Source organism: Helianthus annuus, chromosome 5, assembly GCF_002127325.2.
Source record: "Helianthus annuus cultivar XRQ/B chromosome 5, HanXRQr2.0-SUNRISE, whole genome shotgun sequence".
Taxonomy (NCBI): domain Eukaryota; kingdom Viridiplantae; phylum Streptophyta; class Magnoliopsida; order Asterales; family Asteraceae; genus Helianthus; species Helianthus annuus.
The window spans coordinates 89,123,613-89,185,831 of record NC_035437.2 but is presented as its reverse complement, the minus strand read 5'-3'; the positions used below and the strand labels follow the sequence as shown (position 1 = coordinate 89,185,831).

At 40.0% G+C, this 62,219-nt stretch overlaps 1 protein-coding gene across 1 annotated transcript; it reads left to right on the top strand.

Annotated features, from left to right (window-relative positions):
• Nucleotides 1-41,250: 41,250 nt before the first annotated feature.
• LOC110940668 (outer envelope protein 64, chloroplastic) lies at nucleotides 41,251-49,998 on the top strand. The gene is made up of 13 exons (XM_022182225.2): nucleotides 41,251-41,648; nucleotides 42,539-42,691; nucleotides 43,220-43,344; nucleotides 43,425-43,550; nucleotides 43,641-43,823; nucleotides 43,917-44,061; nucleotides 44,566-44,734; nucleotides 44,829-44,963; nucleotides 45,552-45,752; nucleotides 49,162-49,289; nucleotides 49,364-49,415; nucleotides 49,558-49,627; nucleotides 49,711-49,998. Exons 1-13 carry the CDS (start codon nucleotides 41,440-41,442, stop codon nucleotides 49,791-49,793), a joined length of 1,779 nt encoding a protein of 592 aa, XP_022037917.1. The 5' UTR covers nucleotides 41,251-41,439; the 3' UTR covers nucleotides 49,794-49,998.
• The last annotated feature ends 12,221 nt before the right edge of the window (nucleotides 49,999-62,219 follow it).

Here is a 62,219-nt window from a genome sequence, read left to right as displayed (position 1 = left end):
TTGCAAGAAAGTTGTGTACTATAAGTGTTTCATCATGCGCAAGAGGGATGCGAATGATTTTTCCTTATAATGAACAACTTCAGCTCTACACTTGGATATCCAATCCATGATGACTACCATAACATGACTTCCCAAGTCATTGGTAATAGAAGATTCCGGCCTTCTGAGTTCCCAAAATACAATCCTTAATCGCCTCGTCTGCTTAAACTAACCTTCTATTTGCCAATTCTAAGGAATACGGGACGTCTATTCTACTCGAAACTAGGCCAAACTGTCACACCCTGACCACGTAGGACAACAAACCGTGGCGGAAACGTCGGGGAGTGTTGTAACAGAAGCTATCGTTTCACAACCATGGATACAAAAAGTGTTTTGTTTTATTGATATAATTAAACATTACATTGTTTTAACACATAGAACAACAAGTTTCATATCGACTATCATAGTTTTAAAGTCACTAAGGCCTCGTCCAGATCCTATGTGACGCATGCATCCTAGAAAATCACATCATTCAACCACACCTGAAACATATGTAAAAACAAAGTCAGCAAAGAAATTGCTGGCGAGTACATAGGTTTTATAAGGGTATTGGAATCATGGCTCGTTTATATGGTGCAATACTTTATTAGACTACAAAAGTCAAAATACAAACCTTGTTTTGAAAAGTGTATTGCAACATAGTTAACCAACTCAAATCAAGTTGATTACAGTTTATAAAATCTCGTAGCCATGCTTCTTAACCTCAAAAACATTTGTTTTAGAAAACCAACTTGTAAAACATTTTGTAAAAACTCGTTAAAAACTCGTATGGTTTATATTATTTCGAAAACCTCGTTTGTGTGATATCGTTCCAAAATCGTTTACCCAAGTGAACTAAATAACGCCACGGTATGTAATATGTTGAAAACACTTATATATAGGAAGTACCAGCGGCGTATCCACCATGTTTTCACCATATCACACCCGTCCCGTTATCTAAACACTAACCAAAAACCAATCGTTTACCCAAATCGTTTAACTTGTTAAAATCGTTTTCCAAATCGTTTAAAAATCGTTAACTCGTTCAAATTGTTTAAATCGTCCTTGTTTTAATTGTGAAAAACTATTTGTGGTTGCCTCGCTAATAACATTCAAACCTTCGTGACTCGATCACCTCGCTTCTCGTTTCTCGAATTAACAAACCACCAAAGGGTAAGTTAACAAACATCAGATTCAGTCGCTACCCACAACCCCCACACATAACCATGGGTGTAGTAAAGTAACGGGATTTGTCAGATCCTATGGTACCATAACCTAATACTGGTCGGTTGGGCCAAAATTAATGAATGTCATTTGTTATGTAACTACAACCATCAAGTTTTATTCACATTATTGAAATCGTTATTAGTTTAGTAAAAATCGTTTCAATCGTTTTTGAAATCATCGTTTAAACCTTGAAAACGTTTCGTACATATGAATCACCCCAAAACAATTAAAAACAGTAAAATAGGGGAACTATGTACTCACATGGAGTGCAAAGTATCCTCAATCAATAGAACTTCAACAAACTCGAGCAAACCAGAGAAATCAAACAACACCTAGTAATCGAATCACTAGTCAACAATAGACACCTAAATCGGAAGATCGGATAGAATGAGGCATTGTAAATCAATTGAGTGTTGGAACTCATGTGATATGGTTTAACAAAGCCTACATCCTAAATCGGAACCTAACCTAAGTGCTTTCGACCCATTAGGGTAGCTTACGCTACTTTAACGCGTTGTGCGCGCAATGCGCATTCGAGACGTCTAATTAGTACTATGACAAGTATTATATGCCCATACATGTTTAATTATGTTACATAATCAGTTACGTGACCAAAGTTTAGGTTACATATGCTTAATTAGCAATTATGTATGAAAAGGGTATTTTGGTAATTTACCAAGGGCATATAAACTACCTATCATGCGACTAATTAAACCTAGGTGACCATAAGGCGTAACCTCGGAAGGTTATTCCCTATGCTATTATGGTCACTAAACAGGTTTGGTCGGATCCTAACGATCGACCAAACGGGTCGTGTTCGAAAGTCTAAGCGGGTGTTTAGTCCGCTTGACTTACGACTCTACACAAGCATTAAACTAAAAAGTGACGAGCTAAACATGTTAAAACATGCTTAACTAAATTAGAAAACAAGTTTGGTATCAAAACAAACGGTTTTGATACCTAAGAGTAGTTTGGTTACAAAATACGCGTAAATGCGTATTTTGGCCGAAACTACGACTCGTCACTGAGCCTAGATAACGTGGTAATCAGTAGGTATAGTCACTAGGGGCTATAACCATCGTGATTACACTCATGTTATGAAGTTTAAACGAACTTCACATTGACCATAAACTGGTTAAAGCAGAAAGTCAAACACAGTTTGACTTTAACGATAGAAACGAATGAAAAGAACGAAAGAATACTTACAGAAGGTCCCCGCAAGCTCTTGATCCGATTTACTCTCAGGTATGAAGCATAAACCTCAACTTAGAGAGCCAAAATCAGATTCAAGTGTGCTTTGGGAGTGAAATGGGTTTGGGTATTTATATGAATTCAAGAACCGTTAAGATCGTTCCTCGAAAACTGAGCTTTGATCTAGACCTTACATGTGGGCACATGGTTTTCAAAACCATGGGAATACTTAAAACCATCAAATGGTATTGCAAAACAAGGATCAAAACCACCCATGTGTGGCACATTGTTTTGAAATACCATGGGTGCCTAAAAAAAATGGACCAAGTTCAATGTATCTACCAGAAATTTCAAAAATGGTCCCTACACTTGTAAAAGTTGATTTTTTGGCACTTTTAAACCCCTTTAACCTCATTTCAAGGCTCTAAAATGATGTTAAAGTATAGGGAACTTAAAATATGCTCAAAGACATCACGGATGTCGGTTCGTTTGGCCGTACGGTTGCGTTATTTGGTTAATTACGACGGAAGTCGTAACGAACGCAAAAACGATCCAAATTACGCGACGAATCGGATTTTATCATGCCAATCACTAAAATAAAATATTTTAATGATTTCATAAATTTTTTTGGAAGTCTGGATATATTCAGAACGTAAGATATGCGCGAAAACGCAAACTTATGCACTTTTTGACGCTTTTTGTCCCTATTGATCAAATAAGTTTATTTTTGCGCACTAAACACCTCAAAGCCTATTTCTAAGCTATGTAAAGGTTATTTAGGGTATGTTTAACTTATGATCAAGTTCCGGAATGTTCGTTACTACAAAAATCGGTATAGTTTCGCAGTTTGACACAAATAGTCCCTGCGATCGAACAAACTTGATTTCAACACACCAAACTATCCAGAACTTATTTCTAAGTTATGTGGAGGTTATTTAAGGTATGTTAAGCCCATTTCACTATTCCGGAGTGTTTGTTGCATTAAACTGGTTATATTTACGCATCAGTGCGCGTATAACCTTCCAGAAAGCGATTTAAAGCTTGAAATTGGAATCTAATTAAATTGAAAAATCACCAAACACAAATACACACATAACAACACCAAAACACATATAATAACACCAAAGCACATTGTTTTATTGATAACCAACATTTTTTTACATTGAACCACGACTATAGAACACAGTTGTCACAGTCTCCCCTACTTCAGGAAATTTCGTCCCGAAATTTTAACTAGAGGAAGCTTGTGAAAACAAATACGGATATTTCGCCTTCATCTGGTCCTCACATTCCCAAGTAAACTCTGGGCCACGTTTGGACTCCCAACGAACTTTGACTAATTTAATCCGTTTGTTCTTCAACTGTTTGAAAGTACGGTCCACGATCTCCATGGGTTTCTCGACAAAGTGCATCGTTTCATCGATTTGGATCTCATCGAGAGGAATGTGAAGATCAGCATCAGCTAAACACTTTCGCAAATTGGACACGTGAGAAGTCGGATGAATATTACCAAGCTCTGGAGGTAGCTCTAGTCAATAGGCAACCTTCCCAATTCTTTCCACAATCTTGAATGGTCCCACGTATCGAGGTGCAAGTTTTCCTTTCTTTCCAAATCTCACGACTCCTTTCCAAGGTGAAACCTTGAGTAGGACACGATCTCTGACTTGGAATTCTAAGGGCTTGCGTCGCATATCCGCATAACTCTTTTGACAGCTTCGAGCTGTCAGAAGATTATCACGGATTTTCTTGATTTTGTCTATTGTTTCAAGAATGAGCTCAGGTCCAGTAAGCGAAGCTTCACTGATCTCATTCCAACAGACAGGTGAACGACATTTTCGACCGTAGAGAGCTTTGAATGGCGCCATATTAATGCTAGCATGATAGCTATTGTTGTAAGAGAATTCTATCAATGGCAGATGAGAATCCCAATTACCACCAAAGTCTATCACGCATGCTCTAAGCATATCCTCCAAAGTTTGAATCGTTCTCTCAGATTGACCATTTGTTTGGGGATGATAAGCAGTGCTTAGATTTAGTTGGGTTCCCATAACAGATTGCATGGTCTTCCAGAAATGAGATGAAAATCGGGCATCACGATCATAGATGATATCCAAAGGAACACCATGTCGTGTCACAATCTCATCAACATAAATCTTTGCAAGTTTATCAGCAGATAGGTCCTCGTGAATTGGAATAAAATGAGCTGATTTCGTTAATCGATTGATAACAACCCAAATAGCATCATGACCTATAGACGTACGCGGTAACTTAGTGATGAGATCCATCGCAATGTTCTCCAAACCGGTATCTCTGGTTGTACAAGCAAGCCATAAGGTCGTTGATGTTCAGCCTTAACTTTGAGACAAGTTAGGCATTTCGATACGTATAAGGCAACATCCTTCTTCATACCAGGCCACCAGCACTGAGTACGAAGATCCTTATACATTTTATCAGCACCAGGATGGATAGAATATCAAGACTTATGAGATTCGTTCATTACCAAGGTGCGAAGATCATCTTGTTTCGGAATCCATAAACGATCCTTAAAATAGAGAAGACCATCGTCTTTCGCTTCGAGTTTAAGCTCAAGCTGACGTGGTAATTCCTTACCCATCAAATTTTGTGAAACACAAAATTGTTGAGCTTGAAGAACACGAGTTTGAAGATCAGATAGAGTTCGAACAGAATGAAGCTTGACTCGCTCCTTTCGACTAAGTGCATCGGCTACGACATTCGATTTACCAGGGTGGTAGCGAATTTCGAAATCGTAATCACTTAAGAGTTCAACCCAACGTCGTTGCCTCATGTTGAGCTCTTTCTGATTGAGAATATGCTGGAGACTTTTGTGGTCTGTGAAAACCACACACTTCGTTCCATACAGGTAGTGTCTCCAGATCTTAAGCGCGAAAACCACAGCTCCTAACTACAGTTCATGAGTCTTGTAGTTCTTCTCGTGAATTTTCAGCTGTCTAGATGTATATGCAATAACTTTACCTCGTTGCATGAGGACGCAACCAAGGCTTAAGTTGGACGCATCGCAGTAGACAACGAAATCATCGCTTCCCTCGGGCAGAGATAGAACAGGAGCATTACATAGCTTCTGCTTCAGCGTTTGAAACGCTTCTTCTTGCTTGGGTCCCCACTCAAAAGGCTTATTCTTCTGAGTCAAAGCAGTGAGTGGAACCGCAATCTTCGAGAAATTTGAAATGAATCGACGATAATAACCAGCAAGACCAAGAAAAGATCGAATCTGTGTAGGCGTCTTCGGTGTACTCCACTCCTTAATAGCAGCAATCTTGGATGGATCCACATGAATACCTTGCTTGTTGACTATATGACCCAAAAACGAAACTTATTTGAGCCAGAATTCACACTTGGAGAATTTAGCAAAAAGTTGTTCCTTCTTCAGGAGTTCCAATGTTAAGCGAAGGTGTTGCTCGTGCTCGGCTTGAGAGTTCGAATAAACGAGAATATCGTCGATGAACACTATAATGAACTTGTCTAAATAAGGTTTACAGACCCTATTCATTAATTCCATGAAGATGGCTGGAGCATTTGTCAAACCAAAAGGCATGACAGTGAACTCGTAATGGCCATATCTTGTGCAGAAAGCAGTTTTGGGAATATCTTCTTCGAGAACACAAAGTTGATGATACCCAGAACGCAGATCGATTTTGGAAAAGCATGAAGCACCTTGCAGCTGGTCGAAGAGATCATCTATTCGAGGTAGGGGATAACGATTCTTGATGGTGAGCTTATTCAGCTCACGATAATCGATACACATTCGAAAAGATCCATCTTTCTTTTTCACGAAGAGGATAGGAGCTCCCCAAGGCGAAAAGCTCGGACGGATGAATCCTTTATCAGATAACTCTTGAAGCTGTTTCGATAACTCTTGCATCTCCGACGGTGCAAGACGATAAGGTGCTTTCGCAATCGGGTTGGCATTGGGTACAAGGTCAATATGAAACTCGACTTGACGAACTAGAGGCAAACCAGGCAGTTCATCAGGAAACACCTCTGGATAATCCCGAACAATCGGAATATCCTAAATACTCTTACTCTTGCTTTTCTCCTCGGTGACATGTGCTAGAAAAGCAACATATCCTTTTCGCAAATATCTTTGGGCTCCCATACATGACATAAGCTTCAATCCACCTGAAGGTTTATCGCCACGAACTTCCAAAACATCGCCAGAAGACAAAGGAATGCGAACAATCTTATCAAAACAAACCACCTCAGCATGATGTTTGGTTAACCAATCCATCCCCACGATAATATCGAAACTCCCAAGTTGCATCGGCATGCGGTCAATGGGAAAAAAAAAGTTATCAAGGTTCAATTGACAACCACGAATAACAGAATCGAGAACAAGAGGTTTACTAGAAGCAACTTCGACAGATAAGGGTTTCCTCAGTTTAGTTCTAGGTATCGCAAGCAATGGCTCAAAAGACAAAGAAACAAAACTTCTATCGGCTCCAGAATCAAAAAAAAATAGATGCAGATCGATTGTTAACAAGAAACGTATCGTTCACTAGAAAGGTACCATCGACAACAAGGTGGTCAGCTCGGGCCTCGTTTGCATTCAGATTGAATGCTCCTGCATGAGCGGGATCGACAATTGGAATAACACAAGAGGCATCGACAAAACGCAAGAGAGGCGATCATTTGTTCATTACCTCGAACAAACAAACGACACGCAGAGATTAATCAAAGTAAATGGGTTAATATAATGTATCGCCGAATACATGCTCGCCTATAAGTGGACACTCACCCCAAGAGTTCCCAGGTAAGAGTGACTGGTCTGATACTGCGGATTTGTACGAACACTCTAGCCTTAGACAGAAGACCCAGGGTACAGGCACCCACTCTTCTAGTTCGCACGTGTTCACACTATTTAGACCCAAACTTTGACGAGATTTTGAAAACTTAAAGGGTTCGAAACCTTATAACGAAGGGTTCAATACCTAGTAATCAATCATCCTAGAACAGATGATTAGTTTTCAAAGCGGATTCGAATTTTGTGTTCACATTGTGGTTATCACTAAGGATAGGTGATGGTATTGTTTTAAAATCTAAACGCAAGTAAACTTGCGTTGGGGTCCTAAAAGTTATAGTCTAAGTCAAAGCATTACTAATAACCTAATTCCCTATAACCATTGGCTCTGATACCAACTTCTTCTGTCACACCCCGACCACGTAGGACAACAAACCGTGGCGGAAACGTCGGGGAGTGTTGTAACAGAAGCTATCGTTTCACAACCATGGATACAAAAAGTGTTTTGTTTTATTGATATAATTAAACATTACATTGTTTTAACACATAGAACAACAAGTTTCATATCGACTATCATAGTTTTAAAGTCACTAAGGCCTCGTCCAGATCCTATGTGACGCATGCATCCTAGAAAATCACATCATTCAACCACACCTGAAACATATGTAAAAACAAAGTCAGCAAAGAAACTGCTAGCGAGTACATAGGTTTTATAAGGGTATTGGAATCATGGCTCGTTTATATGGTGCAATACTTTATTAGACTACAAGAGTCAAAATACAAACCTTGTTTTGAAAAGTGTATTGCAACATAGTTAACCAACTCAAATCAAGTTGATTACAGTTTATAAAATCTCGTAGCCATGCTTCTTAACCTCAAAAACATTTGTTTTAGAAAACCAACTTGTAAAACATCTTGTAAAAACTCGTTAAAAACTCGTATGGTTTATATTATTTCGAAAACCTCGTTTGTGTGATATCGTTCCAAAATCGTTTACCCAAGTGAACTAAATAACGCCACGGTATGTAATATGTTGAAAACACTTATATATAGGAAGTACCAGCGGCGTATCCACCATGTTTTCACCATATCACACCCGTCCCGTTATCTAAACACTAACCAAAAACCAATCGTTTACCCAAATCGTTTAACTTGTTAAAATCGTTTTCCAAATCGTTAACTCGTTCAAATTGTTTAAATCGTCCTTGTTTTAATTGTGAAAAACTATTTGTGGTTGCCTCGCTAATAACATTCAAACCTTCGTGACTCGATCACCTCGCTTCTCGTTTCTCGAATTAACAAACCACCAAAGGGTAAGTTAACAAACATCAGATTCAGTCGCTACCCACAACCCCCACACATAACCATGGGTGTAGTAAAGTAACGGGATTTGTCAGATCCTATGGTACCATAACCTAATACTGGTCGGTTGGGCCAAAATTAATGAATGTCATTTGTTATGTAACTACAACCATCAAGTTTTATTCACATTATTGAAATCGTTATTAGTTTAGTAAAAATCGTTTCAATCGTTTTTGAAATCATCGTTTAAACCTTGAAAACATTTCGTACATATGAATCACCCCAAAATAATTAAAAACAGTAAAATAGGGGAACTATGTACTCACATGGAGTGCAAAGTATCCTCAATCAAAAGAACTTCAACAAACTCGAGCAAACCAGAGAAATCAAACAACACCTAGTAATCGAATCACTAGTCAACAATAGACACCTAAATCGGAAGATCGGATAGAATGAGGCATTGTAAATCAATTGAGTGTTCGAACTCATGTGATATGGTTTAACAAAGCCTACATCCTAAATCGGAACCTAACCTAAGTGCTTTCGACCCATTGCGACCCATTAGGGTAGCTTACGCTACTTTAACGCGTTGTGCGCGCAATGCGCATTCGAGACGTCTAATTAGTACTATGACAAGTATTATATGCCCATACATGTTTAATTATGTTACATAATCAGTTACGTGACCAAAGTTTAGGTTACATATGCTTAATTAGCAATTATGTATGAAAAGGGTATTTTGGTAATTTACCAAGGGCATATAAACTACCTATCATGCGACTAATTAAACCTAGGTGACCATAAGGCGTAACCTCTGAAGGTTATTCCCTATGCTATTATGGTCACTAAACAGGTTTGGTCGGATCCTAACGATCGACCAAACGGGTCGTGTTCGAAAGTCTAAGCGGGTGTTTAGTCCGCTTGACTTACGACTCTACACAAGCACTAAACTAAAAAGTGACGAGCTAAACATGTTAAAACATGCTTAACTAAATTAGAAAACAAGTTTGGTATCAAAACAAACGGTTTTGATACCTAAGAGTAGTTTGGTTACAAAATACGCGTAAATGCGTATTTTGGCCGAAACTACGACTCGTCACTGAGCCTAGATAACGTGGTAATCAGTAGGTATACTCACTAGGGGCTATAACCATCGTGATTACACTCATGTTATGAAGTTTAAACGAACTTCACATTGACCATAAACTGGTTAAAGCAGAAAGTCAAACACAGTTTGACTTTAACGATAGAAACGAATGAAAAGAACGAAAGAATACTTACAGAAGGTCCCCGCAAGCTCTTGATCCGATTTACTCTCAGGTATGAAGCATAAACTTCAACTTAGAGAGCCAAAATCAGATTCAAGTGTGCTTTGGGAGTGAAATGGGTTTGGGTATTTATAGGAATTCAAGAACCGTTAAGATCGTTCCTCGAAAACTGAGCTTTGATCTAGACCTTACATGTGGGCACATGGTTTTCAAAACCATGGGAATACTTAAAACCATCAAATGGTATTGCAAAACAAGGATCAAAACCACCCATGTGTGGCACATTGTTTTGAAATACCATGGGTGCCTAAAAAAAATGGACCAAGTTCAATGTATCTACCAGAAATTTCAAAAATGGTCCCTACACTTGTAAAAGTTGATTTTTTGGCACTTTTAAACCCCTTTAACCTCATTTCAAGGCTCTAAAATGATGTTAAAGTATAGGGAACTTAAAATATGCTCAAAGACATCACGGATGTCGGTTCGTTTGGCCGTACGGTTGCGTTATTTGGTTAATTACGACGGAAGTCGTAACGAACGCAAAAACGATCCAAATTACGCGACGAATCGGATTTTATCATGCCAATCACTAAAATAAAATATTTTAATGATTAAATAAATTTTTTTGGAAGTCTGGATATATTCAGAACGTAAGATATGCGCGAAAACGCAAACTTATGCACTTTTTGACGCTTTTTGTCCCTATTGATCAAATAAGTTTATTTTTGCGCACTAAACACCTCAAAGCCTATTTCTAAGCTATGTAAAGGTTATTTAGGGTATGTTTAACTTATGATCAAGTTCCGGAATGTTCGTTACTACAAAAATCGGTATAGTTTCGCAGTTTGACACAAATAGTCCCTGCGATCGAACAAACTTGATTTCAACACACCAAACTATCCAGAACTTATTTCTAAGTTATGTGGAGGTTATTTAAGGTATGTTAAGCCTATTTCACTATTCCGGAGTGTTTGTTGCATTAAACTGGTTATATTTACGCATCAGTGCGCGTATAACCTTCCAGAAAGCGATTTAAAGCTTGAAATTGGAATCTAATTAAATTGAAAAATCACCAAACACAAATACACACATAACAACACCAAAACACATATAATAACACCAAAGCACATTGTTTTATTGATAACCAACATTTTTTTACATTGAACCACGACTATAGAACACAGTTGTCACAGTCTCCCCTACTTCAGGAAATTTCGTCCCGAAATTTTAACTAGAGGAAGCTTGTGAAAACAAATGCGGATATTTCGCCTTCATCTGGTCCTCACATTCCCAAGTAAACTCTGGGCCACGTTTGGACTCCCAACGAACTTTGACTAATTTAATCCGTTTGTTCTTCAACTGTTTGAAAGTACGGTCCACGATCTCCATGGGTTTCTCGACAAAGTGCATCGTTTCATCGATTTGGATCTCATCGAGAGGAATGTGAAGATCAGCATCAGCTAAACACTTTCGCAAATTGGACACGTGAGAAGTCGGATGAATATTACCAAGCTCTGGAGGTAGCTCTAGTCAATAGGCAACCTTCCCAATTCTTTCCACAATCTTGAATGGTCCCACGTATCGAGGTGCAAGTTTTCCTTTCTTTCCAAATCTCACGACTCCTTTCCAAGGTGAAACCTTGAGTAGGACACGATCTCTGACTTGGAATTCTAAGGGCTTGCGTCGCATATCCGCATAACTCTTTTGACAGCTTCGAGCTGTCAGAAGATTATCGCGGATTTTCTTGATTTTGTCTGTTGTTTCAAGAATGAGCTCAGGCCCAGTAAGCGAAGCTTCACTGATCTCATTCCAACAGACAGGTGAACGACATTTTCGACCGTAGAGAGCTTTGAATGGCGCCATATTAATGCTAGCATGATAGCTATTGTTGTAAGAGAATTCTATCAATGGCAGATGAGAATCCCAATTACCACCAAAGTCTATCACGCATGCTCTAAGCATATCCTCCAAAGTTTGAATCGTTCTCTCAGATTGACCATTTGTTTGGGGATGATAAGCAGTGCTTAGATTTAGTTGGGTTCCCATAGCAGATTGCATGGTCTTCCAGAAATGAGATGAAAATCGGGCATCACGATCAGAGATGATATCCAAAGGAACACCATGTCGTGTCACAATCTCATCAACATAAATCTTTGCAAGTTTATCAGCAGATAGGTCCTCGCGAATTGGAATAAAATGAGCTGATTTCGTTAATCGATTGATAACAACCCAAATAGCATCATGACCTTTAGACGTACGCGGTAACTTAGTGATGAGATCCATCGCAATGTTCTCCAAACCGGTATCTCTGGTTGTACAAGCAAGCCATAAGGTCGTTGATGTTCAGCCTTAACTTTGAGACAAGTTAGGCATTTCGATACGTATAAGGCAACATCCTTCTTCATACCAGGCCACCAGCACTGAGTACGAAGATCCTTATACATTTTATCAGCACCAGGATGGATAGAATATCGAGACTTATGAGATTCGTTCATTACCAAGGTGCGAAGATCATCTTGTTTCGGAATCCACAAACGATCCTTAAAATAGAGAAGACCATCGTCTTTCGCTTCGAGTTTAAGCTCAAGCTGACGTGGTAATTCCTTACCCATCAAATTTTGTGAAACACAAAATTGCTGAGCTTGAAGAACACGAGTTTGAAGATCAGATAGAGTTCGAATAGAATGAAGCTTGACTCGCTCCTTTCGACTAAGTGCATCGGCTACGACATTCGATTTACCAGGGTGGTAGCGAATTTCGAAATCGTAATCACTTAAGAGTTCAACCCAACGTCGTTGCCTCATGTTGAGCTCTTTCTGATTGAGAATATGCTGGAGACTTTTGTGGTCTGTGAAAACCACACACTTCGTTCCATACAGGTAGTGTCTCCAGATCTTAAGCGCGAAAACCACAGCTCCTAACTACAGTTCATGAGTCTTGTAGTTCTTCTCGTGAATTTTCAGCTGTCTAGATGTAAATGCAATAACTTTACCTCGTTGCATGAGGACGCAACCAAGGCTTAAGTTGGACGCATCGCAGTAGACAACGAAATCATCGCTTCCCTTGGGCAGAGATAGAACAGGAGCATTACATAGCTTCTGCTTCAGCGTTTGAAACGCTTCTTGTTGCTTGGGTCCCCACTCAAAAGGCTTATTCTTCTGAGTCAAAGCAGTGAGTGGAACCGCAATCTTCGAGAAATTTGAAATGAATCGACGATAATAACCAGCAAGACCAAGAAAAGATCGAATCTCTGTAGGCGTCTTCGGTGTACTCCACTCCTTAATAGCAGCAATCTTGGATGGATCCACATGAATACCTTGCTTGTTGACTATATGACCCAAAAACGAAACTTATTTGAGCCAGAATTCACACTTGGAGAATTTAGCAAAAAGTTGTTCCTTCTTCAGGAGTTCCAATGTTAAGCGAAGGTGTTGCTCGTGCTCGGCTCGAGAGTTCAAATAAACGAGAATATCGTCGATGAACACTATAATGAACTTGTCTAAATAAGGTTTACAGACCCTATTCATTAATTCCATGAAGATGGCTGGAGCATTTGTCAAACCAAAAGGCATGACAGTGAACTCGTAATGGCCATATCTTGTGCGGAAAGCAGTTTTGGGAATATCTTCTTCGAGAACACAAAGTTGATGATACCCAGAACGCAGATCGATTTTGGAAAAGCATGAAGCACCTTGCAGCTGGTCGAAGAGATCATCTATTCGAGGTAGGGGATAACGATTCTTGATGGTGAGCTTATTCAGCTCACGATAATCGATACACATTCGAAAAGATCCATCTTTCTTTTTCACGAAGAGGATAGGAGCTCCCCAAGGCGAAAAGCTCGGACGGATGAATCCTTTATCAGATAACTCTTGAAGCTGTTTCGATAACTCTTGCATCTCCGACGGTGCAAGACGATAAGGTGCTTTCGCAATCGGGTTGGCATTGGGTACAAGGTCAATATGAAACTCGACTTGACGAACTAGAGGCAAACCAGGCAGTTCATCAGGAAACACCTCTGGATAATCCCGAACAATCGGAATATCCTAAATACTCTTACTCTTGCTTTTCTCCTCGGTGACATGTGCTAGAAAAGCAACATATCCTTTTCGCAAATATCTTTGGGCTCCCATACATGACATAAGCTTCAATCCACCTGAAGGTTTATCGCCACGAACTTCCAAAACATCGCCAGAAGACAAAGGAATGCGAACAATCTTATCAAAACAAACCACCTCAGCATGATGTTTGGTTAACCAATCCATCCCCACGATAATATCGAAACTCCCAAGTTGCATCGGCATGCGGTCAATGGGAAAAAAGATGGTTATCAAGGTTCAATTGACAACCACGAATAACAGAATCGAGAACAAGAGGTTTACTAGAAGCAACTTCGACAGATAAGGGTTTCCTCAGTTTAGTTCTAGGTATCGCAAGCAATGGCTCAAAAGACAAAGAAACAAAACTTCTATCGGCTCCAGAATCAAAAAAAGAATAGATGCAAATCGATTGTTAACAAGAAACGTATCGTTCACCAGAAAGGTACCATCGACAACAAGGTGGTCAGCTCGGGCCTCGTTTGCATTCAGATTGAATGCTCCTGCATGAGCGGGATCGACAATTGGAATAACACAAGAGGCATCGACAAAACGCAAGAGAGGCGATCATTTTCTTTTCGAAATCATCACAAACAATCAACAATCAATCTTAAACAACTTATACTTACCAAGTGCCAAAATATTGTTATTTACGTAATAATCATGAACTTGAATTTTCATAAAATCTTGTAGTAACTTGGTAGTGTGTTAGTAGGTTTAGTTACCCTTTAAAGTGTGTTTACTTCTTTAAAAATCTCATTCTTAAAGGATTTAGGTGTTTACAACTTACTAGATGATTTTTTCAAAAATCATTCTTTTGATTTTTTCTTGTAAACAATGTATTCTTATACTTGTTTCACCACTAGAAACATGGTTAGTTTCTTTAAAAATAATGTTAATGTAAATCTTGTTATTTAACTTGGTTTATTTGGAAAACTATTTTTGTAATCATCCACATTTATGTCTAGTAAACATGTTACATACTACATCATTCACAAAAATCATTTTCATTTTTCAAGTTCATGAAAACAATAAGCATGATGATCTTGGTCTTTCACAAGATCACCACCTTAACTTACTAGATCATGTGTTTAATCACAATCTAGTAGGTTTCTTATGATGTCTAACATCACCAACATAAATCATCAATCATTAAGAAGAAAATCATCACTAATCAATAAGTATTCATATGTTAAATAGCTTATGTTAAAGTTTCATGATCAAGTTCTTTAGTGTTCATCAAGATTATCAATGTACAACATCTTTTAACCATCAAAATATGAAGTAAGATCAAGTGATATGGAGCTTACTACTAGCACAAAGACTAGGGAAGAACACAAGAAGTTGATGATGGGAAATGTGATGGATAAAAGCTATTGGGAGAGGTCCTTCAAGATCCACAAGCTCCACACTTCCTTAAACACCTTCTTGCACCTTAGGATAGTCTTGGAATGATTGATCAATGGATGAATGATGATGATGTTGTTGTTGTTGTCACGGCCGAGAGGGGAAGAGAGGGAAGGAGGAGAGTGGTGGTGAGAAGTGTAGGTGATTATGAATGAGCTCTAGATCCTTTATAACCATACTAAGCTTTTAACCTTTGGGTATTATGTTCTCATAGTACACAACAAGATCAATACTCAATCTAAGTGAATCCAAGCAAGATCAAGAGAAGATTATGGTGGGGCCGCACCTTGTGACTGTCCACTTAAGGGGTGGGGGGGTCTTAGTTGGGTTTAAATGGTAAGTTAGATAATCTAGTTAGAAGTTAAGTGTATTGATTGGTGTTTATGTGTATGATGTGTTATATAGTGTGTTTGGGTGTTCGGGGATCATAACTAGCTCAGAAACATTAAAACAATGCTTCTAGTGTAATTTTGATGTTTCGGGTAGTGTCCGGTTGTTCAGTTAGATACCGGTTCGTTAAAGTGCTAAATTATATCGTTTAGTGTTCTTCATGTACCCTTTTGTGACACTTTTAATTCCCGTCACTTAGGAAAGTATTCAGGACCATTAAACCACTTTCATGCATTATATTTTGGAGTTTAAATGCTGAAAATAGCTGAATTTTGGTTATTTTCTGCAGAATTCTGCACTTTTAGTGTGTCTCTAGCACTTTCCGGTACCTTATGTCATTACTAGGAAGGTAGTTTTGTAATCTCTACTTTCCTACACACTATACTAGTGTAACACTTGGTCCTGGGGCTTATTTTGTGTCTTAACATCATGTCTGTCTAAGTACTGAACTCCCGTCAGTATTTCTTGTTTGTCTGATAGCTGTGCCAACTCTGCTCTGAGCATTAATAGAATTATATTGTGTTGCATGTAGTAATGATAAAAGTCTTGCAACATGAAATGCCATTGTGTGTATATAACAATAATCAGAATTTCATTCGTCTTGTAAGCTAGATCATGCACAGTTATTAAGGCACAGATTACTGTCTAATTATCGTACGGAATGTACGGAAAAGTGCCAGTTGTCACACTTACATCCTACGTATGCCTTTGCCTATCTATTTCATGTAAAGAAGTCTTCTCCACCGCCTGCTTTCAACTTTAGGACTTGTACTAGTGTCAACATTGCCACGTCCCTCTTCATATCCACCATTAACATACCACTACTCTATCCATGACTACAACCCGACGACACCCATACCTTAGGTAACGACAACTCGAACAATCTGGTTAACCCACACGTCAGTACTTCATCCAACCATCACAATTGTTGAAACTCAAAGGACTCTCAAAGCCCAAACACATCTCGTCGCATCTAATTTGTCCTGAAACATCACGGTCTCCTCAGCTGATGATCTCCAAGAGCTGGTGAATGATCTTTTGTGTGTCCATTTTCATGAACATGAAGACTATAGTTAATGTCGTTGTCATCTCTTTCGTTTCGTCATCAATCGCCACTATCTTGTATTCCAACATTGTAAACCATTTGTGGGTGTAATAAAGCACCATCCTCTAAGGCCCCCATTGACTTTGCGAATCGCATCATCTACACTATCCTTGAATTCATTGTTCGTACCATTGAGCCTTGTTGCCATTACGAGTTCATCAACACTTCTGCCACATACCACAGATACCTTTAAAGGCCTCGTCACCAAAAGTGCTACAACTCATCACATCAAGAGAATAGAACATGTGCTTATGCTGATTATATTCCATGATCATTCGCTCTCGATGACCCCCAAACTTGATACCATCTGCCATACGTTTACTAACGTAGTGATGTGCCATCAATTACAGATATATTTAGTACATAATTACCCCTAATTCTAGGTACTTTTATGATTTTATAGTTGAAAACACTAACTAAATCATTCCTATTTGACAAATACAGGTTTCTAAGGTCTCGGGATGAAAAGAAGTGAAAAATGAGCATAAACGAGGCAAAAAAAATCCAAGATACCAAGGAAATTAGCAAGTTACCAGATTTGGCACGACCGTGCTCAGCACCAAGGAGCACAAAGTTAGTAAGTCAACCCAAGAATGGTCAACAGAAGTCCACGATATGCGAAGGCACGATCGTGCACACCTAGGTATGCCCGTGCTTAGCTAAAAGACAAACCATGGAAGCTTCGAGAACAAACAAGAAGTATCGCAAAAGGTCATGCATGTTTGTGCACCCCTAGGCACACTTGTGCTTCCAAAAAGACAAAATTTGGGAAGCTTCTAGAACCGACAAGAATGCCACATGTGCAAGCTCTGTCGGGACACCTATCCATACACGGCCGTGCATGGCCATACATGCCCGTGCCTATAACTGAATATCCTGGGAAAAAACAAAAAGGACAACTAGCTGTCGGGGCCACGTATTAGTCACGACCGTGCCCCCTTAAGCATGCCTGTGCTTCGTGCACCCAACCAACCTATAAATAGAGCCTCAATCTTCACTCCTAAGTGTGCCATTGGTGCCATATCGTGTCATTTTTTGAGAGGCCTCCTAGGTTCGACCAGAACTCTCTCTAGAGGATTCTAGTGCCTTTCATTTCTACATTTCTCTCCAAAATAAGGCACCAAGTAGCTTAGTTCACTAGAAACGTAATAATGAGAGGTGAGAGACACTTTGTTGCACACGTATTTGCAATTGCACTTGAGCTAGAGCTTCAAGATCATGAATAGTGGTGATCGCCATTAGTGAAAGTGTTAAGATCTTCACATGGTTGTAATCTCTATATCTTCTCATACTCTTGGATTAGTTAATCTTATCAATCTAGTATTTTATCTTATTTAATGTGTTTGGTTTATTATCTTTTGTGACAAGATTGCATGATGATGTAATGCAAATTACATCTGTTTCCACGTATAGTTTCTACAATAATTTGAGTTTTTTTGTGTCATTTTATCACTGGTTTTGTATATTATGGTGTCTTGTGTGCATTGCAGGGTCCCAGGAGTGAAAGCGAGCTGAAACGTTAAAGAACGAGTACCCGAGAGGAGGTTTGGGCTTAATGAAGGATTTTCATGAAATAAAAAAAGGATATTTGATACGATGAGAGATAGAGAATTGAATTACGAACCCGTAGGAGAAAATGGTGAAGAAAACAGAGTTGAAATGAAGAAGTTATGGCCGAAACCGTATTCTCAGTACGCAGGTCCTTGGATAAACATGACGGAGGACACATTTACCCTACGCGCGACGCGACGCCTTTCCTAATTTGCGCAGAAAACTTCATATTTAAGCCCTATTTAAGCCCATACTTATCCCTAATCAATCCAAGACAACCCTAGACGAATTCACAACAATTGGGGACGAACATCTGTCAATGTTTGGAGCTTTTGGAGCGGTTTTAAGAGCTTGAAGCTACAGGTAGAAGGTTGGAAGTTGAGGAGGTCGTCCGGATCATCTTTTCATCATTCGGGTTCCATATTCTTTGTTTCTTATTCTTTAATCATGTCTCTTGCAATTAAAATTACTCCTGTGTTTATTGTATTCATGACTTTGCTTGGCTAATTTTCTTTTACTGCGGAGGATGGATTTATAAGTTTTGATTTTTATTATGTTTACTTAGTTATTTATGGATTTTTGACAAAAGTAGTCGGTTTGGTTGATTAGGTTTAATGTATATGCATGCTTTAAATTGTTTTATTGTCTTTTGTTGCTTCGTAAGAATTTTGGTGACTGTCTATATCACATAATAGATTTATACAAGGTTATAAGTTTTGGTGAGTGTCTATATCACGAAATAAATTTATAATCTTTAGGGTTAATCGTGCGATACACCTTAGAAGTACTAATTGGTAATTTAATAAATTAAAGTGTTCTATTAATTTCAATAGCTGAGAGGTGCGAAATTATTGTTAGGTCTTCGTCATGAAATTGCTAGGTAGGATATCTGTGAGGAGTCTGAACTAGTTTCCTTAGTGATAGTTGTCTAACAAGTTAAACTGAAATTCCAAACTTATCCTAGGTTTATAACCCGTGAGGGAGTGAATCGAATTAGGGTACTTTTAGAAACCTAGATAACCTGTGAAGGAGTCTAGTAACCGGTAGTCATAACAGCCTATTTAGAGTTCCATAAGTTTCACCTTGAGAAGGGTCTAGGGCCTTGTTCAGTATCTTGGTAGGTTTAGTATATTAAGATCCCGGTGCCATAATAATTAATAAACATAATAAAGTCATTACTAAAATAAATCAAGAAATCCAGTCTAGGCAGTCGTTTCCATCAATTGATTAAAATCCAAGTTTAATTCGTGCTTCTTTAATTTTAGTTAATTAATTTAATTTAATTGTTATCTTCTTTACTTTTTAAGTTTGATCAACTTTGTGTTAACCGGTACTTGTATCGAAAATACCAGTTCGTTATCAATACATGAAGGTAAAAAACAGCACCAGCCTGGTACATAAAACGCCAAAAGTCAGTACCGGATTGAGTTTGATAATCTTTTAGTTCGATAAATTTGGTACTATTACCCAGTACCATTTGCTCATCCCTGATCACGGGTACCGTACAAACAACAACGGTATCGTACAACTTTTTTTTTAGTTTCAGGGGTAGGGATGAGCTCGGTACCAACTGATACCGAATCGGTATTGGTACCGAAAATACCGGTTACGGTATCGGTATATGAAGGTAAAAACCAGTAGCGAACCGGTACCAGGAACGCCAAACGTCAGTACCGAACTGGTACTTAGGATCTTTCGGTTCAGAAAATTCGGTATCGGTACCCATTACGATTTGCTCATCTCTGACTACGGGTTTCTACCGAACAACATCATTACCATACAACTTTTTTAGTTGATTTTGTTTTTGTTATTTTTTTACATTTTCTTTTTATTCTTCCCAGCGATTCCGTGTGCAACGCGCTCGTGATGATTTCAAACATATATAAACACAGACTAAATAACAAAACAAGTTCGCCGCAACGTGGCGACGGTTTTTATAACTAATTAATATTAATAAGAGAGAAGTGACCGGATAGTCCCTGTGGTTTGCCCATATTTCATCTATAGTCCCTACATTTTTAAAATTACAGCTATAGTCCCCAAGTTTTGCAAATTCTTCCCTGATGGTCCCTGGCATGGATTGGAGTTAGTTTTTGGTGTTAAGTAGGTGTGAAATTACTAAAATACCCTTCAGTATAAAACAAAATATATTAAATAAATATATATAATTAAAATTTAAAGATTTATATAGTACCACCACCCATTTCATCTTCCTCACCACCTCCTCCACCACCACCACCACCACCATTCTTCTCTCTGATCACCCTCTCGAACTTTACAAATTCCCTCCAGCACTCCCCTCCCCTGCATTTCGAACAATAGACCCACTCTGAAGCACATCATAGTTGTTTACTGTAGTTTGGATACCACCACCCAGATGAGCTGTTGTACCAGGATCAACAACAGTGTGCGACGTCTTTGGGAGAGAAAGAGGTTGAGTATCCAGGGCAACAAATTTTTCGATCAGCAGGAGAGATTCCTGCTCTGTTATTTCATTTTCTTCTTTAGTAACCCATCCTCCCTCATCTGAGTTCTCTTCCATATCAAAATTTAGGGGCTTTATAGGTGTCGGTGTAACACCCCGTGTTACCGAATGTCAAAGTCAAAGTCAAAGTCAAAGTCAAAGTCAAAGTCAAGTTTGACTTCTTTGACTGTAATTAGTCTATTCTATGTTTTATTATTTGTATTATGGGGAGTAAGTGTTGTCAATCAAAGTAATCGAACGAATCGAATATGTAATCGACGCAAAACGCTTTACGACTGTGAATAGTAGGAAGTAGGGATGTAAACGAGCTGAGCGGCTCGCGAGCTACTCGAGATCGGCTCGAGAAAAAGCTCGATTCGAGTCGAGCCTTATCGAGCCCGAGCCGAGCTTGAGCCTAAAATAAAGCTTGTTTATTTATCGAGCCCGAGCTCGAGCCTCGCATGTGCAGCTCGTTAGGCTCGTCGAGCCTTATCGAGCCTTAGTGTAAACGAGCCGAGTCGAGCCGAGCTTATTCAAACTTATTTACAAGCCGACCTCGAACCTAAAAATAAGCTTATTTAGTAAACGAGCTCGAGCCCGAGCTTCACTTATCGAGCTCACGAGCCTAAAAAGTCTATTATTTATATTATTTTTATTTAATATATTAATTAATAGATAATAAACGAGCTGAGCCCGAGCCGAGCTCGAGCTTGAGAAAATACAAACGAGCCGAGCTCGAGCCTTGAAAACAAAGCTCGAATCGAGCCGAGCTCGAGCAGGAGCTCACATAAAGTTAATCGAGCTCGAGCTCGAGCCTGGTCAAGCTCGAGCTCGGCTCGGCTCGTTTGCACCCCTAGTAGGAAGTAACAATGCGATAAAGTCAATCAATCAATAATCAAGCTAATCGAATCAACAATCGAACTTGAAACTCGAATTATGCGAATTTGGTGTTATATTACGTGTGTGTGTGCCTTACGTGTTACCTGTGCGTGTTTACTTTATGATATGTGTGGTGATCAATCGAATCGAAACTCGAAACTCAATCAAACTCAATCGAAATCGAATTATGATGAATGTTACCGAAAAGATAGTGTGAAATGTAGACGCTTGTATGTAGATATAGTAGTTGGGACTAAAAGTAATTTGAATAGGAAACTCTATCGTATTCGTATCGTCTTCAATCGGAATCGAAATATCAGAAATCGTCGCACCGAACACTCAAAGCAGGCTGTGGATCGATCAGGCTCCTAGCCGATCGAACAGCCCAGCCGATCGGACGGATTTTCCGATCGAGCAGGCTGTCCGATCGGGATGCCTGGCCGATCAGCCAGCTCTTTCCCCTTTTGGAAGCCTATAAATAGGCCTGTCATTGTCATTCTTTCCACTTTTGGAAACCCTCTGACCGACCAGCTCGTGTTCTTCACTATTTCTCGGATTTCTCTCAATCCCGGTAAGATTTCATCCTAAATCTTGTACTTTCTTGATCTATGCACACTCCTACACCTTTCTATCTTTCAAATCTTGATTTCAAACCATGAAATCATCAAGATCTAAGTATTCTAGGATGATGTCATCATGGTGTTCTTTAAGAACTTCATGTTTTGGCCTCAATCCACCAAGAATCACTTGGATCTAGCCGATTTCCACATAAACAAACTAAGATCTATCACAGATCTGAACATTCACATGGTGTGAAGGATTGAAAGGAGGATTTCCAACTTTCTTTCAACTCTTTTACACCCAATGCCTTCAAATTGGTGAAACGGGGCTTGAGCCAACTCACTAATCATTCTAATGATTGTGTGGTTCAAGATTCGGATTCTATCTACGAGGTTCACCGATTTCGGGTTGAGCGTTAAACTACCGTTCCGAACCGTTCACCGGCCGGACATTGGGTGATTCCTGTCCGAGCAGAGGAAACAAGTAAGAACGAAGGTGCCATGGTTCAGCTCGTGTCAAAATACCTCGACATAATGTCAAACAATCAGAACAGCCAAGTGTTAGACGAACAGGCCGACCAGGTCAGAATGCTGACCGATCGAACAGGTTGTTCGAACGAACAGCCCAACCGATCGGACATGTCAGCCGATCGACCAGGCCAGCCGATCGGCTAGCACATGGCCCCACACTTTGACAAATTCATGAAGTCTAGTATTGAACGAAGTGCTGTTCGATCGAACTACGGTTTGGGTTGAATTACTCTTCGGATCATGAGTTACTATTCTTCAACACTCAATTGATTTTTCAACTCGTTCGACGTATTGGAGTGCCACCCGATCGAACATGTTGTCCGGTCAGGTGACATCCTACTGAGGACTTACTACTGAAGTGTCTAACCGATCGGTTAAGCCGGCCGATCGAACGACCTGTTCGATCGATCGACCTGAAAGGTAAGAACACTTCAATGTTCTCAAATACTACAACGAAAACCTTAAAAGGATAAGCCATCATACACAAACACATCCTACTCAAAGGAAGAAACAATCCACTCAAACAGTCCAACTGATCGAGCCTACCGGCCGATCGAACAGGCTGTCCGAAAGGACTGTCTAACCGAACGAACAACCCATTCGATCGAACCTACAGTTCGATCGACCAGGCTGTTCGACCCATCATCACTTGTTTCCATTTAACGCGTTACTCATCGTTATGCTATCGAACTAATCAGGCTAACCCTACTCTCAAGCGCTCCCTTCAATCCATCAATCAATCGCTGTGAGTATACTCGAACCCTTTTTGCTTTAGCACTTTTGGGTGTTACATACGTTACTTATCTAAAATCACAATCGAACACACTACTCAATTATTTAAACGCTAACCGTTCTGCATGTATTACGTGACTAAATGAATGCTTGTTGTTATGTTTACACGTGGAATGTTGTCTACCTGCCTTAACGACGTAGTACTATAGTTTGGACTCAGCACCCGTTCACACGGGGGTTGTTAAGGACAATTACTTGCATGGATTACGGTGGTAATCATGTATTGCGAACTGCCTCGGGCAGTCAACCCGCAGTCATTGGTATCGATAGATCCATGTCGATAATTAACATACTTCGTTTTCCTCTGCGTACGTGCTGGTTATGCGTAAACTATTTCGAACTCTATATGCTATTATCAAACTTGTATGCTCACCTTTACATTTTATGTATTGACTTTATTTTAACGTACGTGACAGGCAATTAGGATGCTTATCTGCTAGGAAGGCGAGCTTAGAATAAGCGTCTAGAGCATAGTTGTCTGTAGATCTTGCAGATCGAGTCTCTAGAGGCATTTGAACAATTATATTATTCATATTTGAACCTGAGTTGTCGGAACAAGTACATTTGACTAGTTGTTATCTGTAATAATTTGTTTTACTATTTGGGATACGGTATGGGACGTATTTATTAAACTAAATAGTAATGATAGTTGTTGTGTAAACTTCTGGACAATCTGTTTCGCTCAGTGCCATGCCCCGATGATTCCGCCATCGGTTGGGGTGTGAGATTGGTATCAGAGCCATAACTATAGGGAATTAGGCAAGACACGACCTAGTCCAGGTCGTTGTCTTAGAGACCTAGACTATAGTTAGGAACCAAGAGACCAAGCTTATGTGTTACATCCTGTTGCTCTTCGCTATCACTGCACTCGAATTTTCAAATAGAATCAAGCGATTTAGTCAGGATTAGGTGTGAAAACTGCAAACTCTCGACTAAATTGTTTGATCAATGCTGATTTTATCAATTCATCAATGATTTCTTCATTAATTTTTCAAAACCAACAAGGAGAATTATACCAAATCAGGAGTGAAATCCATACTTTGATGAATAATCCCCTTAATTTTACTAAAACAAGGAAGAAGTTGCTAAGCTAGGGGTGAAACCCTAACCTTGACAATTTGTTCCGGATTTTATTTTTCTCACCAAAGCCTCGACGGACTCCAACGACCTGAACTCACAAGTATGACCTAGTGTTAGGCCCTAAAGTGTGAGACTGACGCATCAAATTAATACAACGGGCTATGGTTACGAACTGGGTCTTACCGGGTTAGTTTATATTAGGTTTTGGACCTTTATAGGTCACTTGGGCCAAGCTTTAGGCCATGTGGGCCAAGCAGGCCCAAGGGAAGCCCATGTAGGGAAGTGGGCTGAGTTAGTATAAAAAATAAGTTTCTAACTTGTTTTTAGGTTTGAACCTTCGGAACCTCCATGTTACAGAATTCCTAGAGAAGTTAGAGTGGGAGGCGATTTGTAGTGGTGTACTCATACCAGACGTTTTTGCTTGTTCAAGTAATCGAAACGTGTGTGAGTTAAAAGTGATTTTGGTGTTCTTGTTATTTCTCGTTTTCGGTTTATCTTGAATCATCATGTGATTGGATTCCGCACTCTCACAAGATTAGGTTTGATATCATTGAAAGATCCGGTTTACGGGACTTACAAGTGGTATCAGAGCCTTTAGAACCTATTTCTAGGCTCGGTGTGATATCAAAGATTCAAGATTTTCATTATTTTTGGTTCGGTGTTCTTCGCGTTCTTCATCGTATTCATCGGGTTTCTTAAAAAATTGGTATATTTTGGTGGTGTTTGATTTTTGAAAGTTGTTAAGATTTGAAGTTTTCAAAATTTTTGCTAAGTTTGAAAAGATTTAAAAAATTTTCCAACAATTTCGAAAAATCTGGTGATTATTTGTTTTGAAAATTATTTGTTTCCTTATTAAAAAAAAGGAGGGGTCAAATATACATTTTTTTAAGAACTCACTAATCTTTCAAAAGTTATACGAATCCCTCAAATTTCGAACTCTTTGTTTGACTTTTAAAAGTTTCTTAAAAAATCAGTTATCAACATCACAGTACATTTGGTTTCGACTCCTATCTTCCCAATTTTTAGGAAACAACAGTTTGTGGTCTCGACTCCCATCTTCCAAACTGTGTTTCTGTGGTCTCGAGTCCAACGGTTTCGGGTCCCCATCAACAACTTCCACAGTTTCACGGTCTCGAGTCCGACATCTTCTCTTTCCTGGTTTCGAGTCCATCATCTCACGGTTTCGACTCATCTTCACAAAGGTCTCGACTCATCTCACCCAGGACTTGACTAACAGGTTTCGACTTCACATCTTTCCATACAGTCTCGACTCGCAACCTTCACAGCAGGTCTCGAGTCATTAATTTCTGAGTCGCAACCATTGTTTCTACGGTTTCGAGTCATACTTTTTTGAGTCGCAACCATCATCTTTTTCATCATCACGACCACAAATCGCCGGAACCTGCAACTCCTTCTCTGGTATACCGTCATCACCGTGCCATCTCCGCTAACCACCTTCAACATTACCCACCTGCAACGAACAAGACAACTACCACCATCTTCTCCGTCGATCTCCGACCACCACCTGCGTCTTCATCATCTTCGTTCACCTCTGGTTCATTGTTCATCACCATCAACTCCGACCACCATTGTCACATTACCACCGTCATTCATAACCTCCTCCACCCTTGAGCGACCACCGTGCATCACCTCCGACAACCATCCTCGTACTCCGATCATCGTCTTCGTTCATTACTGTTCACGCCCGACCAGTACTTCCGTCAACCACCTTCGTTTTCTAACTAGGGTTCGGCTTGTGTTGATAAACGGAGAAGAAGAAATATAGTTATCATTTGTTTTAAATAATGTTTTAGGTTTTAATAATATTAATCATTAGGTCATCATTACATAATCATTAATTATAATATATTAATATATTAATAATAATAATAAGTATTCTTTTACAATAATAAAAAGGGGTTTATTTTATAATTAAAAAAAAGAGTTTGGTTGTGAAAAGTTTTGATAGGTTTTGAGGTGCGGTTCAGGTTCATTCGACTGCTAAGGGTTTGAGTTAGCGAGTACACAAGTTCTCGCTTTGGGCTTGTATTGAGGAAATAGTTAAAAGATCACATCTTTGGGGGGATCACATCTTAAAAATGTCTTCTAAGAGAGAGATGCTTGAGCAGGAACTCAAAGGATTCAGATACTCAAATGGTGAATCCATAGAAGCATTGATTGGCCGGTTTGCTGAACTACTCTCTGAAATGGAGAAGGCAGAGATGGTGGTGTCTACTCACATGAGCAACAAAAAGCTTCTGGATGCTATAAAAGGGATTCCAGACCAGGCGAACTGTAGTTGGTTTTGCAATGTTAATCAGATAATATTGACAACCGACTGCCACTGTTACAAAATGAAGTCAGATGAGCTGATCTCACTAATCAAATCACATGACAATGCTGATAAGCAGTCTACTCAAGGCAACACATCTGATGCAGTTTGCTCACCCACTCGTGAAGCAATTTGCTCACCCGCTCGTGAAGAGATACTTTCTGTCTTTTGCACTCCTAAGTGTAGAGAAAGAAATGAAGCATATCGGTTACACAACGCTGAGTTGATCCAAGATTACAAAGACATAAAGAATAAAAATTTTACTTTATCCAAAAATGAACAACTTTATAAAGAAAAAATTGAAGCTCAGCGAAAAGACATCATCCAACTCAAAGATGATGTTAGTGTAAAAACAGCCCAACTCTTATATGTTCAGGAAAAATTATGCACTGTGACTAAAGAACTGGAGGATATCAGAGATAGATATCAAATAAATGAACTCAATATTAAAAAATTTGATTCTTCCAGCAAACTAGTTAAAAACTTGTGTGATCAACAACTCGCATATAAGAAAAAGAAAGGGTGTGGGTTGGGTTTCAATCAAGTTCCTCCTCCATATAATGACAACTACACATATTTACCCATGACTGAGGAGGAATTGATGAATGAGGACAAGATGGCTTACGGTCCTAAAACTGATAAGTCATCAATCAACAGCAGACCTGTTGATAAACGAGCAACTCCTTCGGTAAATTTTGTTTCAAAGGGTACTTTTGATCCTAATGCTTCGTCTTCCCCTGCAGATGAAGTTAAAGTTGAAGGTGTCGTTGGAGATGAACAAGCATCATATTCTCATGTGTATGACATTTTTGGCTCGTTTTTTCACTCTGTGATTAATTTCAGGCCTGATGGTTTGGGCGAAATCGTTGATGCTTGTGTAACGGAAAATGAATCGGCAAATAGAGCGAATGAGCCAGCTGAACCATCAAATTCCAAATGCAAATCACCTGAAGCAGCTAATTCTGAGAAATTGGAATCAGCTGATTCTAGTGGATTCAGCTCAAAGGCGTCATGTGCAGAACCGTCTTGTGCTGAAAATTCATCAAATGTTTCAGTTGAAGTTGCTGCTAAAGTTTCTGGTATTTCTTCCGATAAACCAGAACTCTCCTATTCTGTCAAAGCTGATGACATGAAGGATGAAGAGAAGACAGACGTGAAAAAGGCTCAAAGTACGCAAGCTGAACAATCTGAACCTTCTGTTAATAATGAAAAGGTTCAGATCAAGCAACAAGAGCCGAAGCGAGCAGGTAAAGGACGCGAAAAGAAGAAGCCTAAACATCAAAGACAAGCAGGCTCTCCACAGTCCTCAACGGGCAGGAATAGTCCTCAAAAGACCCGTGACGTGAAAAATGCTTTTGTTAAGCCAGTCAGTAATGGCAAATGTGAGAAATATGCATTTGACTGTGCAAACAAAGCTTTCGGAAAGACTGGTGAGATTTCTGAACAAGACTTGCAGTCTAAACAAAACAAGAAGAATCAAAAGAAATCTCCACCACAGAAGGTCCCAGCAAACGACAAGTACAGACATCCAAATTCATTTTCGTCTGCAGGAAATGTGCAACACAAACAAGCACAGAAAGGACCGGTTCGTCCTTCAGGGCCTGCAAGAGCAAATCCAGCTGATCAGAATGCTTTCTACATGAAGAGACAAACATGCTTCAATTGCGGCATTGCTGGTCACATTGCTCGAAATTGCACACATCGTCCCTATGTACCCTATTATATGCAAAATCAGAGGGTTACATCAAAGGATAACTACCATTCCAAGCCGATGAAGGTATCTTTACCTAAGGCAATGAAGAATGTGAATCCCAAGGTTAAACCTTCTGATGGGGATTGGAACGCTTCTAAAAACAAACGCATGGCTGTTCAAGAACAAAAACTTGTTTCTAAAACGAACAAGCCTGAATCAGCTAAAGTTGCTCAACCGAAGGCAACAAACACGTTTGTTAAACCGAAACAGATTTGGAAACCTAAATCCAAGGCAGCAACGTCCCCAATCCTTGAAACTAAAGGGGACTTATGTTTAAAGGAAGTGTCTTATTTTGATGCTTCAGGAAATCCCAGGACCACGATGGCCTGGGTACCCATGTCTTACTAATCTCCTTAGTTTTCAGGAACAACCAAGGAGGAGCTGTTGACAATCTCTGGAATGTTGATAGCGGTTGTTCCAGAGATAAAAACGGGTAACATCTCACTGTTGCAAAAAGTTCAATTTTTTTTTACAGATGATATGTTTCCTTTGGAGGAGATAAGAGAAGTAAGAAATGATCAGCAAAAGGTACCATTTAAATTCAGTACTTTGATTTGAATTTGATTAGTCTTCAATCTGATGACAGAACGGTTAAGCAAAAATATTTTTTTCTCTCTTTTTCTTAGTTTATAACTTTGTACATAAAGTGTCCTTTCTCTAGTAAATGGTAAATTTGCGCAAAAATACAAGATTTATGCACAAATTTAGGGGGGGAGAGGAACATATAGATAGATATAGAGTTTAGGGGGAGAAAACTCAGAAAAGAAAAATACAAAAAGAGTTTGTTGTATATATATGTATTGCTTTAGGGGGAGAAAATGAGAAAAATACAAAAACATTAGAAAAATGAAAAAGCCAAAAAGATAAATTGAATGATATGGGAAGTGAAATAAATGTTCGTGTTAAAGGGTTTGACTAACACATGTAAGGTGCCATAGCTGAAAAACTAGGATCTACTGCGATATGTCGATAGGCTTGACGCTCAAAATGATAAAAGATACTAAGTGATATAAATATAACGAACTATGTACCATGTGGGTAACATACCAACGGCGTATGATTTTATGGTCTTAAATCTTGTGTTGATAGATAGCCAACATCTGAGGTTTCGGGTCTTTATATTGTTGAATCATCTGGGGATATCTTGGCTGTCCTTCTGTTCAGAACTAAAATTGTACATGACCCCAGGAAAGAAAGTCACTTGGAATTAGCTCATTTATATTTGAATGTCTGTATGTTGTCCCGATACACACAATTTTGATCTGATTCTGAAATCTTCTCTGAAAAAAGTGGTGTACCTCCTCTTCTGCATCCAGATATATGCTGACCTGGAGGTGCTAGGCAACGACAGCTTCTGCTGCATCCAGATACATGCTGACCTAGCTGTACGTTGTCGCGCTATAGATCTAATACACCTGAAAGAGGCCCTCAAGTGCCCAAAAGAAACCCAAGAAACCTATATCAAATTGAGAAAAACTCATTTGATCTGTATATTATACCATCTCTACAAAAGATATATTCTGTTCTCTTCTCAACCTATTCCCAGTTAAGATTTCAGAAATCTGGATTGGACTTGTGAAATATGTGGTAGGGAAGATACTTGCATGATAGAGTGTGCTGTTTATATTTCCAGGATTTGATTAGTATTTATTTGGGTGTTCATTGTTAAGAAATCAAAACATGATAAAACAGATTATATGCAGACCTAGACACAGTCAGGATATCTTAAAGGATGACATCAGTATACTCATCTGCTACGATGAATCGTTGTGCTTACCTTGATCGTGGGGGTATGCCTTGGAATAGGACACACGGGTATAATAGTATAATATTACCTTAAGCATATCACGAAGTTGAAAAATTGAAAGTTGAGCGTTAAAGTTTAAGTGGACAAACATATTGGCAATCGCATAGACCAGTTTGATTAGGCTCGTACTGAAAAGTGTTCCTTAGTCTGCCTAAGAACGAATTTTGATCCCATTGCAATTGTAATTGTATATTATGATAGTTGTTTATATTATGGTAGTTGTTTATATTTTGAGTTTTTATTTGTTTTTAGTTCTTAAAATTAAAAAAAATAAAAAAATAGAAAAATTCAAAAATACAAAAATAGTGTCTTGTTTTTCTATAAAATCAAAAATCCAAAATTAGAGTGTTTATTTGTTCTCCTAAAATTAAAAAATGTAATCGTTCTTGAATATTTGACTGATCATCAAAATTTGAAAGAATTTAAATTGTGAAATCCGAGTACTAGTACTTGGATGTACCTAGTGTTCATATGGTACTCTCCCTGTTGCATAAGAAATGTTTGCTTATGAGTTTGTGAGCATGTGCAGAACTTGATTTCAATCAAGAACAGGGGTTGATGAAGATTGAGATGTTGTTTGCTGTTGACGAAGTCTGAAGCAGCACAACAACAAGATGTACCTGAGTTAGAAGAACCGGATACGAAACGCCGTCTGATAGTGAAAGTACATTTGAAGAAGTACCATGAACCTGCTTGAAAGACTAAAATTGAAGAAGAAAGAGCTGCTGAGAATCCTCCTCTCACATTCTTTTTAACAAAGACTTTCAAGAAGATGCTGATCGAGATCCTGATATGAAGCTAACCAAAAGAGCTGAAGAAAGAGACCCAGTGCTGAGAGTTCAGAAGTTGAGAGCTTCCACAACATCTGCAGCATAGCGATGACTATAGACTTCGTTGAAGACATTGCTGAATTCATGTTATGAAGACAATTTGATGGCATCAGTCTAGGGGGAGATTGTTAGGCCCTAAAGTGTGAGACTGACGCATCAAATTAATACAACGGGCTATGGTTACGAACTGGGTCTTACAGGGTTAGTTTATATTAGGTTTTGGACCTTTATAGGTCACTTGGGCCAAGCTTTGGGCCATGTGGGCCAACCCAAGGGAAGCCCATGTAGGGAAGTGGGCTGAGTTAGTATAAAAAATAAGTTTCTAACTTGTTTTTAGGTTTGAACCTTTTGGAACCTCCATATTACAGAATTCCTAGAGAAGTTAGAGTGGGAGGCGATTTGTAGTGGTGTACTCATACCAGACATTTTTGCTTGTTCAAGTAATCGAAACGTGTGTGAGTTAAAAGTGATTTTGGTGTTCTTGTTATTTTTCGTTTTCGGTTTATCTTGAATCATTATGTGATTGGATTCCGCACCCTCACAAGATTAGGTTTGATATCATTGAAAGATCCGGTTTACGGGACTTACACCTAGGGAATACGTGTTGAATGCCCAAGAATCGAGGCAGCGACACGAACCCGAAAGTCGAAAAGTGACGACAGGTCCACTGCGAATAGTCGAATCGCTTTGGGTAGTCGATGTCTAGTAGCCGCAGACAATCTATCCCTCGATTTTATGTGTTTCAATTCCGAGCTCGCAACTGCCAACTTTGATAACTCGTTGATTTTATGTGTTTTATGTGTACTTGTCTGTTTACGTGTTTTAATTTTGAAAGTAATTTGATTTTCGCTATCACTTCGATCGACGCACACGACTCGTATTGCTATTCTATCTCAAGACGCTAACAAGTCGCTGCAATTTTAGACAATATTATGCTACGATTATGCTATACTACTCGACACGCTACACGACTATATTATGCTATACTACTCGACACGCTACACGACTATGCTATGCTATACTACTCGATATACTATTCGCAATCGCTATATTCGTACGACACGCGAACTTGGAAGGATAGGTTTCTATATTCTGACTGCATCTGTGATTAAATGCGTTGTGTTTATGTGTTTATGTGCTACTGTGCTTCTGTGCCTTATATGTTTATGTGCTTCTGTGATTACGTGATTTTCGTGCCTATATGTTTATGTGATTCATGCTTTATCGTGTTCCTGAGCTTTAGTAAGTAGTAGACGTGTGAGGTGAGATTTGATTCGTTGTGTCTAAGACCTACGACAATGTCTGTTGCAGACCATGTCGTCATCTGGACACCGAACCCCTCTTACCCGCCAAGAAAAGCGAGACAAGCGTCTCGCTGCTATCATCGCCAAGCAAGTGGCAAAAGCTGTAAGCGAGGTGTATGAAATCGTCAGCAAATCGTCTGAGGAGTCGCGAACTGAAGCTCCTAAAGATGCTAACAAGACCGTTTTCAGCTTCAAACAGTTTAAGGCATGCGGACCAAAAGAGTTTACCGGAGAAGATGGCCCTACCGCCATGTTTCAATGGTTTGATTCGGTTGAAGTCACTCTGCGCCAAAGCGGCTGTCCTGAAAATCTCCGTACCCTAAATGCGACCGGTGTCTTCCAGTCCCGAGCTCTAGACTGGTGGACGGCCGAACGAAACAAACGCGGGAATGATGCAGCTTATGAGCTGACTTGGGAAGAGCTGAAAGCCATCAGGATGGACGAATTCTGCCCTCCCCATGAACGCCAAAAGCTGGAGGACGAGTTTTGGAACATCAAGCAGAAGGACGGAGACAACGCTACTTTAACTGCTCGCTTCAAGCAGCTTAGCATTATCTGTCCCGGTCAAGACGCCAGACATGGCCATCAAGAAGTACATTCGAGCTCTACCTGATTGTGTTGCCGACTTTGTTCACGCCGCCAAGACATTATCAATCGAGGAGACTTACTTGCTTGCCGCTGAGATCAATGACAAGCGGGTGAAGTCTGGTTTCTGGAATAAGCCATCCAAGTCCCTGCATCAAGCTACTACTGGACCGACCGCCGACTCCACTACTCAGCCATCCAAGTCATCGCGCCAAAAGAAGAAGCACAACAACAGCAGCTCCAGCAACAAGAACTGTGCTGTCACAAAATCTGCTGCCCCTCTGCAAGCCATACAGGCTCAGCAGCAGTCTCATCGCCGACCAGCTCCAGTGATCAATGCACCGCCAGCAAAGCGTGCTTACACAGGTCCCCACCCGCTCTGCCCGACATGCTCATATCATCATCCGGTGGGACTTGCTTGTCGTTTCTGCGCTCACTGCAACCTCTACGGTCATTTCATTGCGAACTGTCGCTATGGTCCCCGTAACACTGCAGCTCCTGCCGCCGCTCATCAAGCTCTACTCCCAGCCCCTCAAGGCCAACCCGCAGCTCAAGCACCCGCGGTCAATGCTCGAGTCTGCTTTGCATGTGGTGATCCTAACCACTTTGCAAACATGTGCCCGAACAGGGTGGTGAAACAAGAGCCCCAACAACAACAACAACAGCAGCAGCAGCAGCAACAAGCAGCCCGTGCCAGAACATTCAACATCAATGCTCGTCAGGCCCAGGCTGACAACAACGTGGTTAATGGTATGTTCCTTGTGAATGGTATTTATGCATCATGTTTGTTTGATACTGAAGCCGATAACTGCTTTGTATCGTTTGAATTCGAGAAGCTCCTTAGTCGTAAGCGCTCTTATCTCCCCTCGTCATTCGAAGTCGAAATTGCTACTGGAAGAACTGTCGCTGTTAATTCTGTTCTTCGTGATTGTAGTCTCGAGCTCAACAATCACATCTTCCCAATCGACCTTATTCCCATGCAACTCGGAAGCTTCTATGTCATAGTAGGCATGGACTTTCTTCGCGAAAACCATGCTAAAGTTGTGTGCTTCAAGAAGATGATTCGATTCTCGCTCGCAAATGGTGATTTATTATGTGTGTACGGTGAAACTGCTTCGAAAGGTCTCAAGCTCAAGTCGTGTGTCCAAGCTAGCAAGTATCTCCACAAGGAATACAGAGCTTTCTTGGCCAACATTATAGTAGCGGAGAAAGAAAAGAAAAAGAAGGCCGAAGTTAAAGACGTTCCAGTGGTCCGTGAATTTCCTCAGGTGTTCCCTGATGATCTTCCCGGATTACCGCCCAGTCGTGATATCGACTTCCGCATTGACCTCATTCCTGGAGCTAACCCCGTAGCCAAAGCCCCTTATCGACTTGCGCCATCCGAGATGGTGGAACTCTTGAACCAACTCCAGGAGTTACTTGAAAAAGGCTTTATTCGCCCGAGCACCTCTCCTTGGAGCGCACCAGTCCTTTTCATTAAAAAGAAGGATGGGTCGTTCAGGATGTGCATCGACTATCGGGAGTTGAATAAGTTAACCATCAGGAACCGTTATCCTCTACCTCGAATCGATGACTTATTTGATCAGCTGCAAGGTGCCAAGTGTTTCTCAAAGATCGATCTACGTTCGGGTTATCATCAATTGCGCATTCAAGAGGAAGACATACCTAAAACCGCTTTTCGAACTCGATACGACCATTATTAATTCGTTGTTATGCCTTTTGGTTTAACCAACGCACCCGCGGTTTATGGATCTGATGAATCGCGTGTGTAAGCCATTTCTAGACTGTTTCGTCATCGTGTTCATCGACGATGTCTTGAGCTATTCCAAGTCAAAAGCCGAACCCGCGCAACATCTACGTTTGGTTCTCGAACTACTCCAGGGGAATCAACTCTATGCCAAGTTCTCCAAGTGCGAATTCTGGCTGGAGGAGGTCCAGTTTCTAGGTCACATCATTAATAGTCAAGGTATTCATGTCGATCCCGCAAAGATTGAAGCAGTTAAGAGCTGGATTACGCCTAAGAACCCGTCTGAAGTTCGTTCTTTTCTCGGACTAGCGGGCTATTATCGACGATTTATTGAAGGATTCTCTAAAATTGTTGTGCCGCTTACCGCCCTTACCCATAAAGACAAGCCTTTTGTTTGGGGAACTGAACAAGAGTCTGCCTTTCAAGCCCTCAAGCATATGCTCTGCAATGCTCATGTCCTCACGTTGCCCGACGGAAACAACGATTTCATTGTCTATTGTGATGCTTCTAACCTTGGTCTTGGTTGTGTTCTCATGCAACGGGACAAGGTTATAGCTTACGCATCTCGTCAACTCAAAATCCACGAGAAGAACTATACAACCCATGATCTCGAGCTAGGCGCAGTTGTTTTTGCATTGAAGATTTGGCGACACTACCTGTATGGTACCAAGTGTACAATCTTCACCGATCACAGGAGTTGACAACACATCTTCAACCAGAAAGAACTTAACATGCGTCAACGCCGATGGGTAGAACTTCTTAACGATTACGACAGTGAGATTCGTTATCACCCAGGCAAAGCAAATGTTGTTGCCGACGCGCTCAGCAGACGGAGTTATTTGCTCAGTATTCGCAATACCCAAGCCCAGCATGATCTCGAAACCCTCATCCGCGAAGCCCAACATGCTTGCTTTAATGAACGCACTTTGAAGAAAGAGAGGATCTATCACGATGGAGCTCAGCTGTAAGCAAAGCAAATGGGATTTTCTATGGTCTGGACCGAATTTGGATCCCTAAGCGGACCGATTTGCGAAAGATTATAATGGACGAAGCCCACAAATCCCGATATTCTATTCATCCCGGTGCCGATAAAATGTACCAGGATCTTCGCTACAAGTACTGGTGGCCGGGCATGAAACGGGATATCGCTCTTTATGTTGGAAGTTGTCTGACTTGTGCGAGAGTTAAGGCTGAACATCAACGACCTTCTGGCTTACTCGAACAACCTCCAATCCCTATATAGAAGTGGGAGAGTATAGCTATGGATTTCATAACCAAACTTCCGCCCACGCCATCAGGTCACGACAGCATTTGGGTTATAGTTGATCGTCTGACCAAATCATCCCACTTTTTGCCAATACGGGAAGACTACAAGGTGGAACGACTAGCCCGAATCTACACCAACGAGATCATTTGTAATCATGGTACGCCTCGTGACATCATTTCGGACCGTGATGCTCGGTTTACTTCGCGATTGTGGGAAACGTTTCAAGCAGCTCTTGGTACGACGCTTAACCTGAGTACCGCATTCTATCCTCAAACCGACGGACAGACCGAAAGAACGATCCGTACTCTTGAATACATGCTCCGCGCGTGTGTCATAGACTTCGGTGGTAGTAAGAACAAATACCTACCGTTAGTCGAATTCTCGTACAACAACAGCTATCATGCCAGCATACAAATGGCACCATTCGAGGCCTTATATGGAAGAAGATGTCGTTCACCTATTATGTGGCACGAGATCGGTCATTGGCAACTAACTGGTCCCGAGCTACTACAAGAGACGACTGACAAAATCCTCCAAATTCGAGACAACTTGTCGAAAGCTCGAGATAGACAGAAAAGTTACGCAGATAGAAGACGTAAGCCCCTTGAATTTGACGTTGGCGAGACTACGTACTCCTAAAGGTATCACCTTGGAAGGGTGTGGTCATATTCGGCAAGAAAGGGAAACTAGCGCCTCGATATGTTGGACCTTTTAAGATTCTGGAAAGGATCGAAAAAGTCGCGTACAGACTCGAACTACCGGAGGAACTTAGTAACGTCCATCTGACTTTCCATGTGTCAAACCTCCGAAAATGCCTAGCTGATCATGATCTGATTGTACCACTCGATGGCCTTCAAGTTAACGAAATGCTGCAATTCATAGAAAAGCCTGTCAAAATCATGGATCGCCAAACCAAGCAACTCAGACGCTCGCGCATCCCTATCGTGAAAGTTCGGTGGGAAGGCAAACGAGGCGCGAAGTTTACTTGGGAACTCGAAAGCGACATGAAGGCTTAGTACCCGCAGTTGTATAAATGAAGATCTGAAGCGAGAAATTCGTAAAACATTCACGGTGCTGTGCAGCTTTGAGCCTAATTTCGGGACGAAATTCCTTAAATAAGGGGAGGCTGTAACACCCCGTGTTACCGAATGTCAAAGTCAAAGTCAAAGTCAAGTTTAACTTCTTTGACTGCAATTAGTCTATTCTATGTTTTATTATTTGTATTATGTGGAGTAAGTGTTGTCAATCAAAGTAATCGAACGAATCGAATGTTTAATCAACACAAAACGCTTTACGACTGTGAATAGTAGGAAGTAACAATGCGATAAAGTCAAACAATCAATAATCAAGCTAATCGAATCATCAATCTAACTCGAAACTCGAATTATGCGAATTTGGTGTTATATTACGTGTGTGTGTGCCTTACATGTTACCTGTGCGTGTTTACTTTATGATATGTGTGGTGATCAATCGAATCGAAACTCGAAACTCGATCGAACTCGATCGAAATCGAATTATGATGAATGTTAGCGAAAAGATAGTGTGAAACGTAGATGCTTGTATGTAGATATAGTAGTTGGGACTAAAAGTAATTTGAATAGGAAACTCTATCGTATTCGTATCGTCTTCAATCGGAATCGAAATATCAGAAATCGTCGCACCGAATACTCAAAGCAGGCTGTGGATCGATCAGGTTCCTAGCCGATCGAACAGCCCAGCCGATCGGACGGACTGCCGGATCGAGCAGGTTGTCCGATCGGGATGCCTGGCCGATCGGCCAGCTCTTTCCCCTTTTGGAAGCCTATAAATAGGCCTGTCAATGTCAGTCTTTCCACTTTTGGAAACCCTCTGACCGACCAGCTCGTGTTCTTCACTATTTCTCGGATTTCTCTTAATCCCGGTAAGATTTCATCCTAAATCTTGTACTTTCTTGATCTATGCACACTCCTACACCTTTCTATCTTTCAAATCTTGATTTCTAACCGTGAAATCATCAAGATCTAAGTATTCTAGGATGATGTCATCATGGTGTTCTTCAAGAACTTCATGTTTTGGCCTTAATCCACCAAGAATCACTTGGATCTAGCCGATTTCCACATAAACAAACTCAGATCTATCACAGATCTGAACATTCACATGGTGTGAAGGATTGAAAGGAGGATTTCCAACTTTCTTTCAACTCTTTTACACCCAATGCCTTCAAATCGGTAAAAACGGGGCTTGAGCCAACTCACTAATCATTCTAATGGTTGTGTGGTTCAAGATTCAGATTCTATCTACGAGGTTCACCGATTTCGGGTTGAGCGTTAAACTACCGTTCCGAACCATTCATCGGCCGGACATTGGGTGATTCCTGTCCAAGCAGAGGAAACAAGTAAGAACGAAGGTGCCATGGTTCAGCTCGTGTCAAAATACCTCGACGTAACGTCAAACAATCAGAACAGCCAAGTGTTAGACGAACAGGCCGACCAGGTCAGAATGCTGACCGATCGAACAGGCTGTTCGTTCGATCGGACATGTCAGCCGATCGACCAGGCCAGCCGATCGGCTAGCACATGGCCCCACACTTTGACAAATTCATGAAGTCTAATATTGAATGAAGTGCTGTTCGATCGAACTACGGTTTGGGTTGAATTACTCTTCGGATCATGAGATACTATGCTTCAACACTTAATCGATTTTTCAACTCGTTCGACGTATTGGAGTGCCACCCGATCGAACATGCTGTCCGGCCAGGTGACATCCTGCTGAGGACTTACTACTAAAGTGTCTAACCGATCGGTTAAGCCGGCCGATCGAACGGCCTGTTCGATCGATCGACCTGAAAGGTAACAACACTTCAATGTTCTTAAATACTACAACGAAAACCTCAAAAGGATAAGCCATCATACACAAACACATCCTACTCAAAGGAAGAAACAATCCACTCGAACAGTCCAACCGATCGAGCCTACCGGCCGATCGAACAGGCTGTCCGAACGGACTGTCTAACCGAACGAACAACCCGTTCGATCGAACCTACAGTTCGATCGACCAGGCTGTTCGACCCATCATCACTTGTTTCCATTTAACGCGTTACTCATCGTTATGCTATCGAACTAATCAGGCTAACCCTACTCTCAAGCGCTCCCTTCAATCCATCAATCAATCGCTGTGAGTATACTCGAACCCTTTTTGCTTTAGCACTTTTGGGTGTTACATACGTTAGTTATCTAAAATCACAATCGAACACACTACTCAATTATTTAAACGCTAACCGTTCTGCATGTATTACGTGACTAAATGAATGCTTGTTGTTGTTGTTATGTTTACACGTGGAATGCTGTCTACCTGCCTTAACGACGTAGTACTATAGTTTGGACTCAGCACCTGTTCACACGAGGGTTGTTAAGGACAACTACTTGCATGGATTACGGTGGTAATCATGTATTGCGAACTGCCTCGGGCAGTCAACCCGCAGTCATTGGTATCGATAGATCCATGTCGATAATTAACATGCTTCGTTTTCCTCTGCGTACGTGCTGGTTATGCGTAAACTATTTCGAACTCTATATGCTATTATCAAACTTGTATGCTCACCTTTACATTTTATGTATTGACTTTATTTTAACGTATGTGACAGGCAATTAGGATGCTTATCTGCTAGGAAGGCGAGCTTAGAATAAGCGTCTAGAGCATAGTTGTCTGTATATCTTGCAGATCGAGTCTGTAGAGGCATTTGAACAATTATATTATTCATATTTGAACCTGAGTTGTCGGAACAGGAACATTTGACTAGTTGTTATCTGTAATAATTTGTTTTACTATTTGGGATACGGTATGGGACGTATTAATTAAACTAAATAGTAATGATAGTTGTTGTGGAAACTTCTGGACAATCTGTTTCGCTCAGTGCCATGCCCCGATGATTCCGCCATCGGTTGGGGTGTGACAGTCGGCACATCAGCAGGCATTGAATTGGTTATGCACGACAACTTAGAAGGGGTTGTACATGGTTCAGAGGAGAAATTACCTTGGTTGTCGGCTTTACTCGCAGGTGTGGCATTCGAGATAGCTTCTTTAACCTCTATAGCAGCAAGGACTTGAAGCATCGCAACAGTATGAGACCCAAAAGATGTCGCTCCCCTCTGCTGAAGATTGATACTCGATTTGTCATGGACTAAGTCATTCACGCTGTGGTTAGCAAGTGGAAGGCACCCCTTTTCAACTTTGGATGGCTCATGCACGCCCTTAGTGCTTCCAAGAGATAATACAGATGGGTTTAGGGCACCAACTTGCTCTTTAGGGTTTCTGGCGGCATTTACAGATCTTGTGGAGATGCGACGCGAAATTGAGACCTCAGGGAATTCAACAGTATTTGGTTCAGGGGGTAAGGGAGGTGGATGATTTCCACCGATTGAAGGCAACATTTGACAACACAGACAAATCAACCAACTTTTAGGCAGAAATGGTGGTGATGAGGAAGATGCGGTGGGTGGCGGTCCTGTATGAATCTTTAAATATTAATTTTATATATATATATTTATTTAATAATTATTTAATATATATATTGAAGGGTATTTTAGTACTTTCACACCTACTTCACACAAAAAACTAACCTTCATCCACGTCAGAGACAATCCGAGAACAAATTTGCAAAACTTAGGGACTATAACTATAATTTTAAAAATATAAAGACTATAGATGAAATATGGGCAACCTCAGAACTATCCGGGTACTTTTCTCTATTAATAATTTTGATTTGATTTTGATGGATCCCATAAGTAAGTTTGGGAGCTTAAAACCCTTTGAAGCAGCAACTAGGGTGGTGTTTGGGATTCCTTCTCAAAAACAACTTATTAAGTTATATAGGACTAAAAGGACTTTTGAGGAGGAGAAGGAGATCCAAACATTATGTAGAAGTCAGGAGAAGGATAAAAGCTTAGCCAAACACTATGGAAATAAGTCCTTTTTCAAGCTTTTTTTGTCTTCAAGAAGGAGAAAAGGAGAAGTCATAGTTTGTGACTTATTGATTGTGAAAAGTCCTTCTGAGAAGGAGAAGGAGAAAAGCTAGGCCAAACACCCCCTAGGTCGCTTTATCGTTCTACTCCCCAACCTATGTTATCCTCTTGAATACGAAAACTCAATCAACTACACCCCACCCCACCTTGTAGAATCCTATCTATCATCTTGGTGATGGCGTCTTCTTCTTCAGCGCCTAATCTGTGGGTATTGCTAGGCTTGAGTCTGGCCGGAATACTGTTGATGACGAAAAAGCTTAAGAAGGCTGCCAAAGTTGATTTCGGAGCCTTTGTCCAGAGGTTTCAGCTTCTACCTCCACCGCAGCCCGCTCCTCCCAAGGCCCCCCACCCGCTCACCGCCCTCACCTTTGCCGTCTCCGACCTGTATGTCCCCTACTCTACCCCCTTTTATTACGTTTACTTTACGTCTTCAAAAGTTTTTCCTTTTTTATTATTGTTTAACCTTACCTAGCTCTTGTCTTGATGAATATCATATGTCATTCTTTTTGCTACTTGCCAAACAAACTAGGGTTTTGCTTAAGTAGTCACGTTTTTGGACAAGAATATGATTGCATTCAACTTCCGAATTCTGTTATAATGCTTCACTTTGGTTTCTTCTACAGAACTACAATCGATAAGTCTTAGAATTAAATTAATAGGGGTTTTATTAGGACAAAAAGTGATTGAGTCAATGCCTTTCTTATCAACTTTTTTAAGAAGACGGCCAATAGTTTAGTTAAAATGTATGCCGTCTATAGTTTCAGTTCCATTTGTTCTAAAACCTTGGTTTGGGTTCAAGGCGACCTCAGACGAAGAGGTCATCACTTCTGCCTACATGAGTGAGGTTTACAAGGAGCGCAAGTGAGGCACATTTTTTGGGCGAAATTTTGACCTTGAGCCTCATGTACATGCCATATTTTTGTGCAATAGGTTCTCGTACAACATGCTTTTCAGGTTGTACATGTATGTAATTTGTATACTAAAGAATATATAAAGCATTTCTGATTCTAGTTATTGGGTAAACGATGCTATAAACCTATAGGAGTTACGAAGTATATAAAAAAATTGTATAATAATTTGTGCCTTGCGTACGAAAAGTGAGCATATTTGCGGCTCTGTTGTCGATCCTGTCGCCCCGCCGTGCTTCTCGTTTTTTAAAACAAAGCAGTGTTTGGGCATAGGATGCAACTAGCCATTATAAGCTTATGCTGTGTAGAACTGCCAAAAGTATATGTTTGAGATTTATTTTTTTATACATTTGTAATCTTTTACAGATTTGATATCAATGGGTTTGTTACGGGGTTTGGCAATCCAGATTGGGAAAGGACACATGAAGCTGCTTCACAGACATCTCCTGTTGTTTCAGCTCTTGTAGATGGAGGAGCAACATGTGTTGGAAAAACTGTGGTGGATGAAATGTCATTTGGGTCAGTTGTTATTATTTGCCTGTTTGTTACATCTGAATTAAAGTGTTTTAAAACTTATAGGTAACTTAGTTAATGCCTTCATTGGTCAAAGATGTAACTATATGTTAAGGCTCAAAACTAGTGATTTTTTATGTGGATTGAAACGGGTTGGGTTGACCTGTAAAACAATTCTTCTTCTCCAAATATTTGAATATATAATTTTAATTGTGTTAAATAAGATTATGAAATTATACAATTAATAGTCTTATTGTATCAATAAACCGGTTTAGGCATATAAGATACACTTACACAAATTTCATCTCATTCTTTACCCTTTTGACCCGTTTCTTTCTAAGCTAGCTTTTTTAATATAATAGTCTCAAATGTTATTTTGACTTGTTAGTCTGACCCTTTGGAGATTAACACACAACCCAGATTGACCCATTTTTTAAATGAGTAGGATCGAAATTTCCCTTCAATAGATATTAAATAATCGGTATAATTTTGATTTGATCTGAATTCATGTGCATAATGGCATGCGTTTTACAGTGTAAGTGGAGAAAATAGACATTATGGAACACCCACGAATTTTGTTGCTCCTGCAAGGATACCAGGAGGGTCATGTAGTGGAGCTGCGGTTGCTGTTGCTGCAAAACTTGTTGATTTCTCTTTGGGTATGTTCTCACATCAACATTTAATTTTTTATCATTTTTTCAAGGGACCCTGCACTTATTGATTTAACAATGTGGCAAAGGTGTTGACACTGTTGGTGGGGTGAGGCAACCTGCTGGACATTGTGGCATTTTTGGATTTCGGCCATCGTATGGTGCTGTTTCTCATTTGGGGATTATTCCTATCTCAACAAGTTTTGATACTGTTGGTGTGAATTCTTTCATGATCGTATCGAGTTTATATAATGTATTAATATCCCTCGTTTTCATCTTTAACTTTATGTAAACTCTTCTTTTAGGATGGTTTGCCATGGATCCAAGTGTATTACATCGTGTAGGTCAAGTGCTGCTACAAGGACAGTTTGCAGTTCAACGGAATCCTAGGAATGTTATCGTTGCCGATGACTGTTTTCAGCTATCAAAAATTCCTATCCAACGCTTGACCCAGGTCGTAATCAGATCAACCGAAAACCTATTTGGAAGTATGTTCATGTTCGTTCCCTTATTTTATTATCTGCCACCTCTACCGTTTGTGGGTGTCAACGAATTATCTTACTAAGTATTCGGTTCTGCAGAGCAAGTTTTGAAGCATGAGAAACTCAGTGATTACATTGCTTCCAGAGTTCCAAGCCTGAAAGCATTCGATTCCAACAAGTCAAATGGTGATCCTAAATTTTCTTCTCTAAGGTCACTTGCTAGCATTATGCAGTTACTACGGAGGTAATGTAGTTTTAACCTCTGGGTTCATTATTTAATATTGCTTTGCATGTTTCGGACATGTTAGTTCAATATCGGAACGATATTGGCAATTAGTTAGACTGGAACTCACAGTTTTATTCTTATGTTTATCGTTTTCTTTCATTTGACTTTTTTTGTCATTATGGTGTAATTAGTTTTGCGTGCAAGAATTCTCTTTGGCGTTAAAAATTGAGACTAGTCAGTGTAAAGACATCTCAAGATATGTACAAATCATATAGACTTAGGTGGTTTTATGTAAAAAGTTAATGTGCTAGATGTCATTACATAAACTACATATTAATCTCAATCTTTGAAATGAATAAAACGATTTAGGAGTCTTAACCCGTTTGATTCATTTCAGTTCTAGCAAAGTGTTTTGGTTTTGCTATTTTACTCTTGATCTGTACGTTAAAATTGACCTATTATTAGGCAAATGATTAAAAATGGCCACCTCTAATATATCTAAAAACAGAAAATTAAATGCAGGCATGAGTTCAGCCATAATCACTTTGAATGGATAAACACGGTGAAGCCAACTTTAGATCCACTTATATCAGCTCAGGTACAAGAAAAACTAGAGTTAGCAGATAAGGATATCAATAATTTCGTAGCTGTTAAAAACGAGTTGAGATCTGCTCTAAATGCCCTTTTGAAGGTATCTTCTGTTTGGTCATCTCTGATTTTTGTAAATATATGAATGAATATCTATATGATAACAGATGCTCTTTTAATATTATGCATTTGGGTAGGATGATGGAGTTCTTGTGATCCCGACAGTTTGTAGTCCACCTCCCAAGCTTGGCTCTAAGGAGCTTTCATCAGAAGACTATCTTATCACAGAATTTTCACTCACGGCCTTAGCAAGCATATCAGGCTGCTGTCAGGTTAAACTCTCTCTCTCTCTCTCCCTATATGTATATATATGTGTATATATTGCACACACAAACAAGGACAATAAGATAAAGGAACCTGTTCTTGTACTATGGTTTGTGATTGAAGGGGTGTTTGTTAGAATATTAAAACACGAGTAGACACAAATCCAAGCTATACTTGGTGTTTGGTTCTAAAAAGCGTGAGTTTCTCCGGGGCATTTAGATGGTGAAAGCTGAGAACTAGGTGAAATCCTCGGATACATGAAGTTTTGCTCTATGTACAACCAAATTAGCACTATATACCACCAAAAGTTGCCGCCTTGTGCCTCGGCTTTCGGACCTAAACACCTTTCAACGCCAAGCTTTGAATATGGTTTTATTCTTGAAATGCACTTTGTATGACTTCCTTTGACACATTCTTTTTAGTAATTTATTTTATTTGACCCTTTTGGGACAAGGCATAAATCGGCCCTTTCATAAGTACATTGGTCGAGAAGGCCACTATAATTTTATGTTATGTTCATGAAATTGTTTTTATTAGGGGCTGTTTGAAGACTGTTCAATAAGTTGATTGTTTGTGGTTTTGACACTTGAATGTAGGTTGTAATACCATTGGGATTATATGAAAACTACCCTGTTTCGGTGTCGTTGATGGCAAAACATGGGGGTGATCGTTTTCTATTGGATACGCTTAAGACCATGCATGCATCTCTTCTTCACAAGTTAGCTGATGAAGCTGGAAAGTCAAAAACGTCCAATGATGTCAGCAAGGAAGCCGCTGCTGAAATTGCCAAAGAAAAGGTTAACACTATTGAAAGATTCATGCTTGTTGTGTAATAGAGAAAAAGTAAATTATTAGAAATTAAGTGGGTATTGTTTAAAGTGTAAGGGTGAGTTTAAAACTTAAAAAAAAAAAGAAAAAGAAAAGGACAAATTTATGAATAAAATACCATGCACAAGGTTAAAATGAGAACACTTATTCAACTACCATTTCTCATTTAAAAGCATTGATCTTTTTAGAACTTTAATAGTAGTTGATCCTATATTTTGATATGTATAGTAGGTGTCACTGAATTCATGGTTGCTTATTGAAATTGAGGTTATTATTAGGCAAGGAAATAGTGATGGTGGTTTGCGCTTACGCACCACACGTGGGACCAGGGGACCTGGAGAAAAGGGAGTTTTGGGACTGTCTAGACGCAGTATTAGGAGCTATACCAAGAGAGGAGAGAATTGTTATAGGAGGTGATTTTAATGGTCACATTGGTAAGGATAGTGATGGTTTCCAGTCCGTACATGCGGGTACATGGGGGTTTTGGGTTTGGTGATAGGAATGAGCCTGGTAGAGATCTTTTTAGGCTCGCGAGCTCGATAAGTGAAGCTCGGGCTCTTGGCTCGTTTACTAAATAAGCTTATTTTTAGGTTCGAGGTCGGCTTGTAAACACGTTTGAATAAGCCCGGCTCGACTCGGCTCGTTTACACTAAGTCTCGATAAGGCTCGACGAGCCTAACGAGCTTCACATGTGAGGCTCGAGCTCGGGCTCGATAAGCAAACAGGCTTTATTTTAGGCTCAAGCTCGGCTCGGGCTCGATAAGGCTCGGCTCGTTTGCACCCCTACGCATAAGGAATGTTGGTGGTGGAGTGAGGACGTATAAACCAAGAGATTAAGGGAGAGATACAAGAAGGCCAAGTGCGAGGCGAAGAAGGCAGTGACAGAGGCAAAGAACATAGCCTAAAGAAGATGTATGAGCGCCTGGAAACAAAGGATGGGGAGTATGATATGTTCAAGATTGCCAAAGCTTGGGAGCGTAGGAGGCAAGACCTAGGGGTAGTGAAGTTTATAAAGGGGGACGATGGACGTGTTTTAGTCAACGAACATGACATAAAGTTGAGATGGCAAAACTACTTCCATAATCTCTTCAACGGTGGGAGGGGCTGCCAACAACAAAATGAAAACTATACCACCCAAAGGCCACAAGGAAATAACTGCTATTGTAGGAATATCACACTTGGAAAAGTTAGGACATCACTTAAGAAGATGGGAAGGGCCAAGGCAATTGGTCTAGACAGCATACCAATTGAGGTGTGGAAGTGCTTGGGAGAGGAAGGAGTTCAATGGTTAACTGATTTGTTTAACCTTATTTTCAAATTTGGACAAATGCCAGATCAGTGGAGGCGTAGTGTTGTAGTGACTATATAAAAATAAAGGAGATGCCCAATGTTGTGAGAATTACAGAGGGATTAAGTTGCTTAGTCATACCATGAAACTATAGGAGAGAGTGATTGAAACTTGATTTAGAAGAGAAACTCAGGTCACGGTAAACCAGTTTGGTTTTGTGTCAGGAAGGTCGACTATAGAAGCAATACACATCCTTGGGAGATTGATGGAAAAGTATAGGTAGAAGAAGCGAGATCTTCATATGGTGTTCATTGATCTTGAAAAGGCATATGACAGTGTGCCACGTAGACTAATTTAGGATAGTTTGGAGGGTAGAGGGGCCCCAAGGAAATATATAGACGTTATTAGAGATATGTATGCTACGATGGAAACGAGTGTTCGTGCGCCTGTAGGGGATAGCAATTTCTTCTTTGTGGAGGTAGGACTCCACCAGGGGTCTGCGTTGAGTCCGTTTCTTGTTGCGGTTGTTCTAGATGAATTGTCAAAGTCGATCTAGGAGACAGTACAATGGTGCATGCTTTTTGCAGATGATATCGTATTAGTTGTAGAGACTAGGCAAAGCTTGAATGCAAGGTTAGAAGAGTGGCGGATAGCTCTAGAGGGCAAAAGTTTAAGGATTAGTCGCTCAAAGACCGAGTGTATGTATTGTGATTTTAGTGGTACAAGCGGCTATGAAGACACTCAGATCACCATTGATGACCAAGTGGTTCCGCAGGTTACTAGGTTCAAGCATCAAGGATCGTTTATGCAACAAGATGGGGAGGTAGATAGTGATGTTGCCCACCGCATCCAAAGTGGTTGGAGCAGGTGGAGAGCAGCCATTGGTGTTTTGTGCGATAGGAGGTTCCCAACTAGATTAAAGGGTAAATTTTATAGGGTTGCGGTAGACCTGCTATGTTATATGGAACAAATTTTGGCCTATCAAGAAGACACAAGCGCGCAAGACGGAGGTGGTAGAGATGAGGATGTTGAGATGGATGTGTGGGCACACAAGGTTAGATAGGATAAGAAATGAGGTTTCTAGGGAAAGACTAGGGGTGGCTAGTATATCGAGTAAGATGGAGGGGAGATTAAGATGGTTTGGGCATGTGAAGAGGAGGTTGACAACGACACCTGTTAGAGCAGTGGAAACCTTTGTTGTTGAGGGGAAGAGGATTAGAGGAAGACCTAAATTGACTTGGGATGCACAAAATAGGCAAGATTTTTAGATTTGCACCTTCTGAGATGGCTCAGGATAGTAGTTCGTGGAGACGTAGGATTAAGGTTAAATACCTTTAAGGGAGAGTACAGGTGGGTCTTAGCTTTGTCTTAGGGGTTTAGATTTTCCTAAACTTTAGGTGGCCATTCCATGCAATTTACTCATGGTGTCAATATATATGTTTTTGATGTTATATCTGTTTATATTTTGTTATATATTATGGTTTATATCTATTTCCAATTTCCATTTTACTATGCTACTCTGTCACCACCTCTTATGTTTATGTGCCATTGTTATATTTATATCTATTTCCATTTTACTATGCTACTCTGTCACCACCTCTTATGTTTGTGCCATTGTTTTCAAGCCGGGGGTCTCTCTGGAAGCAGCCTCTCTATCCACACGGATAGGGGTAAGGTTTGCCTACATCTCACCCTCCCCAGTGATGTGTACCACATTGAGAGTCGAGACACCAATTCTCCCACCTTCACTCCCACGTTGCCATTTATTTTCTCATTCAAATAATTAATGTAGAAGTTATGTTATTAGTGTATTACTGGGTTTAGTCTTGATAGTTATTTCCAAGCAGTTTATTTGTAAGGCTTTATATATAGCCATTAGTTATTTGTTTTAGGTATGAATGAAAAATTAGAGAATTATCTCAAGTCTTGTTTCTTGCTAATTTCTTTTGAGCTTGATCCACTCAACGAATTATCTATCAACCGATTGGTACATATCACCCAGACCCTACGAATCGCTTTTGCCATTGGTGGGATTTACTGGGTATGGTTGTTGTTATTGAAATCTTTCTGAACCAAATTTGGTTAAATAGGGTAATGCTGCTTTTAAAGCAAAAAATTTCCAGAAGGCAATTGGGTTTTATACTGATGCCATCAAACTCAACAGCACCACTGCAACTTACTTTAATAACCGAGCTGCCGCCTATTTGGAGCTGGGAAGGTATTATTATGCTTTTTGCAAAAGATAAGTCAGTGTCACTGTGCACGGTTTCTGACATTTTTATTTGCATTCAGTTTCATTCAAGCTGAAGCAGATTGTACCAAAGCTATCGATCTTGATAAAAAGGTATGTTTTCTCTCTAATAGAAGGAAAAATATGCTAATTCGCAAATTATTATTTGAAGCATTTTTGCATCTACTTTCAAAACAGAATCTAAGCCCCTAACTAAAAGCAAAGCTTGCAGAATTAAGTTTTCATTATCTTGCAGAATGTGAAGGCATACCTAAGGAGAGGTACGGCACGGGAGATGCTTGGATACTACAAAGAGGCAATTGAAGGTAGACTTTATTTCCTTTCGTAGTTGATCTCTTTTTAAAAAGCCACATACTGATAAAAAGATATTGCTTGGTGTGTCCATCAGATTTCAGGTATGCACTTGTTCTAGAGCCAACCAATAAAAGGGCAGCAGTGACTGCAGACAGGCTAACAAAATACTTTCAGTAGAATTTGGCTGAAACACGATGCTTGTGGCGGCAGGCTTTTGAATGAAACGGTGAAGTAATCATCGGTTGCTGGTAGTTATGATGTAATATCATAGGTCAATTTTGGTCCAGGTGCATTTTAAGATACAAATTTCAGATGTTTTTCTCACCTTTGTATGTGTTTATATACTTGAAACCTTTATCAATTCATTAAAATTTCTAGCGACCTTGCATGTTGTGTTTGTTATTTTCAGTTTGAAAATGTAGCTAGATATGTAATCGTTCATCGCAGGAAACCCAAGAATCATGTCGCTTCATATCGATGGGTTAAAGGAATTCTTTACTAGTTAAGGGAAGCACAAAACTTTAAACAGGCTGGATTACAAGATAAAAAGCAAACAAGAAGCACATGACACAAAACAACAAAGAAGCACAAAACTTTAAACAGAACATAACCCCCTCTAAAATATTAGCCACAACAAAGAGGATCAGAGACCCATTTAGACCAACACCAATCTTTGTGCTTAGACATGTTATTAATCTTTGTGCTTAGACCTATTTTTAATCTAGCCGCATCAAAGAGGATAGTGACCCAAGTTAAACGTCAAACATACACCTCTAGGACCCATGCAAACCAAGCATCACATACCTTGAAACCTAACCAACTCAATAGCTACTGCACCCTGTACTACCCAAGGTTCCATTCATTCTCATTCATCCATCCCAAACATTCAGGGCCCACCCACGGCCAAGACTACATGACTCTACATACTCATACGATATACTTTAGAGGGACTAAAGGTACCTCACATCCATCACATTATTAAGATATTCATTAAAAACTCGTTATTCATCAAACACATTTGAAACATGTATGCTAGCCCAAAACGTAGAAAAGGGGCATTAGAACTCACCTGATGCAAAGCTTCTTAGTTCCACGTTCGTCGTTCCATACACACAACTGTCACCGGCCTTAACCCGCTAACACATGGATACGATTACTACACCTCTCAATCATAACATGACCCATCACGAACCCAAAACCATGTTGATGGCTTGGTGACCTTCGAAACACACCCATCACCCCGATCCCCTAGCCAGATTCGTAACCCAATCGGGTCACACGTGACCCGTACGCAACCCAAACAACCGAACTGGGTCCCCATGCACAGGTACCCACGCCATGCAAACCCTAGCTCTTCGCCTCAGTTATCTAACCACACCACCGGAACTACTGTGGCCCTCATCGTCATCCGACATCACAATCATGACCACTTCCTCCATCTACAGCCAACCCTATGACTACTACCTCCGCCGACCACCATCACCGTGGCCCTCTCCCTTAAACGACATCACAGGCGCGGCTTGCGCCGCCGCGGCTTGCGCCGCCACCGATACCATCCCCACCATCCGACGCCACACTTGCATCATCACTAACCAAACCCGACTCCCTAAGCCCGTAACCCCCATATGCAAACCCTTAAACGCGCAATTGAAATATGAAACATACGAGGGATTACCTGGAATTCGAGATTGGAAGCTAAATCACCACGAACCTAACTTGTCTATCCTTGCTCAACGTTTTCTCTATCACACCCCCAAAATACCACATGCGGAAACACCGCGGGACGTGTGACGTACCAGGATCCAAGCCACCAATCACATTGAACTACGCGTAGAATTTAAATAAAACATTCCATTCATTTCCAAATATAAATCCAAGTCATAAGTTTAACCAAAGTAAATATTCAGCGGAAGCATAATGTAAACAGTAATTCAAATGTTTCAAAACACGTGTTCATAATCAACAAAGCGAGTATCCAAGAGTCTCGACCCATGGCCAGTCCATACCAAGAATCTAACGACCTGCAAGCATGCAGACAAGTGTGTCAGACAACGCTGGTGAGTTCAAAGTTTTGTTAATGCGTTTAGTTACCAGATATGTGTATAAAACAGTTCGACGATTTGATTTGATGTTGTTATTAACTCGATTACTGCAAATGGCTACAAGATGTATTTGCCCAACCCCAATGCCTATATCAAAGCATTGGTCAAGTGGTCAAGGTAATTAGTTCACGCCCGTCCTCCCCGGTACGATGTGAGGGTGCCAAACCTAATAGCGCTATCAACTAATAACCTCGTTGCCTCCCCGGAAACTATCAGTAGATGTAAGGGGTCTTTTATGATAGAAATGAGTATAATAACAAACATCCCAATAACATGACATTCCTCCCCGGAACGTTACCCGATATCCCTCCCCGGGATGCATGCTTGGAAAAAAAGCAGTGAACTCACCTTGGTTTGCTCGGTTTGTTATGTTACCTGTTCCAGTTAATCAACCAACCCTATCGTGGTTAACAATATTATAAGTTTCATAGTAGATTACTTCACAAGGTTATATAGTTTTCGTTTAGCACAACAATCCACACCTCAGGCACATATCACGCATAAACACTGTGTATATCTCACCATAACACTTACAGTTGCATTGACTATTCATTTCAGAAAATGTGCATACAACAACTCATACCAGCCCTTACCAGTTCCTTATTTCTAAATAATCTCGATATCATGCAACAAGTACAATTGTCAAGTAATGTAACACATTATCCACTCACTGTTACAACAAGTTCACACACAGCAAAGGTCCCTGTGGCGAAAGTCCCTACTGACGAAAGTCTATCTTTCGCCAAGAGTATAGGTGACAAAACTCCCTGATGTTTCGTCGGAGTCTGGTCGACGAAAGACTTAGTCTTTCGTCGAGATGAGTTTCGTCGTAATATGTTTAGTTAGTTGCAGTTTCCTTAATTTTGGCCGTAACGTATGAACACCTTCAACAGTTTTCCTACCAGATCTAATCAACAGATTATACGATAATTTCACATGCTTGTTATCTACAATCATCATTCAAGGTTATCATTTTGTCAACCCTGTTTACATATAGAAAATTATCAAACCTAACGGGTCTCAAACCGAGTATCGTTCGTGTTCATGGCAACCCTAAACAATGTTTCAGCACGCCACTCAACAAGTCCTAATCATCAAATCTATCGGTAATGTAACATGAATTCATCAACACATAATCATGAGCAATTACAATTTCTCACAACATAACAATTCATACAAATTCATTACATAACATGGACAATCAAGAGTTAATGCTAGCACAGAATAACATAAACAATCAATAGTTAACGTGGGTACAAACCGACTAACCGAGATAGGATGTAGTCTCGTGCTAGGACACCGAATACATGCTTAGAGAAGAATCGAACAGAGAAGATGGTGTTTCGTAAAGGATTTGTTGCCGTCACTAGGTGAAGACAGAACTAGGGTTTCGCTAACTAAAACTCCGTGTACAGTATGTAAATATATATAGCCGAACCGTGTTTGGGCCGTATTTGGGCCAAAAGCCCATCTTGGCGACGAAACAACAAAAAGGGGCGGCGAAACTCCCTGATTCGTCGAGTCTGTCTTTTTTCGGGTTGTTGATGACGAAACATCTAGTGTTTCGTCGAGTTGTTAGTGTTTCGTCGAGTTGTTAAGAGTGCGAGGGTAGTTTCAAACAGTTAATCAGTTTCAACCACTTAATCACATTCGTTAATCATAAAACCAAACACTTATTAAATCAGTCATATACTAAACGTGCACGATTACAATGCAAACAAATTACGAAAGCACCAGGGTGAAACAAGTAACGTGTCGGGAAGGACCTTGAAAACTCGGGTTGTCACATTCTCCCTCTTTCTTTCGCTCCCTTGATGCCGTCGCACACCTCTAGGGTCAATTATGGCCTTAGGGTTTCACCCCTTATGTTTTTATCCCAAAAACATCACACCTGGGTCCCCAAGTTTGGTTACATGCGTCTTGGTCTCACGTAAATTCGATACATTCCAATTAAAAACAATTGGGTCCTCGCATAGCCCAAAACAAGCCATCATCACCTCATAGACTAAACCCCATCGAAAATTCCGACAAATAAGTTAACAACGGAGTTCAGGATGTTACCAAGTCCACCCCCTAGAAGAGGATTCATCCTCGAATCTTGGTGGTTACATCAGAATCACATCCGTCTTCCAAGGTGACATCGCAACACCATAGTGCCCCATAATCCACTACCGGAGCTTACATCCTACGCGTGCCTTTGCCTGTCCATTTCGTGTAAAGAAGTCTTCTCCACCATCTGCTTTCAACTTTAGGACTTGTACTAGTGTCAACATTGGCTACCATGTTCCTCTTCATATCCATCAGTAACATACCACTTCTCTATCCATGACTACAACTCGACGATGCCCATACCTTAGGTCACGACAACTCAAACAATCTGATCAACCCGCATGCCGGTACTTCATCCAAACATCACAGTTTTTGAAACTCAAAGGACTCTCAAAGCCCAAACACATCTCGTTGCATCTAATTCGTAATGAAACATTACGGTCTCCTCAGCTGATGATCTCCAGGAGCTGGTGAATAATCTGTCGTTTGTCCATTTTCATGAACATGAAGACTACAGTTAATGTCGTTGTCATTACTTTCGTCTCATCATCAATCGTCAATATCTTGTATTCCAACATTGTAAACCATTTGTGGGTGTAATGAAGCACCATCCTCTAAGCCCCCCCCCCCCCAATTGACTTTGCGAATCGCATCATCTACACTGTCCTTGAATTCATCGTTCATATCATTGAGCCTTGTTGCCATTATCAGTTCATCTCTATCACGCATCTCGGACCCATCTCTGATCATCTCGGACCCTTTACCCATCATATTGGATCATCTTCAAAGTGTCTCGGACGATCTCGGACAACATCCCGGATCATCAACTTTGAAGATTGCTTTCGTCTCGGATACTGTTCAAAGCATCTCGGACAAACATCATACAATCTCGGACAACCTTCATACCATCTCGGATAAGACTGGTTGAAGATTTCCATCATCTCGAACAACATTCAAAGCATCTTGGACAACATTCAAAGCATCTTGGATAAACTATTTGAAGATTGCCTTTCATCTCGGATAGTATTGAAGTCATCTCGGATACTGTTCATCTAGTCTTGCCTGCATCTCGGACAATCACCTCATCTCGGACAAACACTTCATCTCGGATCGATCATCATCTCGGACACCTTGTCATCTCGGATCGATCGCCATCTCGAACAAAAACATCATCTCGGACTCATCATTTCGGACAACATGTTGAACCTAAACGGTGTTGTGACTGCTGCTAATCTCTCCAATGCAACCCTTGCTGCTATTCAAACACAGTCTTTGGCTTTCCATCAAGAACTCGATCAAGTTATTGGCACATCTACCAAGGTTCCAAGGCTTCTATACTGAGATGACTACTATGAGTGGAAGTTCAGGTTTGAGCAGTATTGTAAGGCCAAGGAACCTCACGTTTGGAGGAGTATTAAGAATGGACCACGCACTATGATATACGCTACTGAAGATGAACCTCTAACCCAGATTCCAAAACCTGAAGGGATATATACCGAAGAAGACAGAAAAGTTATAGCTGAGGATGAGGCTGCTTTAGGAACTCTATCAATGGCTCTTGATCCAGAGATTTCAATTGCCGTCTAGAACCGCAAAAGTGAAAAGGAAATTTGGGATGAGCTGATAAACTTGTTTGAGGGTAATGCTGACATGAAGGCAAGCAGAGTGAACATGATGAATCAACAGTTCAGTTCTTTTAATCACCTTTATGGCAATACCGTTGAAAACCAGATAAGGAGATTCATCAAACTTGTGTCACAAATGGTAAGTGCTAGAATCAACATCTCAAACAGTGGAATGAATCGCCAGCTACTGAACTCATTGCCAAAGAGCTGGGATGCCGATGTTTCTATGATCAAGCGTACGGAGAATCTGAATAAAGTTACACTTACTGAGTTGATTGCCACAATCAAGTCTTATGAGATCGATAATCAGTGGAGAGAGATAAATCACAAGAATTCATTAATGGCCGCCGGCATGACTAGTCCCAACAATGCTGCTTTGATGTCTCAAGGTCATCCAAATTTGGTTTTCAGTCCAGTTCATGGAGTTGTGAACAACAATCCAAATATCGTGTCCAGTCTTGTACCAGCGCCAAAATCCAACTATGTGTATGGAATGTCACTTTCTTCTTCTCAAGCAACAACTTTCAATACCACCAGTGTTCAGTAGCAACCCCAACCTCAGCCTCAGCATGCTAATGTTGTCACACCCTGGCTTTGCGGAAGCGTGGGTTTATTTGGTGTGACTTCTTAATACCATAGCAACAATCATAACAATGCTATATGATAAAAACATGAGATATTCACCCGTTAATAGAGTTTAGAAAAACACCATATTATACTTGTCTTAAAACATCAATCACAAAATAAGTTACAAACCTTGACTTGATTTAATGAGTTCGTAAAAACTTAGCAAAAGACTTTAAACAATACTAGGTTTAGAGATATGTAACCCGTCCAGGAAGAGGTTACACCTTCTAAACCCTGGATGACTTCTTTATTCAAACGCAGCTTGAAAATACGTGCATACCGTGCCATATCCATTAGTTCCCTGAAATACATGTAGTTTGAAAAATCAACATAAAGTTGAGCGAGTTCATGTGTAAGTGAGTATGTATAAACCTTTGTAAATATGTCTGTATGTATGAAAATCCCTGGTATGTAGCAATTAAGGAAAAAGAGATCACCATTGGGTTGCAAAGCCAATGATATGTGTGAAGTGATGCAGGAAGACTCAAACCTAGCGGATTTGTGCGTCGGGCACTTAGTCACCACCTGGTTCACTCAGCGGACTCAGGAGTGGGGCTCGCTACACCCAAATAGATCTATCACTAATGTCCCTCGGTCCTACGACGAGGATTAATGGCCTCTAGTTTTCGCCTACCCACTCACATGATCTAAGTAGTAACCCTCCTTAAGCTAACCATACCATGTATAAAAGTATCCGTAATCATTGTAACATGTATTTCACCCCCGAAGTATAAAACTAAAAACAGTTAAGAGAAAAGGGGGAACATGAACTCACTGTATTGCGTCTTCGTACTTGTAACCCAAATCTCCGCGGCAAACACGACTACCTACAATGGTCTAACGTCTATTAGACGAACGGGTCGTGCCTTGTCTTAGTATGTATGTTTTTGAGTTACGATTTTGGTATTATTCCAAGTTATAATAATTGTATTTAGTTTTGGAATAATTGCTTATACAATATTTCTGTATTAGTACTTCTCGAGTATTCGTATACGTGTTCCCTTCCCAAGGATGGGGGTTTTTAATACATGTATGCTTTATAATTCCGAAAATATATTTTAAGTCCCACTTAGAAAATATACTTAACTCATTTGTCCTAAATAACTTATTTCCAAAATATATGTATTTTTCCCAAAAATAATATATTTTTACTTCTTTGATTCCAAAATAATATTCCACCAAAAACATATGTGTAAAAGGGACCTTCTGAAAAATTTCGTAAGTTACGTTCCAACGTTTCGTAATATAACATTACTTGTGTAACTTAAATAATCATTTTTTTTGTGAGAGCGTTGGTATTATTTTGGAATCGTACTTTCATTGTATTTTCAAGTTATATTATTTTTACCCTAAAAATAATATATCTAGTACACAAAATAGCAAACAATCACACAAGTGTCTCAGCATAAAATATATTCTAAATATATGTTTACCCATTTTTATTTGCGAAAACCAACCTCCGATACTTTGTATTTTGTAACAAAATTAATGGCGAAGTTTGTATTTGAAACACAAGTTATAAGATATACTAGTAACACTTGTTTAGAAAAATATTTTCTAAGTATTGGAATTTTAGAAAAATTCGCCAGAGTTTCATTTGTAAATGGAGGCGTCCACGCTTACTAGCGTATCATTTTCTTTAACATATAACACGTTAGATTGCTCTCAATAACCAACCCGACATTTAGACATGCAAAATACTACCTATATCCTTTCAGTTTTAATATACGAAACTGGGCTGTTTTCGGTTATTTTATTAAAATAGTTATCTTATTCTAAAAATTCCCAAATTTTTACAGAATGTCTTATACGATCCAAATATTATTGTGTAAAAATATCGTGGTCCAAATCATCACCAATATTTTATAGAAAGTCATTTTCTGGACTGAAGTCAGATTCATCTTTTTCTGACCGCAGTCCACGGAATAATTCATCTAAAATTTATCGTAAGTCCGTTTGACGTAATTCCAGTTGGAGGATCACGGCGACAACAGTGACCATCTACAGTATAAATTTTATGATCTAATCCTACACAGAATTCAAGTTATGACTGAAAACAGGACGCATATTTTCAGCAGCAAAAATGCAGCTCTAGCTGCTGTTACAAAATGGCACTTTAAAAAATAGTAAACGAAGTCCAAAAATTATGATTCCGGTGCCATTAGAACCGTATTTCATAATGACATGTTGTATACTCAAGAAAATTAGTTTTTCGTTAAGTTATGACCTGTTTACAGCCAGTTAAAGTCGGCTGGAAATGCAAATCAGCAAGCTTTTTGTTGTATAAGTGCCATTAAAAAGTACACATACGATTACCATTCATTCTAATAACGATTTATCTCATAACACAAGTTATTTACAGCAGATTATTGTTCGAGTTACTCAGATTTTATCATGATTACTTCATTATTTTAACAATACTTCATCACTAGACTAGTTTATGTTCAAGACTTGTTTAAGGTTCTTTAGAGTTCTTATGTTTTTGATTCTTTAAACATCATTAACCACTTAAATAACAAGTAAAATACAAGGATCTAAGTGCTTACCACTAGCATAAAGCTAGGGGAGTTCAAGTGAAATATTGTGGTGGATAAAGGCAAACAAATGAGGTCCTTCAAGTTCCGTGAGCGCCGAGCCTCGTTAGTGACCTTCTAGCACCTTGTATTATACTTGAAATGGGTTGGTTTGAATTGAAAAATGGTGGTGGTGGTGTGTGGTTTGAGCCGTAGACAATGGGGGAAAGGAAGGAGGTTTGGTTGTTGGTGTGAAGGTGATATGAATGTTATGAGTGTCTAGTGGATTTTATAGATAAATTCCCAACATGTTATTAACCATTAGTTTAAGTGCTTCCCAAGTACAACACAAACCCATTAAATTAATCAAGAAAAATCAAGGAGGATTCCCCATGTTTCTTAACCGGTTGGGGGGGGGGGGGGGGTTTCTAGTTGGGTTGTAACCTATTAGTTAGTGATTAGTTAGAATTAAATGGTTAGTTAGTGCTTCATAAGTGTGTTAAACAATATATAGTGGGTTAGGGTGTTCGGGGACCCTAACTAGCTCAGAAAAATAAAAAAAATGTGTTTGGCAATATTTTTGTGTTCCGGGTAATGTCCGGTTGTTCGGTTGGGTATCGTTCCGCTAAAGTGCTTAATTGTTCCGTAAAGTGTCCTTTATAATGATTTTTGTGTCACAATTAATTCCCAACACTTTAGAAGGTATACAGGATCATTTTGTCAAGCTTTTGCGCATTACTAGCATATTTAAATGCTGAATTTTATTTAAGAGTGCAGAATTTTGCAGTTAAAGTATGTTTTATGCACTCCCGGTCACTATAACTACCACCTAGTGACGCATTTTTATAATCCTCATCTCCCTACACTCCTTACTAGTGTAGTAATCTATTCCCGGCTCATACTGGCCTCAGAGACAATGTCTGTCTAGTGCTGGCAATGTCAGCATGTTCACTGGGTTATCCGCTCACTGTGCTAACTGCGTTTTTGTGCATCAGGTTTGTCACTATTGTTTTGTGTGTAATAAATGAAGTGACAGTAATAAGGTATGATGCATGAATATGTATGTATCAGGAAACAGAAAACAATTTATTCGTAATTGTAATCAAGCACAGTAATTAAGCACTAATTAAATATAAATTAATTTTACGGATACCTGTAATTCTTAGAGTTGTCACAAATGTAACTTTTGGTCCTGCTGCCCAGCCTGCATCTCAAAACGTTCCATCTACACGCTCAATGGAACATATGGTCTTCTTAACCAAGCAAAATGAAGAAAAGCTGGCTCTCGCAACTTCCATGATCACAAGTTTAAATGCTTTCTTAGCTGGTGAACTCATGCCTTCAAGTGACATAACTCCAGAGATAAATCAGTTGAAGAAGACTTGGATGAGCTGGATGTGGCTTGGAATCTTGCTATGTCAGCTTTTAAAGCAGGCAAGTTTTCAAAAAGATATGGACGTCGCCCCGTGACAAACATTCGTCCTGGAGCGTTGAAAGACAAGCTGAGGTGCTATAGGTGCTATGAGCCGGGACATTTTGCTAGGGATTGCAAAAGGGCACAAGTGGGATATGAGGCTACTCAAGCAGCTCCAGCTCGAAACAAGGAAAGGTCAATGGTCCCTGTCACACCTGCTGAGACTTCGATAGGACAAGGGAACTCTGGAGCTGGAAGAGCCTTGATTGCGCAAGAGCAGCATGGTTTCAACTGGGTTGATGCAGTTGCACAAGTGGAATCCATGAAGATATCTGAAGCTGCTGCTGCTGAAAAGATTCATCAATGCTTGATGGCACAGACTGAGGAACCGAGATCGCTCTTTGAGACGGTAGATTCTTCAATTATAAATAGCAGTGATTGAGTCTTTGTAATTCTTCAATTACTGCCGATATGTTGGGGTTTTGTATACAAAATGTGGAACACGTTACCATTGGACATCGAGATAGCCAATGTGTAATATGACCCACCAGTCAGGATTGACAGTACTGAATGAGTAATTGTGTAGATATAAACATTGTAATCACTCTCAATACTGTGAAATGATAAAACTCTTCTTGAATAAACTGAGATTTACTCACCAGTATTTCCCACTGACAAAATGTTTTTAAACGCTTTTCAGGCAACAAAATGTGAAAGCCAATTAGAAGCCAGCTGGACAGCACTGAAGGCTTGGAAAGGGTCCTTAGGAAGCTTCAGTGTTGCGGACTGCACCATCAAGGAAAGCTGTAGTAGGTTCAGAAATCGGCTCCTGAACTGCCGAAGTGTGAAGTTGCGCTGGAGCATCCTCGTGAAATCCTGGTGGATCCACAGTGAGTTTCTGGAACATGTTTTGCAAAGGCACAGCTTTATCTTCATGTTCAATGGGAATAGGCATCTCTGAACTAGAAGCACCTGCATCAGCAATCTCATCAAATAAAATAGGAAACGATTTAAACAGGGAGGAATAATCATATAACCAATCAGGTCTGATTCGAGCATCTTTTGGATTTTCTTTTAACCAATCCACATGATATGCTTCACGATCTGCTTCTTGACCTTGTTGTACACATGATATGAGGTATTCTTAGCATAGCCAATGAAATAGCAGGTATCTCCTTGAGCTTCGAATTTTCCTTTGGCATCCATGAGAAGAAGTACACACGGACAACCAAAAGTGCGAAAATGTTGCACCGAGGGTTTTTTACCTTCTACTATTTCATAAGGAGTCTTCATGTGACGTTTATTGATCGAGGCATGATTCTGAACGTAGCAAGCCGTATTCACTGCTTCTGCCCAAAATATCAGTGGTAGACCTGAATCTATTAACATTGTGTGAGCAGCTTCAATGAGAGTTCGATTACGTCTTTCTGCTACTCCATTCTGTTGAGGAGATCTAGCTGCACTGTATTGATGATCAATTCCCTTTAAGGCACAAAATTCATTCAGCTAAATATTCTTAAATTATGTCCCGTTGTCACATTGAATAATCTTCACTCATTCATTTGCTTGATTTTCCATAAGAGCTATAAATATCTTGATTAATCCTGTTGTTTCACTCTTTTGCTCCTAGAAAAACACCCAAGTGAAACGAGAAAAATCATCAGTGATGACCAAACAACAAGCCTTTCCTCCAATACTAAGCTCATTGATGGGTCCAAAAAGATCCATGTGCAGCAGTTCAGAACTTTTGAGGTCGTGTGCACAGGCTTAGACTTATGAGGTCGACGATGTTGCTTTCCCCAAGCACATGCTTCACATTTTTCTATCTGCATGAAATCCTTGATTGGCAAGTTCCTGACTAAACTTCCCTTGGCTAATCGATTGAGATTTTTCATGTTCAGATGACCCAATCGACGATGCCACAACATAGCATCATGTTCGGCTATTTCTGAGAAAAAACAAGTGACTTGATCAGTGGGAGCTTTGTTCATGTCAATCACGTACGCATTTCCCCGGCGTTCAGCTTGAATTAAAAACCTGTCTTCGGGTATGATAATTCCTGGTTTCTGAATGACGCAGCCACTCTTGGTGAAGAGAACCTCCATTCCTTTGCCGCACATCTGTGATACGCTCAATAGGTTGTGCTTCAGTTTAGGGACATAATTGACGTCTGAAAAGGTGAGAACTCCATTTTTTAACAGGGCCTTCATAGTGATTCTTCCAGTTTCTCCTCCCGCGAAGTTGACACATCCCCCGTCAAATATTTTTATGTC

Coding starts and splice junctions, on each gene's coding strand:
- LOC110940668 (XM_022182225.2), top strand. CDS start 41,440: ATGGCGTCTTCTTCTTCAGCGCCTAATCTGTGGGTATTGCTAGGCTTG. Junction 44,062..44,565: donor ATTATGCAGTTACTACGGAG/GTAATGTAGTTT, acceptor AATTAAATGCAG/GCATGAGTTCAGCCATAATC. Junction 49,628..49,710: donor CTACAAAGAGGCAATTGAAG/GTAGACTTTATT, acceptor TGTGTCCATCAG/ATTTCAGGTATGCACTTGTT.